General features: G+C 39.5%; 2 protein-coding genes across 2 annotated transcripts; one reads left to right on the forward strand and one right to left on the reverse strand.

Annotated features, from left to right (window-relative positions):
• The first annotated feature begins 15,711 nt into the window (after positions 1–15,711).
• Positions 15,712–23,467, forward strand: LOC114275191 (uncharacterized). The gene is made up of 2 exons (XM_028217221.2): positions 15,712–15,870; positions 21,314–23,467. The coding sequence occupies exon 2, from the start codon at positions 21,336–21,338 to the stop codon at positions 23,295–23,297; it is 1,962 nt and encodes a 653-aa protein (XP_028073022.2). The 5' UTR covers positions 15,712–15,870; positions 21,314–21,335; the 3' UTR covers positions 23,298–23,467.
• A 352-nt stretch (positions 23,468–23,819) lies between these two features.
• On the reverse strand, positions 23,820–35,065 carry LOC145814287 (4-diphosphocytidyl-2-C-methyl-D-erythritol kinase, chloroplastic/chromoplastic-like). The gene is made up of 11 exons (XM_082910936.1): positions 34,624–35,065; positions 34,416–34,511; positions 34,232–34,300; positions 33,168–33,272; positions 33,013–33,069; positions 32,714–32,914; positions 28,952–29,044; positions 28,759–28,858; positions 28,241–28,340; positions 25,479–25,564; positions 23,820–24,221 (listed from the first exon to the last, which is right to left on the reverse strand). Exons 1-11 carry the CDS (start codon positions 34,849–34,851, stop codon positions 24,124–24,126), a joined length of 1,233 nt encoding a protein of 410 aa, XP_082767062.1. The 5' UTR covers positions 34,852–35,065; the 3' UTR covers positions 23,820–24,123.
• Between the last annotated feature and the right edge of the window lie 37,024 nt (positions 35,066–72,089).

Below are 72,089 nucleotides of genomic sequence, written 5' to 3' on the forward strand. Positions count from 1 at the left end.
TTGCTAATGTAACACCCAAATTTTATTTAAAATTTTATTGTACCTTTCAAATTATCTCCAAAATATCAATTAGACCCCTAAATAAAGTGAATTTTGGAGTCTAATTGATATTTTAGACATAATTTGGGGGTAAGATGAAATTTCAAATAAAATTTATATGTCACGTCAGCAACTTCCGTTTGATTATAAATAGGAGCTAACGACATGGATAAAATTGATTCAAAATTAAATAGTTTATGTATAAATTGATATTATTAAATTATAGGAGTTAAATTGATTTTTGAGTAATAGTTTGGAGGGCATCCATTAGTTTACCCCATTAATTATAAAAGTCGTACAAAAAGTTCTTTATAGAGAAAGTAACAGTGATACATTTTTATAATTGAATTAATCAAAATATATATGTTCATAATTGATACTGTCAATTGATACTCACTAATAGTTAGATAATTTGATGTAAATTGTAATTAACCTTAAACTGACTAATATAATTTTTAGAAGATGATAAAATAAAGAGTTAGATCTAATTTTTTTTCAAAAATTCATAATCTAGGGCAATATTACATTTACTTAAAATCTAACTAGCAACCTACTAAAAATATCCATATCCAAATATCATTGGATATTTAATTTTTTTTTTTTTTACAACCAATAGCATTTGATCACTTGTATTTTTGGTTAGTATGTGCATAATTATTCTTAGATATTACTTGAAAGATCTTAGAAAAATGAATCGAGTAATGCTAGGAACCTCCACCATATGCAATCTACACCTATGTAATTGTTTAATAAAATATTTGATAATTCATTTAAAAATCTTTAACATTTTCTAAATGAATCCAACTGCCACAAGCTCAAATTTGATAATAAATAATCAACTACTACATATAACTCCTATCTATAATAAGAGATAAATAAATATCATATAATTATCAAACTTCACTTCATAACAATTGAATTTGGAATCTTATACTACCTAGAAAGTGGAGCAACACAACTACTAGACCTAGTGTCCTAATTCTTGACAATTGAAACACATCTCCTTGATAAATGTATAGTACAAACCCTATATCTTTAATGAATTATTACAAAAGACAATCTTGGTTTTATTTCCACAATAAAAACAACTCATTACACTCCAAAATTTTTTATTCTTTTATTTCAATTATATCCCTATCAAAAGTTACCAAATGTACTCAAAATCCCTATCAAAAGTTACCAAATGCACTCAAACTTTTAAATATTAAAACTTTAATTTATTTTTTTTCCATCTCCTTTTTTTTTTTTTAACATTTCCATCGGACCACCATTATTGTTACTCGTTGTTAACACCCACTTCCCTCAATGTTGGCCCATTCGCCACCCCTTTCTATTGTTGTCTTAGCTACATGAGAGGGTAATTTATATATAAATTGGGCCGAGCTATGTAATGGGTCGTTCATTGGGCCACGGTAAGAAGGGCTGAGTAAAAAGGCCATAAAATTACTCCGGTCCAAAAGAGGCTTGAAGTTACTCCGATCCCAAAGAGCTTACGGCAAGCTCGGTCGTCACACACAAAGTTATCCCGGTTGGGACCACGTATCAGTTATCCCGGTCAAGACATACCATGGTTAGCACTGGGAGAAACCGGGGTAAGAGCAGTGAATGGAAGAGCCGAGCTAAATTTAGCTCGGTCTAGTCTGCGGCTTAGCATAGCCATGCTTACCTCGGTCATATTGGAGTCGACCATGGTAAAACCATCTCACTTGGTTTAAGCAGTGAGGAGGGTGTTGAAGGATAAGCATTATCTTTCAGGAGTATGACTCCTAGGAGGACTCTACATGGAGGAGTAAGAGTCCTACTAGGATTGTGCCACGTGAAACCCATAAAAGCTCACAACATCACCTATAGAGAGGTAACACAACTTTGATTCTCGAATACACAGAGCTTTTGTCTATTTGTCTATTTTGCTGACTTAGGCATCGGAGAGGTATCCGACACACACCCGCCGGCTAGCTCATGTTTGTGTTTTCAGGAAGTAAAGCGACGTCGTACGGAGGAGTGCAGACTTGATCAACAAGATTATACGAGAAGGTTTATTTCTTTCCCGTACAATTGGCGCCGTCTGTGGAAACATCAGAACGACCAAAACCTCTTGATCAAGTTTCCCTCATTGAATGGCGCACAACGAAAATTTGCCACAGTCCGCCATCGACGGACAAACCCCAGAGGAGGGTGGGAGGCGAGAATGATTGCCTTCTATCCCTCCTATGGCGGACTTAGAGCCCCAACAACAGAATCCCTAGAGGGATACAAGGGGGAGGCGGAACAACAGCCCCCATCGCTCTCGCTCACAAAGTCCTGAAAGGCAAAGGCGAAGAATCGACCCTCAAGCTTTGGAGGATCGCGTAAAAGAGCAAGACGAACTGATAAGGAAGATGACGGCAGACATAGAGGCCATGAAGCGCCAGATCAAGGGAAAAGAGGTGGCGACGAGAGAGGGGCGCAAAGGCAATACAGCGCCTCGCCACTCTGAAGATCGTGGTAGGCATATCACGCCATCGCAAGCAGAGAGTAGAAGCCTCAGGACAGGCAACACTCAATCAAGAACTTCCAGAACTCATTACTCCAGGTCTGAGAGAACGAGATCATTGAGGTCTTACAAAGAGGGAAGTACCTATCGGCCCTCACACACGCACCATACATCATCCAGGCAAACGGAGTTGCCTAGATCGTCCGACTTACGGACTATGCTTGAAGAAAGGGAGCGACAGAAGGAGGATGCTAGGACACGCGACCCACATAGAGTTTCAGCCCTTCAGCGGTTGGCTCCTCGGACGCATGGAAGTGTCGAGGTTGGGATACCAATACCGCACATTGCCTACGAACCAACAGATAAAGCGTTGGCAAGACTCCATAGCTCGCCATTCGTTCCGGCAATTGAAAACGCACCATTACCCTCAGGCTTCATCCAGCCTAAATTTACCACATACGAAGGGAAGACAGACCCTTACATACACCTAAGCCACTTTCGTCAGGTTATGGCAATATACCGGCAGAACGAAGCTTTAATGTGCATCCTCTTCCCATCAAGCCTTGGTGACCTAGGCTTGACTTGGTTCGAAAAACTTCCAGAATGCAGCATAGCCTCCTGAGCGCAATTGGCTGAGGCATTCGTGACTAGGTTCAGAACGAACACCAAAACCCCGGTGGAAATTAATCAACTGCTCTCCATCGATATGGGCGAAAAAGAGTCATTAAAATCCTACAATAGCCGCTACTGGGAGACCTTCAACCAGATTGGGGACTGCCCCACCAATCTCGCCATCGCACAGTACAAAAGAGGCCTTCCAGTCCGGAACAGACTAAGGGACTCAATCACTATGACACCGCCTCTCACGATGGAGGCCTTAATGGAGAGAGTGCACCAACACATTCGGGTAGAAGAAGTGGCGTCCGTGCTAAAGCAAAGTCTAGCACGACTGCAGTACCAGATAAAAAGACCGCGGCAAAGGTCAACGCGGTAGAACGTCCGAACAAAAACGGACGAGGCAGGCGGGACAACGAAGAAGACCAGGATAAAAGATGGTTGAGAGTCTGCACTGCCATTACCATGGTATTCAAAAAGCCAATCTACCGGATTCTAAGTGAGATACACGATGAACCTTTCGTCAGATGGCCTGCCAAGCTAGGAGAGGCTCAGAAGGACTACGACGAAAGATCACGGTGCACCTTCCATAAAGAAAAGGGGCACTGCACTGAAAATTGTACACCATTGAGACAACATCTAGAGGAGTTGGTAGCGGCCGGTCACCTGGACAAATACATTAAAGGAGGGGCGCAGCCAGCCCCCCAGAATGACAACCACCCGAACGGAATACCAATCGACGCCCCACCTCAAGGCGTGATAAACGTAATACATGGGGTATTCGAGCCTGAGCGCGTATGTGAGCTCAGGGGCATGATAAAGAAGACTGAGCACTAAAGGAAGGTATTAAGTGCCCAGCCCACCATTAAAAAGGGGAAAACAGAAACCACAAACGTCATATCTTTTTCAGATAGAGACTTGGCAAGGATATACTACCCTTACAATGATGCACTGGTCGTCACTCTCTAAGTCAAGGATTTCGACGTCAAGCAGATTTTGATTGACCAAGGGAGCTCATGTGAGATAATGTACCATGACATCTTCAAACAATTGAAATTGGAGAACAAAGACTTGGTACCAGCTGTATCCCCCCTGATCGGATTCAACTCAATGCCAAAGTGGCCAGTCGGCAAGATCATCTTTCCAGTCAGGGCAGGAAGCGTGACAAAACAAGTGGAATTTTTGGTGTTAAAAGTCCCTTCCACTTACAACATAATCTTGGGAAGAACATGGCTACATGCCATGCGAGTGGTAGCTTCATCCTACCATCAAGTAATGCGATTCCCCAATGAAACCGGGGTAATTGAAGAGGTCTTTAGAGACCAAATTATGTCCAAGCAATGCTTTGTCACAGTTAATGGCAGTCGCGCTGCCAAGGGATATGTTCAGTCGGTGGAAGAACCTGAGAGCAATGAACTGTTCGCAAATGTCGGCAAAGCAGCTGATCAAAAAATGGTGGAAGACTTGGTAGAGGTCAGAATAGATGAAAATAACCCGGATAAATTCTTTTTGCTCGGTTCGTTATTGTCCAACACTGAGAGATTAGAGGTTTTGGAATTCTTAACCTCTAACATCAAAGTGTTCGCCTAGACACCCTACGACATGCCAGGCATTGATCCAAACTTCATCTGTCACCAACTTAATGTCTACCCATCCGCCAGACCAATCATTCAGCGCACTCGCAGATTGGCACTCCACCACGCCGAGATAGTGACGGAAGAAGTGGGAAATCTGCTAGAGGCAAGAGCTATCAGAAAGGTGCACTACTCTAGATGGATTTCCAACACAGTCGTGGTGCCAAAGAAGACTGGCAAATGGTGTGTCTGCGTCGACTATAAGACAGTCAACAAAGCATGCCCAAAGGACAGCTTCCCCCAACCACGGATAGATCAACTGGTAGACCTAACGGTAGGGCACAACCGACTTAGCTTTATTGATGCGTACAGAGGCTACCATTAGATCGCCATGTACGAACCAGACCAGGAGGTCATGTCCTTTACAACTCCAATAGGACTGTATTGCTACAAGGTCATGCCCTTTGGCCTAAAGAATGCAGGGACAACATTTCAGAGAATGGTCACCAAGATATTTGAGCCGTTGTTAGGCAGAACAATGAAGGCTTACATCAACGACATGGAGGTCAAAAGCAAGGATGAGAATGACCATCTAAGGGACCTAGGTGAGATGTTCCAGATTCTCAAGAGGCACAAGTTGCGCCTTAATGCATCTAAGTGCGCGTTCGGTGTAGGATCTGGCAAATTCCTGGGCTTCCTGGTGACCAACGAGGGTATTGAGGCAGACCCCTCCCAGATCAAAGCTATTCAGGATCTGGAGAGGCCTAACTCAGTAAAAGAAGTGCAGCATCTCACCGGCATGGCAACTGCACTCAACCGATTCATTAGCCGGTCGTCAGACAGACTACGACCATTTTTTCTAGCATTGAAAGCCAAGTTCGAGTGGGACGAAGAATGCGACCGCGCTCTGGAAAACTTGAAGGAATATATGTCTTGTCTACCACTGCTTGTCACCCCAATATCTGGAGAATAACTCTTCCTGTACCTAGCAGTCTCTCAACATGCAATTAGCGCAGTGTTGGTCCGTGCGGAAGGAATCCAACATCTGCCCATCTATTATGTCAACAAGACATTGCTGGGCGCCGAAACGAGGTACTTGCCACTGGAAAAACTGGCCTTGGCCTTAATGATGGCCTCAAGGAAGTTGTCGCACTACTTTGACGCCCACACCATAGTCGTCCTCACAGTTTTCCCATTAAAAGCTTTGTTTGAGAGGGCGAACTTTTCTGGGCGAATCTTGAAGTGGGCAGTAGAGTTGGGACAATTCGACATCAAGTTCCAACCCAGAACTGCGATAAAGGCTCAAGCTTTGACATACTTTGTCGTAGAATTTACCCCAGGAAGTCATCATATCTGCCCAGTCGACCTGACTAACGCAACCGAACTAGGGATGGAAATTGACGCCAAAATAGCGCAACCCCTGGTGAAGGATACTCAGTTGGACCCCAAAGCAGACCAGGGTAAAGAGAGCAAGGCAGAAGCGAATCATGCTACACCAAGCCAAGACTCACCAACAAATAAAGACTTGGTTCAATCAGATAGCGAGGGGCAGACAGCAAGTATGGACCTTGAAGAAAACACCAGCAACATTCTTAACCCCACGGCATCATCTGATCCCTCCACTTGCTGGAAATTGTTCGTTTGAGAGATGTGGAAGCTCTTTGTAGATGGAGCATCCAACCGGCATGGTGTAGGACTTGGCATAGTCTTCATCTCACCAGACGGCCTGATTGTGGAGCAAGCAATCAACCTTGGATTCCCAGCATCAAACAACGAAGCGGAGTATGAAGCGCTTCTTGCAGGTCTCAAATTAGCATTCTACATGAAGGCCACTGAGCTAATGGTCTACAGCGACTCGCAGCTGGTGGTAAACCAAATTTCTGGTGACTACGAAACGAAGGATGATAGGATGGCCAAGTACCAAGAATTGGTCAGAACAGAGATCAAGAAATTTGAAGTAGTAAGGATAGAACATATTAGCAGGGAGAAAAACAACAGAGCAGATAAACTAGCAGGCTTTGCTTCAATAGCAGATACATCCATCCCTCACCCATTGCTAATTGACTACCTACCAAGACCAAGCATTGAAGACCTCGAAACAGAAGAGGTATGTTGCGCCGAACTAGGCAGCTCATGGATAGATCCCATCATACTGTTCTTAAAAGACGGCGTCTTACCGGAAGAAAAGAAAGAAGCCAACAAAATTAGAGTAAAGTCGCAGCGATTTTGGCTCTCCTCATCTATGGCATTATACAAAAAGTCATTCTCAGGACCTTACCTAAAGTGTGTCCACCTCAGCAAAGTGGAAGCGTTCTTGTTCGAGATACACGAAGACGTGTACGGAAACCACAAAGGAGGAAGATCGTTAGCCTACAGAGCCATTTCACAAGGATACTGGTGGCCATACATACAAGCAGACTCGGTGAAGTATGTGAAGAAGTGTGAGAAATGTCAGAAGTTCACACACCAAATACGTCAGCCAGCTAGAGAACTCCTACCATTGACCAGCCCATAGCCCTTCGCAATGTGGGGCTTGGACATAGTAGGACCACTTCCAACAGCACCCGGTAACAGGAAGTTCTTTCTCACACAACAGACTACTTCACAAAGTGGGTGGAAGCAGAAGCATTGGCATCAATCAAGGAAAAAGATGTGAAGAAGTTCGTCTGGCAGAATATCATTACTTGATTCGGCGTACCTAAAGTCCTAATATCAGACAACGGCACTCAGTTTGATGGCAGAATCTTTAGAGGCTTTTGTGAAGAATACAAAATAGAGTTCTACAATTCTACATCGGTATATCCTCAAGCCAACGGCCAGGCGGAAGCATCAAACAAGGTCATCTTGGATGGACTGAAGAAAATGTTAGAAAGAGCAAAAGGCAAATGGGCTGAGGAACTTCCTCATGTTTTATGGGCCTGACGCACTACACCTCGACGATCAACATGAGAAACACCATTCTCCTTAGCCTACGGCATGGAAGCAGTAATCCCGCTGGAAGTTGGCCTCCCCACAATTAGAAGCAAAAATTTTGATCCAGACTTGAATGGAGAAGCCATAGCATTGGAGCTCGACCTCGCCGAAGAAAGAAGAGAAAAAGTACTGGTTCACATTGCCTCATACCAACAAGAGTTATCTAGGAAATATAACAAGACAGTACATCCAAGGCAATTCAAAATCGAAGATTGGGTACTGCGCAAAGTGATGGGAAACACCTTGGTACCAGGAGATGGCAAATTAGGGCCTAATTGGGAAGGACCTTACAAAGTGGTCGGATTAGCAAGAAAATGTACTTACCACTTGGAAGACGAAGACAGTAAAGCAATTCCCAGACCATGGAATACTGTCAATCTCAAACTATTTTATTTTTAGCTTTTCTTTAGAATACTTGTAATTTTTCTTTTCCCCAATAAAACAAGTAGTTTTCTTTTCAGCATAAGCGTTTTTATTCTGTAAAAGTTGTTTTAGTAGACTAGGGGCATTGAAAGCATAGTTGGCCGAAAAAACTAACTTATAGGTTGGTTGGAAGAACCAACACCCTTCCTAAGCCCAGGATAAGGATCCAGGCTGCAGGACGTTTGGTCGGAATAACCAAACATTTTACTTTAGAATGGCTGGAAAAACCAATCTAAAGGTTGGCTGGAAAAACCAACACTCTTCCTAAGCCCAGGATAAGGATCTAGGCTGTAGGACGTTTGATCGGAATAACCAAACACTTTTCTCTGGGTTGGCTGGAAAAACCAATCTAGAAGTTGGCCGGATTAAACCAACTCTTGGTACTCTTCAGCCGAAGTAAGGATCTCGGCTAAAGAGTGGTTGGCTGGATTAAACCAACTCTTAGTACTCGTCAGCCGAGGTAAGGATCTCGGCTAAAGAGTAGTTGGCTGGATTAAACCAACTCTTGATACTCTTCAGTCGAAAGTAAGGATCTCGGCTAAAGAGTGGTTAGCTGGATTAAACCAACTCTTGATACTCTACAGCCGAGGTAAGGATCTTGGCTAAAGAGTGGTTGGCCGGATTAAACCAACTCTTAGTACTCTTCAAGTATACTTATAGTTGCAATGATTAAGACCAGAATAAAGTATCTCGGCAAGAGAATGTTGTACCTCATCCAAGACTTCAGCTAGAGAGTAAAATACAAGCATAGAGATCAACCGAAATAAGTGTTGAAACAAAAGAAGCACTCATTCAAAGTTCACAAGTACAGAAGGATGTTACTTCAACCTGGTTACAATTGTCCAAAGGTTAAAAAAAAGAAGAAAAAAAGAAGAAGAGAAGATCAAGCAAAAACGTCGTTTATTTCTGCGTCAAGTACAACTCGGAGTCCGGTCTCATCTGGTATCTCGGTCGGCAGATCCTCAACCGATGGCTCCAAATTAGCTGACTGAACAGTAGGTTCATTAACGATCGGGGCATTATTTGGAACGACCGGGGCATTATTTCGAACAACCGGAGCATTGTCTGGCTCGATTTCTTCTTCATTATCCTCAGACTGAAGAAACTGTTGCTGAACGGACGTAGTGTACTCCGTCATCGAACCCGGGATAAAATACGATAGAGGATTGAAAACCTCGGTCTCTGGTCCATGACCGAGCTGGGCCACGGCCGCCCTCCATCCGCATTTAAAGAACAAGTCTTTGGCTGCCTCGCATTGCTTAATGTAAAGAGCCTCCCCCTCCTTGAAACCTTGAGCATCCACGTCATCTGCCTTCTTTTGCAGCTCGGCGATCTCAGCGTTCTTCTTGCCTTCAAGCTTGGCCAGCTCACGCAGGTATTTATCTTTCATCGCGATCAGGGACCTTTGTTTGTCAACGTTAGCCGAGGTAATTAGTCCGGTCAGACGGGTTACCTCGGCCTCTAGCTCGATCGTATTCTGTTGAGATGCTTTTAGCTCAGCCGTTTTGGCTTCAGCTTCTGTCATGGTCTGCCTTGTTGTCTTCCTAAGTTCCAACACTCGCTTGTGAGCAATATGGTTCTTTTGCATGGCCTGAAAAAGAATGGAAAGAGACTTGCAGTAAAACCGAGTAGAAAATTAGAAAAATCAGCAAAGGAAGCTACTTACAAGCACCATGGATTTTGTGGCTGAGCGGATGGCCTTTAGCTCGGTCAAATGGTTGTGGTGCTCCATGTCTGCTGGGAGGCAAACACTCTTGGCAAGGTTGAATGCCATTAAGTGATATTTTTCAGCGACCACTGAATCAGTGTCCTGAATAGCCCGGTTTTGGAAAGAAATCTTTAGAGCCCACTTAGAAGAGCTAGCTCGGTCCGAACGCTCCGGCTGTGGGCTCGGTGGAGAAGTTGATAGAGTGGTTTGAGGGACCACGGTTTCGTCTTCATCAACCAGACGTTGCTCGGTTGGAGTAGTCCGGGCACGCTTCCTTTGGCGGGATGATGAGGGTTGATGAGATGGAAGGGCCACCACGGTCTCTTGAGGTTGACCGGCTGGAGGTACCTCGGTTGGGTTTGTTTTGGTGAGAAGGGCTCGCACGGCTCTCTTTTTGGCCATTTCTTGTTCGGCAGTAAGTGGGATAAGGTTGATTTGAGGCAAGGATGGGTCCGGTTCAGGAGAGGCTTCTAGCAGGAAGTCAGTTACCTTGATCCTTCGTTTTCCACTGTATCGGTAGGTCGGGTCAGTCCAACTCCGGTCTGGATATCGCAGCGCAGCGCGAATCACGTTCAAGTTGGGGTAGCTATATTGGGACTTAAGAAAGTTCTTATCTGCAAAAAAGAAGACAACATTCAGTACGGTTCACAATCAGAAAACCGAAATAATGAGAAGAATGCAGTAAAGCCGAGGTAACCCTACCGACTACACCCTTGTTCTAGTTTATTCTATGGCCTGGTATCTGGGCTTGGTGGTCTTCAAAATTCCCAGATACCCAGAAAAAATCGTCATCGTTCAAGTCTTTGTCTGGTGTGTCTTTTATTATTTTTTCACGCCGGCGCTTTATTCGTAAATAGTAAACCCAGCCATCTTCGGCTGATCCTATGGAGTATTGATGAAAGAGCTCAGCTAGGCCTAGGTTAAGGCCAGCCCGGTGGTTTAACGCAGCAATGTCGTTTATTATATGGTAAGAATTGGTGGATAGTTGGGTATGAAAGAGTTTGATTTGCCTAAAGAATTCACAGAGTAGGGGCTGTACAGGGAAACGTAGACCGCACTCTACAATTGAAATAATGTTAAAGGGGACAAAACCTTGTTTTCCCCAGGGGACGGTGTCTAGCTCTGCCAGTGAAAGGTGGACATCATCTGGGATTTGGTAGTCCTTGCGAAATTCAGCCATTGCACCAGGTGAGTTAACTAAAAACCTATACTTTCCCATTTGTGGTTTAAGTTATGAATAAATTATACGTGGGTGTTAGCTCGGTCGGAGAATGGTGCTAAGTAACTCGGTTGAACGCTCAAAGGAGTGCCTGGGCAACCTATGTCTGCAAAGTGAAAAACAAAGGTGTTAAGCACAGATCGTGAGACCGTGCTAAAAGAAACACAAGCAAGATAAATAAAGTCCTAGCTCGGCTATATGAAGTGCTTCGTGTCTTGGCTCGGTTTGAGCAAGAGGTCTGTTAACTCGGTTTTAGCAAGGGATTTGTTAGTCCGATTGAGCCTCTAGGGGCAACATTCTTAGTTCGGTCTGAGCTAAGAAGGCTAGTTTAGCCCCAAGTTGTAGCTCGGCCGTGGTTTAGGCTTTCAGGCATACTATTGCGCAAACGTAGTACGGATCGATAGCTCGACTAAATTAAGTGAAAAGATGGTTTGACTTGTTGAAACTACTTGTAAAGCATGAAGAGTTAGTTCAGTTGGTTAGTCCGACTAGATTGACGTTGGCTGCAAACAACTTCTTAGTTCGGTTACATGTTGATTTTGAATCAAAACCAGTGTTTCTCAGATTATTTCGTGAATTCGAGTGGGTACTATTACAAGGTTTTTTTTTTTTTTCAGAAAACGAAAGGGAGAATGAAAAATGGAAGCAAAAGTGGAAAATATGTTTTGAAAAGCAAAACAAGAGCTACGTAACATGATTAAATCAACAGAAAGTAAGCGTCAAGTCACTTACCAGACTAAAGAAAGGAAACTGAAGATGGGAGCAATGGCTGCAAAACCACGAAGTTTCCTTAGTTGCAGAACAATAGAGGCTCGAAGAGAGAAAAGGAGATGAATAGTGGTGTGAGTGATTCAAAAGAGAATGAAAGGGTTTGTTTTGATGGAAGGCCCAAAATTTGGGCGGGACTGTTCAAAAAACAGGAGGTACGAAGACGGCGTGACAGCTACCTTCAGCCAATGAGAGTATGCCATGTGTCCTTGGGATAAGAAGCGATTCAGTTGCAGTGATTGAAGAGACACTTTGACCGGACAGATAGAACCCGGTGTAAATTTAGCTCGGCTGGAAAAGCCAAAGAGTTTTTGTTCGGCTGGAAAGGCTAAAGGGTTTTTAAGCTCGGCTGAAAAGACTAAAGAGTTTAGCTCGATCGTAAGGATAAAGTTTTTAGCTCGGCTGGTAACAGGTAATCCCTGTCATGCTATGCAGATGGAATTAAGGGGCAATTGAGAGGGTAATTTATATATAAATTGGGCCGAGCTAGGTAATGGGTCGTTCATTAGGCCACGGTAAGAAGGGCTGAGTAAAAAGGTCATAAAGTTACTCCGGTCCAAAAGAGGCATGAAGTTACTCTAGTCCCAAAGAGCTTACGGTAAACTCGGTCGTCACACACAAAGTTATCCCGATTGGGACCACGTATCAGTTATCCCGGTCGAGACATACCATGGTTAGCACTGGGAGAAACCGGGGTAAGAGCAGTGAATGGAAGAGCCGAGCTAAATTTAGCTCGGTCTAGTCTGCAGCTTAGCATAGCCATGCTTACCTCGATCATATTGGAGTCCGACCATGGTAAAACCATCTCACTTGGTTTAAGCAGTGAGGAGGGTGTTGAAGGATAAGCATTATCTTTCAGGAGTATGCTTCCTAGGAGGACTCTACATGGAGGAGTAAAAGTCCTATTAGGATTGTGCCACGCGAAACCTATAAAAGCTCACAACATCACCTATAGAGAGGTAACACAACTTTGATTCTCGAATACACAGAGTTTTTATCTATTTGTCTATTTTGCTGACTTAGGCATCGGAGAGGTATCTGGCACACACCCGCCGGCTAGCTCACGTTTGTTTTTTCAGGGAGTAAAGCGATGTCATACGGATGAGCGCAGACTTGATCAACATGATTATACGAAAATGTTTATTTCTTTCCCATACACTACATATTTTTCTTCAAACCCTAAACCTAAAAACTTAAAGAGGAAAATATTATTTTACTTTCCAAACTTTTACATGTTTTTCAATTTGATCACCAGACTTCGATTAATATTAATTTTACATCTAAAGTTCTGAAATTTTGATCAATTTAGCACATGCCGTCACATTCTATCTATAATTGAACGGAATGTATTGACGTGGCATTAAAATTCATTTGAAATTTTATTTTACCCCAAAATATTCCTTAAAAATCAATTTATCTCCCAAATTTTACCGTAAAAATCAATTTGCCTCTCATGTCAGTACATTCCGTGCAATTGTCGATAGAATGTAACGGCAAGGGTTAAATTGATCAAAATTTTAAAAATTTAAATATAAAATTAATATTAATTAAAGTCTGAAATCAAATTAAAAAATATGCGAAAGTTTAAAAAGCAAAATAATATTTTTTCAAACCTAAAACTCTATCTCCTAGCTCTTTTATATTTTTTTGTTTTCTCGTTACGAGGTGGGTTTTACGGGAGTGGCATGTTGTGGAAGGTATAAGAGCTGGCATGTTGTGGAAGGTATAAGAGCTGTGAAAGAGTAATCACAAGGTGAGGGGAGACTACTAGGTGCAATTAAAGTCTTGTTTGATAAGTGATTTTTTTAGTTAACAGGTCAAAAGTTATTTAAAAAAATAAAAAAGTCAACAATTTATATCAAAAAATTAAAGATTTTATTTATTTATTTTTATTTTTTTGTATATTTTTTTCATAAAAAGTTAAAAAATTATTCCAAAATATTATTTTTTTATATTATATTTTAATTAAAAAATTACTAAAAATGTTTATTCCCAAACAAGTCCTAAATGGTGGTTACAAAAGGAGGGGTGTAGCCGGTGTAGTGGTCAGAAGATTAGGATTTGAAATGTTGGAGATATAACCGGAGTGTAGATTTTAAGGATGATGATCTGTTTGGAATTATAAAAAGAATCATGAGACAAAATTTTATAATTTTTTTTTCTTCTATGTAGAAATATGGTTGTTAAACGATTAGCTTGACACATATTTAATTCGTTAAAAATTTGTTAAACATAATTTTAAATTCAATAAATTGTCAAGCTTAGTTTGAACTACTACTTAATTTGATAAATTTATATTATATATTATACAAAAAAAAATTAAGTTACGCTAGGATTGGTTTGAGATGTTTTAAAAAAGTACACTTTTTGACTTATTGGCTTATATGAGTTGGGTTTGGGTTGGGTTTGATGTGATGTGTTAGAAAGATGATGTGATTTAAATAAGATGATGTGACTTAAATAGGATAGTGACTTTTTGACTTTTTGTATTATTTAGTTTATGCCAAATCAACCTTACTTGACTCATATTTGAAAATTAGTTTACTATGTAAACAAATCAAATTTAAACATAAATTTAAACTTAATAAATTTTCAAGTCAAACTCGAACGACTACTTAACTCAATAAATATCATATGTATTATAAAAAAAATCAAGTTACTCTAATTTGACTAATATTTCACTCGTTCAAAATTAGTTTAGAGGGTACTATTGGGTTTGTGGGGGCTCATCACGGGTTCCGTTTCGATAATCTGAACCGTTCAATTTGTAAAACTCATCAAGTACTATATTTCTTTAAAAAATTACGTTGATCGAATATCGATTACTATGTGATCAAATCAGATTTTTTTAAGTTGTTTATTTTTCATCATCCGATATTTTCATACAAAATTGATTTGATCACATAACTATCAAAATCCGATTAAAGTGATTTTTTATAGACATATAGTAATCGACGAGTTGTACATATTAAACAGTTTAGATTATTGAAACGGAACACGTGGTGGACTCTCACGGACTTAACAATACCCTTCAATCTATGATTAGACTAAAAAAAACTCATCCCCTTAGATAAACAAGTCAAATTTAAATATAATTTTAAACTCATCAAATCAAGTTAGAGCAAACATCAGCTCATTACAACAGAAAAGTTCGTCACGGTGGCCATTACTAAAATAAAAAATTGAATTAAAAGGTGAGAGACTTTTCAAAATGGATTTATTGGTAATTATTTAATTTTAAATATATAATATAATACATGAAAATTACTATAAATTTTAAATATATAATATAATACATGAAAATTACTATAAATATACTAAGTGAAATAAAATGATGTAAAATGATAAAATAAAAATTAGATGACAAGAAGAGTTATAATTTATAAAGAGATATCTACTGTGACCAATCAATGTATTTGACTTCAATTTTTTGAATTTAATTTTTAAAAATTAATTTTTGTATTTTTTTTGTATTTTTTTTTGTTATTAGTGAATATTTGTAAAATTTTAAGTAATTTTTTTTATTTTTTTAGATGCACATTACATAAATGAATCTAAAAAATAAAATATTTTGTAAAAAAATATTTTAAAAAATCAATAAATACACAAGAATACAAAAAATATATTGAATTTTTATATATATATTTTTTATATTTTTGATATTTAGTGAATTTTTAAAAATTTACAAATATTATACCTTTTTAGTATATTTATGTTAGGTGTATTTAAATTTTTTAAAAATTACTTAAAATATTAAAAAAAATCAATAAAAATAAAAAAAATATGAAAAATAAAAAAATTTAATTTTCTAAAAATATAAATTCTGAAAATCTAAACCAGTTAAATAATTTTTATTTTTGTTTATTTTATAATTTAATAATTCAATGGAAATCGATCTTTTTTGGAAAAACCCTAATTCGGTCGATTCAGTTTTAGCCTCGTAATACCTATCTCTCTCTCTCTATCTCTCTGCCCCTTCTCTTCTCTTCTCTTCTCTTCTCTCTCATTTCTTCAATCGCCTTTCCAACGAATTCACGATCTCTCTTGATCGCTCCGTCCTCTCTCTTCTCCGTTTCAGGTAAATCCTCTCTCTTCCCCCATTTTTGCATGGCTTTCTCTTTTCCGATTGATTATCATCATCATCTTTATTTGATTTGATATGATGTTTACGGATAACCATATTTGATTTGTGCGTTTCGTTGTTCGTGTTGTAGATAAAAGGAACCGAAATTGGTATTCTGAATTAGGGTTCTGTTGTTTTCTGAATTGAATTGGCTTTTAGGATGGATCTTGATGTTTTGTGATCTCTGTTGGTGGTTCAATTGTTTCCATGTTTATGGGGTTTTAATGGCCAATAAGAGTTCAATTAGGATTTTACAGAAAATGTTGGTTCAGTGTGACAACCAAATGGGTTTTCTTTGATAGGAGATTTATGGGTTGTATTATTTTTTTGTATCTCTGTGCTCGCAAGAAGCATTTTCCTACATGAATTAGAACGGAAAACCAACTTTCTTTTTTCTTGAAACAAAATGATTTTTATGGTAATTTATGAAAGAGCAGTGTACTACATGTTACAACTAGTGTGGGTTTGGTGGGAATTTTTCCTAATGTAAGATTTATCGGTTCAACTTTCTTCAGTTGACCCACATGTAAAAACCTTGGTGTAGAATTTCACTTGATGTAATCATGTGTTTGTTTGGGTGCGTTCAGTTTTAAACCGATTGTGAAATTTATGAAATAAATTCTTATTGTGAAATCTAAGTGGCAAAAATTATTTACACTTGGACTTGTGTATGTGGGGGATTCATGTTTAACTTTCATATGACCATATATAAATGCCTTAATGTTAGTTAAAATTTTTTGTAGTGAACAATCAAGTATGACACTACACCAAGTGGGGTATCCCTATTATTCTATCTTAAAATGGGAAAGTTTAGTATTGCAGCACTGTAGATGTGAGAAAGTAATATTAAACTGTGTGAGAGAGAGAGAGAGAGAGAGATTGGGGGTGCGGGCTGTTATTTTGGTTTTATGTTAGGAATTAGTCGTAAGATTGTAAGATTTTTTATTTTGTAGTTGTATAAATTCTTTAGAAATATGGAATTTGAATCCTCCATTGTGCTTTCCGTGGCATTTTAAGGTAACATTGTTGATCATGAATGGGGCTAGGAAAAAATGTGGTGTGTTGCTACCACTATTGAATATTGATCCTAATGTCTTTTAGGTTTTCTTTAAATCACATGCTTTTAGTTTTTGTAGGTGTTTGCATCTGTGTTGACCAGGTTAGGGAAGGTTCCACGGTTTTGAGTGCTACTGAACCCAATCTCAATGCATTATAACCATGACAACGAAATACTACAGGTTGAATATTTGGGTAGGATTTATTGGATAGATTGATAATCACACTCCTGGTGACACCACTTTTCAGGATATTTGCTATGCAAGTATAGCAGGCTACATTTTTGAACTTCTAAGAGCCTACTTCTTTCTTTTCTCTTCTTTTCTTTTGGATTTCTTCAGTGGAAGTTTAGCGAAAGTATGAAAGGGATCCTCCTTACAAAGATCACTTTGTAAAACCATTTGATAGGAAGAAAAATTTGGACCTCTTTATTCAGGAGAACATTTGAGAAGTTTTAATGAATGTCGGTCCTATAAACCCTATACATCCTTAGTTCCACTTGACGGATTGTCATTGATTCAATTTTGTAGAGAGTTTAGAGTTTTGATTGGAATGGAGCAACTAAGTCTATCTGGTTTCTAGAAAGATATCTTTAATATGAAGTTGGAAAGATAAAGGATCAGAAAAGGCAGTTTTATTTGCAAATTTTCTGTTCCTGTCCAGAATGTGGAAAGATTGAGACATATTTTGTAGATAAAATACTAAAATGGTGAAAAGAGAATCCGGCCTTGTAGTGTGTCAAGGTTTCTGTGTTCTTTCGGCTATTATCACACCAATATAACTTATTGGAGTTTCCAAGATATATATATGTATATTTATAACTTCAGTCTCCAGTATGACTTCTTGTCTTGTGTTATCTTTTCATCATATTGTAATGTAATGGGAGCATCTTAGATTTGTTTACACGTGTTGGATTAGAAAAGTCATATAAGAATTTTATTATTCGGATTCTGAATTCTGAAAGTAAGAAGGAAGAACACAAGATTAGTTTTCTTGAAATGTGGCTGTGGGAAGATTGATCAAGTACATGGCGGGTACCCCCTTGGTGTCTATCATTTACTAGCTGCCCACATACGAATTTCTGTCAGGAAAAATAGATTTAAGTTGAAAATTTTCTTTCACTGATATTGTGTTACAATGTTGTCAAATTCGTGGAGGTTCTCATGGTTTAACCTTTTTGTACATGGAAAGCCTCCCCTTTTATGCTTTTTTAATACACTTTACTTGTTAAAAAAAGCTAATAATGCATACAATGCCCAAAATTTTGTTGATTATCAATGATATATAAGAATCCTTATCTCATAACTTCTTTCACTATTTGCATCCTTTATCTCTATAAATCGCAGTTTCTAATTGCACTAAGGCTGGTAATAACTTAGTATTAACTATTATGTAGGGCAAACCTATAAAAAACAATTAACTAGTAAGTAGGAAGAAACACAAGCAAAATCATGGCGAGCAGATGATATCTATTAGATGAAAATAATCACATCCGAAAATAACAAAATGTTTGAGAAAAATACAAGAATAATTGATTATTTCTGTCATTTATATCAACATCACTTGGAGAACTGCTGATAAAAATAAAAAAAAATTAAAAAATGGAGAATTGGTTTTGCATGTTGAGTTATATCAGCTTTTCTTTTTATATGCGTAATTCTTTAAATTAACATTGTTACCAAGTCAGCTAGTCACTTCATTGATTAGGTATGATTTTCACGCTGATGAGAGATTACATGAAAAATATGAAGGAATTCCATTTGTATGGAGCCATATAATTGTTGCAGGATGATTGAGCAAGTGGATTTGGGTTTTAAAAGTTTTTAGTGGGACCCAGATGACATGTGAGAGCAGGAAAAGAACGGTATTGTTAAAAGATTTGATAAAAAAATTTCAATGCATGTCTTTCAATGAGGAAGTTGACATTTAAAAAAATTAATTGATGGATGCCAAGCATACTGCTGTTCACATTTCCAGTTTTAATATATTATATATATATTAGTAGAAGATTTTTTTTGGGAAATTTTGATTAAAATGCCACCAACCTTACTGGCAGTATTTGCTATATGGTACTTCCACAAATGTCATTTGAAATGAAAAGTTTTGTCTTATGAGCTTTCCTTTTAATTTACTTGCATATCTGAAGAATGTTAAGCGATTGAATATGATGACAGTTCCCCTCCCCTTGCCCTTTTGCATAATTATGTAGATGTTATGGTACAGCAGTAGAAATTAGCATGTATGAAAGTATCTTAAATTGTTGATTGAAGCAAGAATTACTTATTGGTACGTCGGGGGCCATTCTTGCTTGCAAGTGGGTGTGCTCCTCCAAATGGCCCTGCCCACGGCGAGTTTTTGGTCATAAAACAGAAGACTTTATGTTTGAGCACTTGAATGAATATCCTTCCTCATCATTTCTATGTTTATTCCCCCGCTCTCCCTACAATTTTCAGTAGATTTTATTTAATTGTTGGTAAAGTGGACATCGGGATTCATGACTACATGCAGTTCATTCAATTTAGTTAGATTTTTCCTTTCATGGTTTTGTTATATGCTATGGTTTTTGAAAAGGATTGTTTCCAAGAAACTGGAGAATTTTTAATGGCCTTGAACCTAACATCTATTAACCAGAATGTTCACATCAACTTGCATTTTGTAGATTTACATGTTTCAAATTTCTAACTTTTTTGGTTGGATCTTCTTGTGTTGCTTTCTCATATCCGATATTTTTGTACTCGTTAATCCTTTCTTAGCACTTGATTTCGTTTGATAAAATAAATTACATTTGGCAGGAATAAGATCATCAATCGCAACACTGGTTGTACATTTTCCCTATTTTTGCTGGTTTAACAAACTGGAAACATTTCATTAGTGAGCTCATAATTGGGTTTCTCTGAAGCCTTTTTTCTTTCTTTCTCTTTCTTTTTTTTCTTTTTTTAAATTGTTTTAATTTGAATCTTTTCTGGGGGTGTGCTTATTCTTTCCATTTGACATCTTAGGTGGTGTTTGATAAAGCATAAAGCTGAAAGCTAAAGATTGAGAATTAAGTATTGAAAACTTAATGCTAAATTTTTCAAGCTGAAAAGTTGTTTGATAAAAATTTAAGTGTTAAATTAAAAAAATTTGTTTAATATGTATGAGATAAAATTTAAAATTTATTATTTTCAAATTGTATATTTTAATTTTTTATATTGTAATGGTGGTGGTAGTGGTGGTGATGGTATGATGATGGTGGCGGTGGCGGTGGCGGTGGCATTGTCATGGTGGTATCGGTAGCGTTGATGATGGTGGCGGTGGTGGCAGTGGCAGTGGCAGTGGTAGCGGTAGCAATGATAGTGATAGTAAAATAATTATGGTGCTTATGACAACAATGACAATGGTGATGGTGGCGGTGGCATGGTGGTGGTGGTGGTGGTGGTGGTAGCGGTAGCGATAGTGGTGGTGGTAATGCGTTTATAATAGTGAGTTTAGTATTTATAAATTCAGTCAAAATATGTAAGTTTCATATGACTTTTCCTTTTTTGTTTTTGTTTTTGAGTTTTAGTCAATATCAATTATGGTTATCAAACTGGCTTAATTGATTATCACTTAATACATTCAGTTTTAAGTACTGAAGGTTATCAAACACTCTTATTTTATGGGTTGGTTACTTAACAAAATGCCTTGTGGAAGAAAAACTATTACCTTTTATGAGTTTTTAATGTTTGGTCCAACCTGTTTGTCCTGTATAAGTTGTTTCATAGTAGTTCCGCCTTGTGAAAGTCCTGATTGGCCCATTCTACCACAAGTGCATCCTTATTCGTCTGAGTAGGATTGAACAATGGGTTCGAGTCGGTGATTGAAAATTTCACTCGGCTTGAAGGGAAAAAATAAAATTGGGCAATGATTTAAGTATACTTTAGGTACTCCTTAGTTTCTGTCTGTAGAGAAAGTTCTATTTGGAAGAATAATTCTTATTGGAGAGTATTTTATGGTTGCCGTATAGCTCATGTTCATTAATGGATCCTGTCAGTTTTGTTTCCTAGTATCCATGTACTTGAAAAGAAACAATCTTTTTACCAATTCATAATTGTGCGCTCTCATTTGTTGACACTTGTTGATGTAGATGGCACGACTTTCACTCTATTACTCTCTTTCTCCCTCACACACACATTCAATTTTGTTTTTTTTTTTTTGGTTTTACCTCCCATTAACATTACAAAGCGAGTGTACATGTATGGTTCATCATGGTTGAAGCTGTGAATAACTGAGTAGTTATTTTTTTTAGTTTGTACCACACGTGTTGCTCTGATGGTCCTATTTGTCCATAACTAAGAAATAAATATCACTTTGAACATTGCAGATAACAATTTTCTATCAAGCAGATGTCTCCAGCATCCAAATCGAAGTCCAAGGACAAAAAGGCTGTCAAGGAACCTCAGAAGGCTTCTCCGAAACCTTCAGTACATGCTAATGCAGCTAGTGGTATCCCAGTCAGTGGTTACAACCCGCATTTGGGAAAATTCCACACACTTGAGACGGCACCATTGTCTTCCGCTTTACCTTTGCACATAAATGGCCGTTTCCGGAATATAGATGACTCAGACGACCATTCTGGGAACTCAGTTGGAACTGGGATGGAATATGATACTGTTTCCAACAATGGTAGTTGGTCTGGTGAGTCAGAAGATCATAAAGAGAAAACATCTCAGCATCCTCTCCGTCAGGAGGTAATACCAGGAGCGGACAACGACAAAAGAGAGAAAATCCGCCAAAAGAACGAGAAGAAGCATCAGCGTCAAAAAGAGAAGCGAGCCCAGGAATTGCACGAGCGGTGTCGTGGCTTTCTCATGTCAAGAAAGCTGGAATCACTTGCCCAACAGCTTGTCTCAATGGGATTTTCTTCTGAACGGGCAACATTGGCTCTCATTTTAAATGAAGGGAAAATAGAGGAATCAGTGGCATGGCTATTTGAAGGGGGTGAAGAAGCTGATGACCACAATGAACACAAGCTTGATGGGGGTAATCTTAAAATTGACATATCAGAGGAACTAGCTCGAATTGCTGACATGGAGATTAGGTACAACTGCTTAAAGCAGGAGGTTGAAAGAGCTATTGTTGCCTGCGAAGGTGATCTTGATAGGACAGCAGAAACATTGAGAGCACAGAAGCAGGACCCACCACCCTCTGCCCCACCGAAGCTAGAAGAAACTGGTGATCCACCAATCATCAGCAACGGCAAACTTTCAGTATCTTGTAGTCAGAATTCATTGAGGCCTCAACCAAAACCTAATTCATCTGCTATCATACAACAGAGGAGGGATGACAGAGATTTTAATTATACCAAAACAGTAGCTACAGTTGGAGTACCTGTGGAATCGGGAAGCAAAAATTCACAGGTGTCGAGGAAAGTTCAACCTAAATTGGAGTGGGCAAAACCACAACAACAGATTGTAATGTCTGCTGATAAAAGGTGGCCCCCAAGTGCTGCATCAAATCCTTCGGTCTCCTATTCTATGGCATCACCTTTGCAGGCAACATCTCCACCAGCCAAGACAGAAACCCGATACATGGCACTCGGAAGCGAATTGAAGAATCTTCAACTGGGATCAGTTAAGGAACCAGTTGTAGTGATGCAACGACCCCAATCAGCGAATGTGAAGCAAGCCCCAACCACAAGCATGAGTTCATCTCCGTCCGGAACAGTCTCTGGTTGGTATCCAAACAATGTAGAAATAGTAAAGCAGCCTAATGGATTATCACCGCATATTCCTAGTAGTACAAGAAGCCTTACTCCTAACAATTTGAATCAGTTGTACAACCAGTTTCATTATCAACAACACCCTCAATTCGTGTCGAGCAACGGTCCAGTGGATTCTCCTGGAGCGGCAGCACGGGGAAATGGTTTGTGGAATAGAATGAGTACATCTCCGACACTTGCAGCTGCATCCTCTCTCGGACTATTCTCTGGATTGGGCTCGAATGGGTCATCTGGGTCGTTATCTCCTGTAGACTGGAACACAGGTGGCTCAACACAGCAGTTTGATTATACTAACATAGATTGGACTTTGGACCGGAGTTCATCTAGGTCAAGTGGAATGTGGCAGGGAATGATGAAAAACAACAATCATGAACATGATTCGTATACTTCTGGACTGAATGCTAGGACAGCCATGAGACCGCCTTTGGCCAATGGTGGGCTAGCAGGATTGCAAGATGGCGGAGTAGTAGCTTCTGGGGAAACGTCAACGACTGGTGGTGGTTCTTCGCTTGAGTGGTCGTCTCCTTTTGAGGAGAAAGATCTGTTTAGTTTACCCAGACAGTTTGTTTCTTCTCCTTCCCTGTAGGATGAGCAGTGCCAACTCGGAGAAGGGTTTAAAAAAAGAATAAAAAAGAAAAGAAAAAAAAAGACCAGAAATTGTGCTTGGATTTATGTTGGTGTTGGTTCTTATGATGCTGCTGTTCAATGATTGTCATCGTCAATCTTTAGTGCAAAAAGCATCCAAGAGTCATTTTATTTCTGCTGCTCTTCTTCTTTTATTTTTATTTATTTTATTTTCAGTTTGCTTGATTTATCATCCATTGGTTTATCATCCAGAGCGAGGTGATCTTTTTAGTTGTGTTTGGATCATTAATTTTGGTTAAGGAAAAGATCAAAAAAAACGTGAATGAAATATGAACTTTAAATTCATAACCCAAACACAGCTTAGTATTGCTCAGACATCTGCTGAGCAACTTCAGTTTTGACCTAGCTAGCTTGTTTGTAACCCAAACAGGCTGAGCTCAAACTGTTTTTGAGTGATTGAATTGAATTTTTTTAAAACTTTCATTGAAAATAATACAAAATAAAAGGAAAATGGAATGGGATGGGAAGTTAAAAAATAAAGACATTAAACTTTTTGAGAGAGAAGAAAGAAGAGAACCTTTGCCCCTAAAAGACAAAGCACACAAAGGTTGAGAAATTCAAACTGCAATTTCTCATTTCAGTGTATCTTTATACCCTGTACTCAGTGGTCTTCTTCCTGTTAATTCCATAGCACTCACACCCTGATCAAAATCAAATCTTTCTAAAATATTGTAAACATTTGATAAAAGAAAGATGAGACATGAATGGATATGAGGCAATTAACATATCTGTCTGTTGTTTTTATTTTTACAACAAGAAAGGACTACTCAAACTGGCAGCGAATGATCCACGGCTGTGCCAGCACTTGTTGAAATTGGTTCTTCTGTATACCATTGATTTGCAGCACGAGTGATGAAGCTGGCTTCTGCCAAAACAATATATTTGGTCAACATATCATATACAAATAATCATATATATATATATATATAATATTTGGGATATATAGACTGCAAGGGTGGAATCAGAAATCTTCCATCGGAGGGCCCAAAAGGAAGGTTGATGATATTTGGTGGAGATTACTTTATGCTAAAAGTTGATAATCAGAAAATAAAAACTAAAAGCACTCCTCTCCTAGCTTTTGAAAGATCAGTTTTTTTAAGCTTATTTAAGCTATTTCTGTCTGATAAGTTATAAGCAGAAATTGCACCAAACAGTCTACTACAACTCCCAAATTAAAATAGGTTATAAGCTGCTTTTTTAATCCCTACCAAACACCCCCATAGACTGCAGGGGGAGGAGCCAAAACTCCTCCATTTGGAGGGCCAGAAGGAGAGTTTGGGGCGGATTCTGTCAGACAGATGGTGGATCAGGCTGCGTTACTTAATAGGCCAATTAGTCTGATAAAAAACTAAATAGAAGACTAGTCTCAATTTACACATGCTACTCACTACTCATATGCCTATGTAATTATTTCAAAATTATTCAATATTTTTAGGCTCATAAAGCTTCACTAGTGGTCCAATCAAAGAACTATAGGAATCCACATAAGAAACTAATCTCTTTTCACTAACAAAATTCAACAGCTTTTAGAAAGGGGAAAAAAATGTTCAATATGATGTCACACCATCAAATAGACTATACTTTTAATTACCAAAAAAAAGAAAAGAAAGTAGACTATATTTCTTGTTTATTGGAAGATTTTAATTAGGGTTCAATTCCATAGATCTACTGTCAGAAAATTTAATTACCAAAAAACAAAAGAGTAGACTATATTTCTTGTTTATTGCAAGATTTTAATTAGGGTTCAATTCCATAGATAGATCTACTAGTCAGAAAACTATGGCTGATATGTTATTTGCTCACAAGATGATTTTTAAAAGCTCTCAATAAACAGGCCTAATTTTCATGATTATAAGATCACTTATACTTCCACATAGTTGTTTTTCTAATCTATTCCAGAGTGATTTTTCCTAGGGACAGAGATCAGAGACCTGATATTTGAAACAGACCTTGGAGGGCAGATCATGACCTTCGTTCCTATGTGACCCGGGATTGTAAGCTTGACACTAATTCACGGATATTGTGATTATATTTGGTTGTATTATTGAGAAAATGAAAAACTATTTATTTGCAAGAAGCAAATTGGATGAAAAACAAGAAAGAACACAGGCTTGTAACTTACCTGAAAAAAACACTTCTTTGTATTCATCATCATCGTAAACAAATTGTGGGGGATCTGGAGAACCAATCCCGACTATAGTGCTTCCACTGCATCAAAGACATTGAGAAGACAGAGTCACAAAACAAAAGATTGTAAAATAAAATTGCAGTATAACTGCTCTATTGATGAAAGATCTAAAACTATTATCTTCTTTAGTTTGAGCAGTAACTCGCTGAAATATATTTGTGCAAACATATATTTGTGTGTACACATATAGATGAGAAGAAAAAAGTAAAAATAAGAAAATATTCAACACCTCAGGACAGGTTAAACAGTATTTTTCTATTCATTCATGATATAAAAATAAAATAAAAAAATAAAAAATAGCGCCCAATTAGTACACATTAACGTGTATTTGTGAGGGGAAAACTTAGATACACACCTAACCTTTGACATAATGCACAAAGTGGTTGTCCCGAGACTTGATCCCAAAACCCCAAGGTTATTAGGCCAAGGTTCTATTCATTCATTCATGATATATATATATATATATATATATATAATGTCACTTGGTAGCTCAAAGAAGAATACCTAAGGACTTGAAAAATCCAGCTGTTAAAACCCTGAATGTGAGATAACAGAATGTGAAATTCAATTTGAGCTCTGGTTGGCAATGGCTTAAATAACCTTTTTTTGGCTGTTCGAGCCAAAACGTGTTTGCCTGTTTGGCAATAGCTGACTTAGCCAACAATAAAGAAGAAAATAATTTCCCCACTCAATTTTCCTAATAACAAAAAATTAACTCTTTTAGTATGTGCCAAAAACATCAGTTTTTTAACAGCTGTTTTTTTCCCCCCAAAGAGTAAAAAACCAAAAAAACTAATAGAAAAGTATTTGCCAAACCACTTAGGCTGTCTTGTTTCCGCTATTTTCCCCCCCTCCTATCTTCTTTAGGCAGGCATAGAAAAGCCACCTTTCATGGTATGGATTCTTTCACAGACCCATAACTGTAGAGAACATGCTTTTTTAGATGCAAGCTAAAGCATTTTCATAGCAAGATTGACTTCTACGGATAACTGTTCGGGATTTAATAATCAAGATTATCAAATAATTAATCAATTATCACAAAGTAATAAAACAACTAAAAGCATGGATTATGAAAACAATGAACAAAAATAACAATGTAAATAAATGGAAGATGGGAAAGAAAATAGTTTGTGAGACAGTGAGGCACAACAAGTCATTGTTCTATAGACTACAGTCGTATTAGCCTCCCTTCATGTAGGTACTGAGGGACAAATATTGCTACAAGATACAACCCAAAAGTCTCAGTGTTTGACATGTTGCACCATCGGTGACAAACAGACGTGCGAAGTCTTTCTCATGTTGCCCAGAAAATCACCGTGTATTAAAGTAAAAAATAATATAGCAGTAATATGGATGAGAACAGTGGTCCTACATTATACGCCTCTAGGTACCTTTCACAAGAGACATGTCCCTTGGTACATGACTCTTACATTAATAGACATGCCTGTACATTTAAAACTAATAGTTGCCCTATTTATTATAAAACAACAACTTAAAATGAAGGACTGAATCTTAATTTCCGACAATTCGCTACAAGATTCAAGACTTAAATAATCAAATAATGTATAGTTATATAATTATGAAAGAAGACCACAAATGGACAACATAATGCCCTACAATGGGGTGTAGGTGTCTTACAATTATGTTCTTGAATCTCACTTAGTGTTGATAGTTTTCTTCTGAAGGAATTTCAGTGAACTGTGTCTCGATCTGGATCCCTTTGACCAAATAAACTTTAAAACCTGGGGAGAGGGCATTGGTCCCACTTCGCACCAAGGTAGGTCTGACCCTGTATTGTTTTCAACTTCTACTACTTCTATTACATTAAACAGGTATTTGACTAGGGGATGTGAATCACATGTTTGTCATTAATAGAGAAACCTCATCAACCTATGTTGTTAACCTTTAAATGGTGCGGGAAAAAATTACATAATTAATTCCTAAAATCAAGCCTAAATAAAAAATTAATTATGATCCTTCCACCCCCGTGTCACATGATCACCATCACTACACCAGCATAATACTTTCAAAACACACCACTTACCTTACAAAAAAATTGAAAAAAGAAAGAAAAGAAAAGGTTACATATGAAAACACGATGCTTAATGGCTTCCTTTGAAGAGAAAATTCCCCCACAATCAAAGGAAGCAAACCAAACAGCAAACATTAACCAGATATGGCTGAAAATACAATAAATTAAGGGATTCTCGAACAGCCCCTTGGGTTCCAAAAGCTAAAGAGAAGTTATCAATACTTGTTAAAAGATAAGACTTTTTCAGCATTCATCTCTTAGTTTCAATTCTGACTAATGCTAGGTCAAAATAAGGGCTGCATGGCCAGTAAAGTAACTGTAATACCATTTGTTGAGTTCAGTACTTGAGAAAATTGGGTTCAAAATTTTATCTTGGATATTAACAGCTGCACCTTTTTCTAGGTTGTCAACACATAGTACAAGATTTTAATAGATTTGTTCGTTGTCTGAGATGTTTTGGGTGACAACTGACAATCATATTCAAATCTAAGATAATGCAGAATATTATGGTATGCAACTAAGGTTTACTAGCTCATGAACTCTAACATTCATCAAAATCACTTTGAGTGTGAAGAGTCTGAAGACTAGGATTTTCTTGAACTTTGTACTAAATAAAGACACAGATTAACATTTTTAAACAGGCCTTCCCAAAATGTCTTTTTACCTTCCAGACATAAAAACAGCATCAAATTGTCCACGGCCTGCAGCAATGATGCGTTGTTTTAATCTTTTTAGAGATGGAAGCACTTCAAATGCAGGAGGTTCTGCAAGAGCACATGAAAACGTGTCAGATGACAGTACCCTGGACTTCGAAGTAACATGGCATTGCCATAGTGCCAGACCTATTTTAATAGTAATAGAACTCAAATCATTCTAACTCTTCCCCAGTTTCAAACAGGTTTGAAAGGTGTTATAGCAAATTTAAGCTATGGACACAGAAGGGGTTGTTCTGATTGTCCTGAAAATATTAAAGAATTGTAAAACTGATCCCACACTTAACCCAGATTACCAGCGTAACTAGAACCAAGCCTGTTTATAAATCTACCAAACACAGCCAAAAGGGTCAATATTGGGTAAGCTACTCGATTAATCTGCCCTTTTACCTCCCTAACCTAATCAAACACCAAAATAAATAAATATCATATCCACAAGGCATGCTGAATGTTTGTTGTGAATTCATACCCAGATCATTGACACAAACATCTTGAGATATTCCATTTCTTGAGATCTTCTCCAGTAAGGTTAAAGGATCAATCTTACTAGTTTGATCCAATTGAAGACGCTGACAAATCAAAAATTCGTACTTAGTGAGATGGTTTTAGGAAATGGTAATTGCTAGTGTTTTATTTGTTTACTGACTTTAAATCAGTATTACCTTGTAAACTTCAGCTGTGGAGCATGCCTGCTGAGGCTTTATAAGAACCATTGGAATGTCAAAAGGAATTGGTGGGGGAATATCTTGAACAACCTGGACAAACCAAAACATGATTCTAATTAGACCTTTCTGAAGGTGCAATACCATTTAAGAAATTATGAATAGTATACAAGTAACAGTTGCTAGTCTTTTCACTGACAAGTGTGAATGTGCATATTTTGGTTTTAGGTGCACTCTTTTCATCCAATAAGCATGTAGTTGTGTATACACAGATTCTTGTGGTAAAAAACACTATGACAAAGTCACTTCCGAGAAAATCATAGGAAAATAGCAAGAATAAGATATGCGGTAAGTAAAGTCAACCTTAATTATGTGAATGCTCTCACAAATACGGACTTCATGTCTACAAATTCAAAACATGTGGTGCATATGCATCCATATGACATAAATGTTTGACTTCAGCATGGAAGATTTATCATAATGCAGAACAAGAGGCATATAGGCATGAATATGAATGTGTCTACGTCTACTTTCATTCAAAAGTTCACCACATGGACATAATTTGTTCACTCGTATGAAAGTTGATAACATATTCAAGGTATGTGATCTATGTAAGTCAATCCCCGGTAACACAGTTTATGCGGTGTATGACATTCTCTTTCCTTTTCCTGATTCTTGTATCAAATAGATCCAGATCTAATTTGTAATTGAGTTACAAATATGAGAACTTACAACCATAAAATAAATGTATCGGTTCATAATAGAAAGATTTGTATGAACTATTTAGATTGAGGAGAGGAGGTCCAAACATTTACCTAGCAAATAAACCAAAATAATTTAAAAGCTAAACATGTAATGTTCTAATGAATACCAACAACAACAGAGGTGTCTCTTAAAGGCAAATAGAAAGGCATAAGCCTGTAGAGGCAGGGGTAAACAATGAAGGCTATAACATGATAGTGAGAATCCCAAATTAAAACAGTTTTCCAGAGTTTTTATCAGCACTTCCAGCTAGGACATCTGCCTTCTCATTTGCCAATCTAGGACAACATGAAAGAAGAACAAGCAAATCCCCGGAAGCATAAAGAATTAAGAAGGAAAAAAAAGAATCCCCATGGGCCATTTTGCAATACTACTTCCCTGTTTTCATAAATGATTAATCAAAATCAAATATGCCAACTCATAAATCCAACCAACCAAAATCTCTAGGTTTGGCAGATGCTTTTTTGGGTTGCCTTTTTTCAATTTTTCATCTTTAGTCAACTTTTTAAAATTTTATAAAAAATTTGTAATTTTTCAGGACCCTAAAAGAATTTTAAAAAACTTGGATCGAATTTTTAAAAAGTCCACTAAAGACACCCAAAAAAAAAAAAAGAGCGCCAATTTTCTGGGAATTTGTTGCCTTTTTCTTGTCTTTCATTTTTTCTTTTTCTTTTTCTTTGGTGAACTTTTTTCAAATTTCATCCTTTTTTTCTTAAATATCGTTAGCAATCTGACAAAGCAACTCTCTTACTCTGATGAGCTCCAAAACATCATCCCTGATAGGGACTTTATTATTAAATGCAATGTCATTCCTAGTTTTCCAGAACATCCAGATTACAGCCATAGAATAGCTTCCTGATATTTTAAAATCTGAAATGAAACCATCATTCAAACAAATCCTTCACTTATCCACTCCATACCACACCAACCCAAGCAGACGGACCAATTACTTCATGCTTTTTCGACATAATAACATCATATGATGCATTCAAATCATTGGACAATTTGCCTTTATTATTATATGCAATGTCATTCCTAGTTTTCCACAGCATCCAGATTACAGCCATAGGAATAGCTTCCTCATATTTTAAACTCTGAAATGAAACCACCATTCAAACAAATCCTTCACTTACCCACTCCATACCACACCAACACAAGAAGACGGACCAATTACTCCATGCTTTTTTGACATAATAACATCATATGATGCATTCAAAATCATTGGACAATTTGCCTTTGTACACAATGTAATGCTTACTCTTGATACAGTCTTGTACCTAAAAAGAATCACATCTCCAGATACACAGTGAACCCCCTGCAGAACCTTCTGCACCCACAGCAGCAAAATCACTATTCTTGAATGGCTACAGTGCCCTTATCAAACCCTAATGTTGAGTTTGGTTAAGTGGAATGAAAGTAGAATAGAGTGAAATAATCACTATTCCTTAGTCTCCATGTGGAATGACTGTTCCCTTCTAATGGTTAATAATAATTCCATTTGCAATATATTTTTCATCTTTTTTTAGTGAACCAAACTAAAATGGATATTCTAATGGAATGATCATTCCATTCCACCTTCATTCCAACGAACCAAACACTATGCTAGTGATAATCTCCTTCTTTGTTTCTTGTAATAGCAGAATTTCAATCTATCTATCCCCGACCAGTATCCTTCTCTTTTCATTTCATTGTTCCAAAACATCGATTCAGTGATGTTGGCTCCACATCTGCAGCAAGTACATGACAAAACCATACTTGTCAAAGGGTATCTCATATCTCTCCATACTTGTATTTCTTACCAACCATCTTACCTTGCTCACAAAAGCTTAGCTCAACCTGAATACATCCTCTTGGTTGCTCAACTATTTTAATTTAGAAATATTGTAAGCAGCAATGGTATCTTATGAAGATTGCACCTGTGCTTCCTTGCCCCCTAAGTGCACCAACCACCATTACAGTGAAAGAAATAAGGAATCAATTAGCAATCAGACTTCTTTTCCTTTGTTCTTTGGCTGCATTATTTCCATATCACCTAGTGTTACTTGAAAATGCTAATACCCTAGTGATTTACATTTTGGAAAGCACATTCTAAAACATGGTACACTTTCATTCCGAAACCAAAAATTTAGTGATCCAAAGCGATGCCAAAATGTTTCCTATATATTAGCTTAAAAGTTTCCTATAGGAGGAAAAAAATCAAATATAATGAACTAAATCTAAAAAAATAGAGTTCTTGCATGACCAAATATAAAACAAATGGGCCATAATGCTTCTAGAATTGTGTTTGACACTACATTCTATTGCACATCTAACTATTAAATTATAATTGCCATCTTATGTAGGAATTAGGAGTCTCTGAAATTCTAGTAGTGTAATCTATACAACTCTACCCTTATCATACCACATTTTAAAGCATGTGGCATATCATGTTCTCATTCCCATTTCTCGAATTGGAATGATCCCCATTCCAGATAATATAGGTATTACCCCCAATGCTCTCAGTTATAAACCAATATTTTCCTACACTGCATAATTACCACACTAGCTAACCCTTAGGAAGAACATCTTACGTCCTACTGACACTGAGAAACAGACCCATATGTCCACTCATGAAAGAATCAAAGCACAGTATCCCATACCCATTTTAGCATCAATAAAAGGGAAAAGATGCAGTCTTATAGAACTTAGAGAAAAGACAATTGTTATTTAAATCATTAAAGAATGGTTAGAAGATGTAGAGGTCTACAATAAGGCATTCAAGAAATACACCCCTTCTTCATATACTTGTGCTGAACTGAACAAATGTTAGCAGTCCAACTGATAGACAGCCTTGAACAAATCAAGTGAATGCTAGTCAACTCTAAAGTAATGATTTTAAGAAAGATCTCAAGCAAGTTAGGCTGATATACTAATAGATATGTACAGATAGCAAGCAATGAGAACAAAAGTCAAGGCCTGACAATTTTGAGCTGCATTTGTGTACTAAGATTTAAGCCATACCTCACCTCTACCGGTGCAATAGGCTGCTCCCTGGGAGAAAAAGAACGGAACATCCGAGCCAATCTCACTCGACCATTCTTGGAGTTCCTTTTCTGTAGCAAGACAACCACTGAACTGATTTGCAGCCCATAGAGCAGTTGCTGCATTGCTGCTTCCACCACCAAGTCCAGCACCAGTAGGAACCTTTTTTTCAAGATGAATCTGTCCACATATTTAGATGGAGAATAAACAAAAAACCAAGTCCAATATATAATGTTCTCTTGATTAAAAAATTTATCTATAATATTCTTAGGTTTTACCCAGAAGAAGTTGTCAGCTCCAGTCTTTTTTCTGTAAAGATTAAGGGCCTTGACGATCTGCAAGATATATATGTTACAAAAGTATGAACCAAATAACAAAAAGAACATAAATAAAACAACAAATAGAATTCAACTAAGCAAGTTAATGCCTGTACCAAATTTCTATCATCAATGGGAACTCCAGGCACATTGGTTGACAACCGATCCTTAGATTTTGAAGGGGACAAAGAGAACTTAATCCTGTCTCCTAGGCTGATTACCTGGAGGTGCAAAGGGTTACAATAGTATCATTTGAAAACAATAAGATATAAATTAAAAACACCAAGTAAATTCAATAATAAAGATAATACTGGATCACTGATTAAAAAATTCATCATGAGTAACAAACATATGGGTTATAGTATTTGCATCCTTAAAACATATGTATCATATGCCGTAGTTACAAAGCCATATGGTCTTGGTTATGAATCATATGTTACTTGTGGTGGTTGATTATGAACTTGGTATGGTAATAAGGTTTAGTGGTGGTTAGTTATGAGTCAAAGTGGGCCTTGGTTACCAGACTTTGTGGTGTTGTTGGTTATGAACCAAATTGGTCTTGGTTATGAGGCTTTTGTGCTACTTTTGGTTATGACCTAATTTGATCTTGACCATGACCCAAAGCGGCAGAAGTTATGAAGCATTTTATCTAAAATTTTGGATGCATATGTTTGGCATGAACGATTTTGGCTAAAATAATCAATAAAGACAAAAAAGGCTAAAATAATCAACAAGGCAAATGGGATGTTTAGGAAGTCAAAAATTGACTTTTTTTGGCTAAAACTCACAAAAAGACAAAATAGGCTAAAATAGCCAATAAGAGAAAATGTCATATCAAACCCATAACCATTTCACTTTTTCTCTCACAAACATTACATCCAACTGCAAAAAAAAAAATCCAACTCTCTTCCCAAATACAAATATTTTAACCTACTAAAATAGCTAAAAAATAAGCCTACTAAAATAGCCAACTTCCCAAACGAGGCCGAAATGTCACATCCATATCAATCAATCACTTGTCATCCCAAACACAACCTTTTTTCATCTCATAAAATAGCCAAAAAGTCAACTAAAGTAGGCAAGTTCCCAAAGGAGGCCACAATATGAAAATTACCATAAATTTGATAATGGTACTTGGAAGAAGAATTTGAAGCTGAAAACTACAATTGGAAGAACTTACATGAAAGAGTGATGCCAAGTCATGAAACCCATCTTCCCTCTTGCCAGTTATTCTCAGAAAGACATTTATCTGCACCTCACAGGATATCATATTCCACACAAATTAAAAAACACCACACACACACACACACACAAAAGTATAATCAAAGTTTAATATTCGAAGCAATAGATGTTGATTATCTTACCTTGCAAGGTGAAAATAGTGTGAGCCTTGAAAGTCCAGCATTATCATCCACCTCATCAGCTAATTTATTCAACTTCTCATCAATATCATACACTATCTAACAGATACAACAAAATACCCACACACAACAAATAAAATAAGCAAAGTGAAAGATAAAATTTTCAATTTAAACGATAAATAACACAAGGAAAGAGAAAGAGAATTAAAACCTCGGCTTGTGTTTTCCCAGATTTGGAATCAGAAGACACTGCTCTGACAAATTGGGTTCTTTGAAATTGGAATTTCTTGTGAGATAAAGATGACCCATGTGGCCTGTATGAAGAAGTATAAGAAGAAGAAGAAGAAAGAGTAGCTTTTCTGAGAAAATGGGTGTGGTGGTTTTTGGAATTGGAACAAGTGTAGAAGTGGTGACTGCAGAGGAAATGGGTGGAAGCCATAGCTGGGATGACTCTGGTCTTGTGGACTATCTTGAGTATATATACATATATGTATGCTGTCACTGCTTTTAAAGAGAGTCAAATTGAAGCAGCAGGAAGAGAATCAAATTGAAGGAAGAAAAGGGAGGAAGAGGAAGAAGCCAAATCTAAGAATCAAAGCTCAACTGCTCAAACAAATGCTTTTCATGTGCACAAATTTTCTATCTGGGTAGGTATATCTGAAAGCGCCAAAACCCATGTAGATATATGGGAAAATTTTAATTGCTGTGAGTACTTTAGTTAATTTTTAATTTTTTTATTAAAAATATATATATATAAAAAAAAAAAAGTGATGTAATAATTTTTAATTATTTTTTTGGTTCAAATCTTAAGCACCATGTAGACTTTAAAATATAATTAGCAGTTGCCACACGTAATGCGTATATAATTTAAATAAATAAAAATAAAATAAAATATTTATCATATATTATGTGCTAGTTAAGTGGTAAAAGTCTTACTCATTTGACATAAGTCTAATGTTTAAATCTCCTCCTCTCATCTATCTATTTTTTTTTTATTTCAAATAAAAAAGTAGACACATGGCAGGATAAGAAACAAAGGTTTCAAGACACCATAAGAGGGGTTCACTTTATAATAATAATATAATATATATATATATATATTAGCGGTTGCCACACGCGATGCGTGTGCTATTCAAATAAATATAAATAAATAAAAAATTATTATATATTGTGTGTTGGTCAAGTGGTGAGAGTCTTATTCATTTGATATAAGTCTAAGGTTCAAGTCTTCTCCACTCATCTATCTAATTTTTTTTTTTAATTTTAAATAAAAAAAGTGGACACGTGGTAGCATAAGAAACAAAACTTCAAGACACCATAAGTGTTCACTTTATAATAGCATAGATAGATGGATATATATATATATATGAATGAATAATAAATATTATACCCATTAATAATTAAAATTATAGTAAATTTTTTCATGAGTATGTAATAATTGTCTAATTCTTCTCCACCTATTTTTTTTTTTTTAATTTTAAATAAAAAAAGTGGACACGTGGCAGTATAAGAAATAAAATTTCAGGACACCATAAGTGTTCACTTTATAATAGTATATATATATATATATATATATAAATATGAATGAATAATAAATATTATACCCATTAATAATTAAAATTATAGTAAATTTTTTCATGAGTATGTAATAATTGTCTAATTCTTCTCCAAGATGTATTAGCTCGAAAAATGTTATGGACTCTAAATAAATTCTTAAATTTTTTACTAAAACTCTCGCATAGAGGTGAGACTCACACAAATTACATATGTGTGAGAGATTTGACAAAAAAAATTGATAATTTATTTAGAGTCCCTAGCATAACTCTATTAACTAAGCATAAAAAATAAGAAAATTAACAAATCAGTTCTAAAAATAAATTATAAATTAATGATAAATTTTATTTATATTAATATTAAAGAATTTAATTTTTTTTCATATATTTGTAATATTTTTTTTAAAAAAGTACCACTGAATAGTAATTTTCGTCCAGAAATAATAGAGCAATAAACAATTATAAAACAGAAGGATTTTAACAATTATTTACGGCAGGGAACATAAATAAATAAATAAATAATTGGGTGTTTCACAAAGGGAATTTTTTTTTAGGATCTCTGTATTAAAATTTTATAATTTAAAGGATATTTAATATTTTCATAATATTTAAAATCCTTTAATATTGATCTAGAGAAATTTCAATTCAGAGAAATTCTGGATTTTCCAAAGAATTTCTCTGGATTCAAACCAAAGAAAATTTAAATTTCTCTGAGTTCAAATCAAAGAAAATTGAACAACACAGAAAAAATTGAAATTTCTCTGAGTTCAAACCAAAGAAATTTAGAGAAAATTGAAGGTTGCGTTTGATAGAGTTTTAAAACTATGATTTGAGAATAGAGTTCTATTTTGCGTTTGTGAGTTTTGGAATTATGATTTGAGTGTGAAAAATTTGTTTGGTTATAAGTTTTGAAAAGAATTTTGAATTAAGTGATGTGACATATAATATTTGATTCAAAAATTTACAACTCATAACAAAACACACAACTCAAAATTCTATTCAAAACTCATAAAAAAAATTTAAAAAATTCCCAAAATATTTTTTTATTTAAAATATAAAAATAACAGGTAGAAAAAAAAAAACCCAAACACTGTTCCGGTCAACCGGCTAGATGTCCGGGGAACATCCGGGAGGATGACCAGATAGATGTGTTTTGAAAAGTGAGTGTGAAATCAATTTTCGAAAACTGTAAACAAACACTAAACTGAAACCAAATGGTGGAATCACACTTTGAAAGTCTAACCAAACACAATCGAAATTTCTCTAGTTTTATTCATAAATTTATCTAACTTTGTTCAGAGAAAATTGAAATTTCTCTGAGTTTCTTCGTAAATTTCTCTGTGAAAAAATGTGAAGAAAGCAACTAAAAAAATCTAAAAAATCAACTTTCCCACTAAAAAAAACCCACATTGTTTGGAAACAATGAAAGCAACAATTTATAGATTCTATAATATATATATATATATATATGTAAACTAAAAAAAGTACAGATAAAATTTGACAAAAGCCATACATCGTATGAATTCCAAGATAAACATTAGGGCGATGAGTTCCCCAATACAAGCTCTCCTTGTGATTACCTTGAAATTACAACAATTGATTCATCCAAATCTCAGTAACACATACAACATCATACACGTACGTACATATATACATATATATATATATATATATATTGTATGAGTTCATTCAAATTGTAGATGAAAGTTTCACCTGAGAAAGATCCATGATCTTTGGGTTAGGAAATAGGGTCATGACCTTGGGTTCTGAGGATGTTCAACGGCAATTATAAGTCGATGAATCATGAAAAGGTCAATCAAGAACGCGATGATACCAAACCCTAGAAGAACTTTGAGATCAACATCTAGGAGGTGAATGAGATTGTGGTCTCTGCTTGCGTGCTTTCGGAGTTTGGGATTGCGAAGAGCAGTTCGATCTTCGTCAGTGTCTGTATGGAGTTTGATTTTGCTTCTCGCACTTCATCACCCACTTCCAGCCATTTTCAAATTAGTGAGCCAAATTTCTATGTGATATATAAGTGTGGGGTTGAGAGACCTTAGACATCACAAAATAATATTATGGATCTCTTTTATTACTAAAAATGAGAGAGGGACATTAGACTATTTTTCTCTTTCACAAAACTAACTCATTACATCTAATTTCTAATTAGGCTGCACCACCAAAATAAATAACAATAACAATAACAATAATAATAATCAAAATTTTAATTATATATCCTTCCACCCATTATAATACCAAATATACTCTCATTTTTACATTCCTTGTTTTTTAAACCCTAACTCTAAAACCACTATTGCAACTACTATCGCGACTTCTAAGCACTAATCTCCAACCCTTCTCAACCTTCTCTTTTCTCACTGCAACTCCTTTTCATATTGTGAAACCCTCATTATTCATTGGTGAGCCATTCTTCCATTGTGACCTTTTTTCTAGCCCTCTGCCACTTTCTACATTTGGGGTTTTAAAGAAGAATGAGAAGAACAAGATTAAGAAAATGATGCATGAGGATTTTAAAGATATGGGGTTTGAAGATGCAACAAGTAGGGTTTTCAGTTGGTGGTAGGGAGAAAGGAAAATAGTTGTGGGAAAAAGAGGGACTAGGAGGAGAGAGATGAAGAGGGGTGTAGACACCCCATTTTTGACCGTCCTCAAGACTTGGACGTCATCGTTTGAACACTCGATGATCATCCATGCTCGTGTTTGTTTTGAGTTCTCGGAGGTCTCGGCTACACGCCTTGCCTCAAGATCTCTTAACTTGTCTGTTTTGTGCTTGGTTGTGAGCCAGACACTTGTGTTTTCGCTTCTAAGGAAAGAGGGCGGCTTTTTTGCCATGCCCTCAACCCATCGGCCAAGGCTTGAGGCCACCGGCCCTGTTTTCTTTCCATCGGCCAAGTTGGCCGATTGACACTGTTTTTGGTCGGTCGGCCGGCCATTGTGTTGGTCGATCGGCCATTTTTGCTGGCCGAACCCTGTTCATCTGCTTTATGCAGATATTTTGTGCCAGCTGGCACAGCTGGCATCCACAATTACCCCCTTCTATATACGTGTATAGAGGGATTTGCACCATTTGCTTAGCTTCTCTTAGAAGCTTTGGATTGAACTTCTATAAAGAGGGAGTTCCTCCTCCCTCCTCAGAGGTTCAGAAAAATGAGGTAAGGAGAGTTAGATATAGTTTTGTATCTATACTCCCTTGTTTGATCCTCCTTTGTGCTCAAAAGTGTAGTATTATCTTACTATTGTACACAAACACACACTAGAACACCATCCTCTTGGAGCTGAGGTCTCTTAAGGTTGATTTCAGAGTTCTTGGGTTGGTTTGAACTCAGAAAACCTGCTGGAGCTTTGTTCTTGAAGAGGTTTTACAAGGGTGAGTTCTTTACTTTAGATACCCCTTTCTTGCTTAAGCTTTTAACTCTTCTTCCTTATTGTTTTAAGCTTAGTTTATAACTGACAAAAGTTCTAATTTTGTGTGCTTTAGATCTTTGTTTAAGGTCATTTTGAGGTTTGGGGTTGTTTACCCCCCTTCAAGGCCTTGTTAGGCCTTGTTTTAGGCCATCCCTTTTGGCCCTTGCTTTGAGCTTTGCATGGCCCTTCCACCACTGAAATCCAAAGGATTTTCAGTGGTGGAGAGGTGACTTTGGTGTCCTATATAGGAGAGGGTCATTCTCTCTCCTTGTTGTCTTGAAAGCTTGCATAAATGGCCTATGTTTGTAGCATGTGTGCTTAGCTTGTTTTAGCTTCATTTCAGTATATATTAGGCTTTGTTTTGCCATGATATAGCACTGTTTTGACTTGGTTTAGACATACCATACATGCTTCATGTACTTGTCTTGTAATCCCATGATTTGCCTTGACATGCATCATGCTTTAAGCCATGTTTCTAGCATGATTTTGGCTTGACTCCATAAAGCTTTTAGTCTTGTTGTAACATGCTTAAGCTCTGATTTGAGTTGTTTTGACCATATATGCCATGCTTTGTATAGCCGCCATGCATTTTAGCATGCTATCTTTGAGTGTCCAAGTCACTAGCATGTTTTACTTGGCTCATTTCAGCGATTTGGAATCACTTGCTATGTTATTTCAGTCCATATAGTATGCTCATATACTTACATTTGTCACTCCTTTATTGTTTTGAAGGGTTTGTGTTTTATGCCTCATGAATGTGCCGTTGTGTATGCCATCATGCTTAGGTCTTCGGGATGCCATCTAAGTGGGTTTTTGGGCTTACTTTGACATGTCATAACTCTGATTTTGGCTGTTTAAGTCATGCCATGTTTGGTTATGTTAGGTGTAGTGTAACACCTCTTTCGTGGTCTTGCATGCCTCATGTTTTGGCATTGTGTTCTAGCTTGTGTTGGCTACTTTTGAGCTCACGTTTAGTCTTGTTTAGACTTGCCTTGGGACTGTTTTAGGTCCCCTTGGCCCTTTGGGGCTTGCTTCATGTAGCCTTGGTTTGAGTCCCTTGGCTAGTTTCAAGTTTTGAGCTTTATTGCATGCCTTACTTGCATTATTTGGTTGATTGGGCATCATCCCTAACATGATTTCAGAGCTTACCATGTTTATCATATGTCCATATTTGTCCCCTTTTAGGTGCGCTTAAGAGTCGCCCTTTTATGCCTAAGTGTTAAGTTAATTAGCATGCATGTTTGTATGTGTATTTCATGCCTTTGTCGCATCATTTTGGCCACTAATTTGGGCCTATTTGAGAGCTGTCCATTTTGGTTTAAGTCCATCCTTCGCATGTTGTTGCATGCTTCCTTTGCATGTTGTTGCATGCTTGCCTTGCATGTTGTTGTATGCTTGTTGCATATTTAGTATCTTGCATGCTGTTGCATGCTAGTATGTTGTATGCTTGTTGCATGCTTATCCCTTTACCATGTTATCACATGATTGTCTCATTTTGTATGTCGTTGCATACTTGTCCATCTTTGCATGTCTTGCATGCTTGAATGTTCATGTTGCATCTTGCATACTTGTTTAGGTTACAATGCATTTGGCATGCTTGTCGCCATTAGCTTTGTTTGGCATTGTCATTAACATGCTTGTGTTGCTTTGGATCTACATCATGCTTGAGTTGCTTGCATGCTTGCTTGCATGCTTAGGTTGCATAACATTGTATGTGCATCCCTTGCCTCTTGATCAACCATGATGGAGGTTGAGGCCCCCTTATGTGCTTTTGTGCATTTCATTTGATATTGAAGCGCACACTTGGCTCATTTGGCCATCATGCATTGGAATGCGTGATTGATGGTCCGAGGGTCGAGAACCATACTCCCTTGAGTTTGTAGCATGGTAGGGAGGGTGGTTGTGCAAACATTGCCTTGAAAATGCATTGCCATGCTCTGTTTGTCCTCTGCTGCAGCAAAACAGCATTCTGCAGGAAGATATGGCCGGTCGGCCATCTTCAGTGCCGGCCGGCTACCAACTTTTGGCCGAGAGCCCCATTTTTGGTCGATGACCATTTTCCCTTGGTCGGTGGTCATGTATTTTGGCTGATGATCCCTCACAACACTCAGGGAGCAGTTCAGAAGCATCCTTAAGACTTGTGCAGTTTTCAGAGATGCAGAGCAGTACAAACAGAGGCAACATGTGACATGGTGATGGATTTCCGAGCGAAGTCATCCGAGCATGCATTCATCCCTCGTCTCGAGGCCATTTCAGTACTTTAATAACTTAGAATGGTTATTTATTTTGATCTGGTTTTGTAATTAATTAATTAGCTTGATTAGTTAGTTAATTGTATTATTTTTTCAGTCCCTCCGTCGAGAGGACGCAATTATGTAATAAGCGTGCGTGTGTGTGATGCATGTCTTCCAACCCTCACTTCTTTCTCCCTTTTACTTAATTGCTTATGATGGTTAGTTTTAGGGCACGTTTCAATTAGCATCCTTATGCTATGCATGTTTGCATTCATTCATCTGTATTGCATGCACCGGGCTCGGCTCATCATGCTAACTGCATTGCATTTCAATTCCAAATTGAATACGTGTATCGAGTTGTCGCATTTCACATGCCATTCTTAGAATAGCCGAGCCTATTTCTAGTTGCATTTTGCATGTGTTGCATTAATTATCTTAACATGAACTAGGATCATGCATGATTTCTAATTAGTTCCCTGTTTTAGCTCGGAGTACACTGTGAGTGTTTATGCTTTAGCATCTTGCATGAGTGTGATTGTTGCCATGATAGCATGCTTGCCATGAGGCTAATTGCTTATTTGCTATAATTGCCTGAATGCCTGTGGGTGAAGGTTGGATTGCTTGAATTGGAACAATTCATCGAAATGCGAGTTTTAAAGTCTACTTGAGAATGGCAAAATCATGTTTTCTTAAGCCCACTCGAGGGTGGCAAATCCACGTCTTAGCCTACTTACGAGTAGCACTTCAAACCATTTCCAAAACAAACGAATATGCGATGCTTTGTTCCAAATTAGGCGATCTAGTCTATACTTGTGTGTTGTGCGCATTACATAGTAATTCTAGCTAATTAACCAGAATAAGAATACATGTGTTTTCAAAAATAAAATATCATGCTTAGTACAGGCCGATCTTTGACCGGGCGAGTGGGGGTGCTCATAGATGACCTTCCCCAATCGTACCCAAGTTCCCGAGCCGAGGCAACTTTGGTGATGATGGATACGTGGCCTTAGGCACGAGTCAGGGTTTCCGAAATTCCCTAAAATAAAATATTTAGGTGGCGACTCTGTATATGGCAAAGCAGTCCATGTTTGGCACTTCTTTCTTAAAAATCAGTTTTCCAAAACGATTTGCCGGATTTGGACTCTTCGGTGATTTATCGGTCTCGCATTACACTTTGCAGGATTAGATTCAGAACCGTGACATTTGAGTCCGAACTGTAGAAGCATAGCCCCCAGGCGCGTCTACAGTTTCTGGCGACTCTACTGGGGATTAAGAGAAATTAACTCAAACTCATGATATCTTGTTTTGATTACACTTATGTGTCTCTTTGCATTGCATTTGCATTGGTGCGCCTAGGACACCGTGTTTGCCATATGTTATTCCTGAACGGTTTGTCGGAGGCTGGCTTTGAGAAGCGTGCCATAAGGCTGACCGGTTATGGGCTCTGCCACGATGAGAACATAAACCCCGGTTTTTACCGGGGCACCCTTTTCGACCATTCGACCTAGTGCATATCGGAATCCATAGTGACTATTCCAAACTAGGACAGGTTGCTTACCTGATTATAGGTTGTTTAAAACCGCTGTGTGCGTAGTGAAACCCTAGCTCCTGACAAAATAGGACAGGGAAACCCTACCCCAACATAGGGGTGTTTTGACTCTCATTTGTTTGTTATGTGCTTTTAGAGTCGTGCCTCTACAGGGAATGCATATATCAGTTTGCAAGTCTGGGTATCAGGCCTATGGGCATCAGTATCAGTGTTTTGAGAATTAGTTATATCTGCGGGTATCAGATTCAGATTTGGGGCAGTGATTTTGGGGAACAGTGATCAGTAATAGAGTACAGTTATTCAGCTATGCTTACGTCTGTTCTGGTGAAATCAGGCTGAGATGCTGCTTGTTTTCTTTTTTGCAAGGTAGTCGTGGAACTATAGCTTCAGGAGGCTCCGACATCCCTCGGGTACATTGGACTTGTGCTGATAGACTTTGTCAGGTCAGAAATTCAGTTCAAGGGCAATCAGTGTTCCTTCGCCAGAGGCAGGGTAAAAAGGCCAGTCAGGCACAGATCACCAGTTCAACAGTCTGCGGATCAGTGGTCATTATCCACCTCACCTATGCGCAATTGGGTTGAGATATCTGCTTCCACCTCAGAGAGGGAATACACACCTGTTCAGTCAGATCTGCAGTTTTCAGTTAATATGGAGGACATGATGCGTCAACTCCAAGAGACCATGCAGGCCATGCAGCAGGATGCTACCCGCCAGACGGAAGTTGTGGCTTAACAAGCAGACTTAATCGCCAGGCTTCAGCAGCAACAGCAACCCCAACAAGCTAGAGCATCTGCTTCGCACCCACCTCCTCCTCCACCTAGAGTTTCGATGCTCGGGGACACTGTAAACGTTCAGGAAGATACGGACGCCCCAACAGGACCAGTTCCGCCACCAGTTCTACCACAGATTTTAAAGGCACTGGCCTTTTCAACAGATACACCGTTTGAATCTGAGATGGACCCGACCGCCCTGAAGGTCATCGAGCTTGAAAAGCTATTCAAAAGAGCTCAAGGCGTTAACGCCATTCCGGATATAGAGGATGGTTATACCGACTCAGTGGTGACATTACCGGACCAGCTCAAGATGCCACATATCAACCGCTTTGATGGCTCTGAAGACCCAATGGTGCACCTCCACCTGTTTTCTGATATCTTGAGGGCAATGGGCTTGACCACAGCCCAGAAGCTATCACTATTCGGCCGAACCATGTCTGGGATAGCCGCAATCTGGTATGCGAAATTGGAGAACTTTGTGAAACAGAACTGGGAAGAGATGGCTGAGGCCTTCATTGCTCAATACTCCTATAACACATAGATCGAGGTCACAACTCGTAATCTTGAAGTCACTCGCCAAGAGCCAAAGGAGAGCTTCTCCGATTTTGTAACCCGTTGGAGGGCCGAGGCCTCGATGATGACCATCAAGCCAGTTGACAAAGACCAGATAAGGATGGTTGTGCGCAACCTCCAACCCAGGCTGATGCAAAAGATGATCGTCTTATCCATTCCCACCCTTGCGGATCTACACGAGATAGGGGTACAGATTGAAGACGCAATGAAACAAGGTCTGATTGACCACGAAAGGGAGTCACCCGATAAGGGTTACACACGCAGTTTGAATGCGACCATCAGTGGTGACGCAGCTACAAGATCTTCTGAAGTTGGAATGGTCACCACTACTCCGAAAACAGCCACCCTCTGTAGACGTCCCCGAACGCCCCGGGGGGTGAGTCCCGTTCTGTTCGTATTGGGCTCACTACAGTTCAGGACTCTCAAATTGTCTCGGTTCTAAATCTGAACCAAAGAGTCCAAATTCGGCAAATCATTTTGAGAAAACAGATTTTGAAAGAAGTGCCAAACATGGACTACTTTGCCAGATACAGAGTCGCCACCTAAATGTTTTATTTTGGGAAAATTTAGGAAACCCTGACTCGTTTGCCTAAGGCCACGTGTCCGTCATCACCAAAGTTGCCTCGGCTCGGGAACTTGGGTACGATTGGGGAAGGTCACTTCGTGAGCACCCTCGCTCGCCCGATCAAAGATCGGCCTCTACTAACCATGATATCTATTTTTGAAAACATTATGCGTTCTTATTCTGGTTATTAGCCTAGATTTGCTATGTGATGCGCACAGCATACAAGTATAGGCTGGATCGTCTAAATTGGAACAAAACATTTCATGTTTATTTTTTAAAGTGGTTTGATGGGGCTACTCGCAAGTAGGCTAAGACGTGGATTTGCCACCCTCGGGTGGGCTTAGAAAAATATGATTTTGCCACTATCTAGTGGGCTTAAAACTCACAGTGAATGAATTGTTCCAACTCAAATAACCCAACCTTCATCCACAGGCATTCAGGCAGTTTATATCACATAAGCACATAGCCTCATGGTAAGCATGCTATCATGGCAGTCACTCACACGCATGCAAGGATGCTAAAGTATAAAACTTACCGAGTACTCCAAGCCAAAACAGATGCTAATTAGAAATCCATGCATGATCCTAATTATACAGAAATGCCTAATGCAACACATGCGAAAGTGCAACTATAGCAGGCTCGGCTCTTCTAAACATGACATATGAAATGCTACAGCTAACATGTATTCGATTTGAAATTGAAAATACAATGCAGTTAGTATGATGCGCCGAGCCCGATGCATGCAAAATGGATGAATGAATGCAAACATACTGTCATACTCTATGCTAATTGAAACATGCCCTAATCTAACCATCATAAGCAGGTAAATAAAAGGGAGAAAGACGTGGGGTTGGAAGACATACATCACACACACGCACACTTATTACAGTTGTGCCCTCACGCAGAGGGTCCGAATAAATAATACAGTCCCAAATAAATAATTACAGTCCAAGTAAATACAAAACCCTAATTAATTAACAAATTAATCTAGGAAAGCAGTAAATTGACACGCAAATTCGTGGACTGCCTCAGCTCTGTTCTGAATGATGGATGATGCATGCTTGAGTCGCCTTGCGCGAAAATCCACTGCGATGCCCCGGTTTGCCTCTGTTTGCAATTGTTCTCGGGATACGTGCCAAGCTCCGGAAGGCTGCTGATTTCTGATTTGCTGCAACAGAGAGAAACAAAGGGGCATGGCAAAGCATTTTCACATATGTACGCATGACTACTCTTCGGGGAGTGTAGTCCTGGATTCTCGTGCCACCAATCACGCATATCAATACATGATGGCCGAGGAGTCGATTTGCACGACTTAATATGAAATGAATGCACACATAAACACAACAAGACCGAGACTCCATCATGGATAATCCGGAGTGTCGGTGACTAGGAATTGAGACACGTTCCGTCACTCGAAGTACGAAACGTCCCTCGTTTCCCGTGCTCGGGCTAACTCCTATCCCAAACACAATGCGATATGCATGACATGCATGAATGCAATTCTAACATGCAACCTAGCATACACAATGCTATGAAATGGCATACACAATGCGCGATGTGACATGGCATACACGATGCTCTAACATACAACCTAGCATACGCAATGCTATGAATTGAAATGGCATACACAATGCATAATGGACTTACACCAACATGAATGGACCTCAGCCACACTCACATCAGTAGCCATGAGATGAAAATGAGACACTCGAAATGCGTGCACACATGCACGCAAACCGAGGACCAAGCCTAAGGCATCAAATGCCACTCTACCCAAAGCATGGCAAGGCATGGAACATGATATGGAAAACATGCAAATTTTAGCACTGAAATGTGATGCAAAATAGTCCCGAAACGTGGAAACATGGCACCCGATGCATGGAATGGTCCCGAAACACAAAACTAGGCACATGCATTGACCTATAGCTATACAAAACATGCATTATTTGATCATGAAGCATGAAGACAGAACCAAGGCAGTCCCAAAACATGAACATTTCCAGTTTATAACAAGCCTAAAAAATGAACACAAATAGGGCTAATCTATCATGCAAAAATGGCCCTAAAAGAGAGATTAAACAGAAAGGGATAGAAGCTGGCCCCAAATGGCAAAGAGCCCTTTAACAAAGTTGAAGAGAGGATAAAAAAAAGGCACTTTACAGTTTACATCAAGCCACGAAAATAATCACAAGTAAGGCCAAACTATCATGCAAGAAAAGGCCTAAAAGAGGGGTAAAGAGACAAGTGGTAGCTTCTGTTCTCAAACAGAGGAGAGCCCTTCAACAATGTTGAAGAGGGGCTCAAAAAAAGTTATTTTACAGTTTATGACCGAGTCCAAAACAACTCACAAATAGGCCTAAAATACTATGCAAAAATTGGCCTAAAAGAGAGATAAAGAGGCAAGTGATAGCAGGAGGCCTCAAACAGAGTAGAGCCCTTCAACAATGTTGAAGAGAGGCTCAAAAAAAATTATTTTACATTTTATGGAAAAGTCCAAAACAGCTCACAAATAAGCCTAAAATACTATGCAAAAATAGGCCTAAAAGAGAGTTAAAGAGGCAAGTGATAGCAGGAGGCCTCAAACAGAGAAAGACCCTTAATCAAACATGGAGATGAGCACAAAATATGACTATTTACATTTTGGGTCAGAGCCCAAAAATGCTAGCAAGTATGGCTTAGATACAAAGCAAGATAAGGCAAGAAAGAGGGAAAATGAGACTCACCCTTGTAGACCAATGGACCAGCAGCTCTTGGACCAATTTTGGGAGCTCTTCACCTCTGGAAAGCAGCCTCAAGTTGCTGGAATGAGGGATGGAGGCCTTGTGCTATGAGGTGTAGGGTAAATGGTGTAGGGTAAATGGTGTAGGACTAAGGGTGTTTTGAGGGTTGGAATAGAGAGAGGGAGAGATTGAATGCAAAAGCTCCAAACCAATTTTTGTAACCCTTAAAAATGCAGCTGAGGGGCTGGTTTTATAGAGAAAGGAGTGGAGGAAAAAGGGGGGAAAATGAAATTCAAATTTTCCCCCAAAAGACCCCCCCCGGATACAGGATCTGGAGAGAAACAGAGGGTGCAGCTGTAAGGAACCAGGTGAGAGGGTCACGGCCGGCCAGGTTCAGAAGGTTCAGGGGGCCGGCCGACCACCTCCCATGGCCGGCCGACCAAGGGTCAAAAGGGTCAATGACAATTGCTGGTCGGCCACCTCAAAAAGGTGGCCTCCCATGTGTGCACAACACAACTATGTGGTTGAAACCCAGAAAAAGTGAACCAGGAGAGAGAAAAGATCATTTTTTAGAGGGGGTCAAAAGGGTCAGGCATAATTACTGGTCGGCCACCAAATATTGGTGGCCTCCCAGGTGTGTACAACACAAATATGGGGTTTAGGGTTCAAGAAAGTGGCCCTGGGGTGGTCAACATTGGCTTTCAAGTGAGGAAAACGAGCGTCGGAGAGCGATGAAGGAATAAAGCTGGATTTTCGAAACAATTGCTGGCCTCCCACCCTCCTACAAGCTTCCTAACTATGAAAATAAGGTCTCCACCAAAAATGAACCAAAACGGATGCAAAACGGAGGTTCGGGGGACCGAAACGCGCGGCCCGGGGCCCCGAAAATGGGCTGTTAAGCACCGGAGGTGGCGTTCGACCACGAAGTTGGTCTCTCGGGCCACAGTGTTCCTCAAAAGGGAGGAAATAAGGTGTATGCCAAAAACCGGAGCAAACGGAGGTGGTTAAGCGGTCCCGAACCGAGGCACACGGCCGTCGACTCTGAAAAATCGGAAACCGGGCTCCAAACGGAAAAAATGGCCTACGACCACAAAACGTAGCCTACGGCCACTGAGAGATGATCTACGAGACCTCTCCCTCCCTTCGGGAAGAGAAAACAGAGAAAACAGAGCCTGGTTCACAAACCGAGGCAAGGCACGAAAGAGTCCGGAAGTCTAGAGGCAAGGCTCGCAGCCGAGACTCTGAAACTTCTGAATGAGCACAACATGCAATATCACCGAGCGCTCAACTGGTGACGTCTGAGTCTTAAGGTCGGTCAAAAATGTGGTGTCTACACCCCCTTTGTTGGTGCATCCAATCCAAACCCCCGAACTTCGGACTATCTACCCCGAGGCAAGAGGGTTTTCACCCCGTTTTATATGCCTTTGTCTAAAGCTTTAGGGTTCCTACTCAGGAAAGGACATCTGAAACCGTTAGAACAATAGCCTCTACCTGATCTCTCCCTCCAAAGCATGACCCGGCTAAGTACTGTACTTTCCATCAACAAACCGGTCATGACACTGATAGTTGCATCCGTCTTCGCCACGAGATACAAAATTTGATTGACAACAAGGTCATCGCCGCACCAGTCTTGCAAAGTCTATCGGCACTGGATCAGTGAACTTGGAGGATAATGTGATGTGATTGGGGGATGAACCACCTGCGGGCGGCGCTCAGTTTACTCCAGATGTAGCGTATGGCACGCACTGTTTTAAGCATTTTGCGAATGCTAGTTTTTGTACTTTCTGACTTGGGTATTGAGTCAATTTTGTTATGTTGTTTAGAGTCTGCCTCATTGTTTTGAGTCAGTCTTTTCATACTGAGTCAATTGGGTCTGCCTTGTTGTATCAAGTCAGTCCTGTTTTGTTAGAGTCAAGTGATTTCGGGGGTGTTACCTCGGACATCACTTGCTTGTTTTGGTGTTTGTCTTTTACACTCTTTTGAGTCTGTTTCTGCCGTGGAGCCAGTTACACCAGAAGATCTGAATGAAACAGCAGTGGTTTTCATGCTTTTGTGTTTGTTTCTGCCTTGAATCAGTTGTGCCTGAAGATTTGAATGAAACGACAGTGCTTTTCACTTATTTTTCTGTGCCTTTTAAATCATTGCATTGACCTAAGTTTTTCAAAACTTTTTGAACACTGTGATGAAAACAAAGAGGAAGGAATTCCTCGGGATTTGTAAAAATTTGATCAACTGAGAGAAAGAGAGGCATGCTAAGCCTTTAATGAATGAGATCATGCTTGTTAACGTGAGTACTGAGAAGGATCCTGACTTTCACCCTGGACACATAGGCCAACTTAATTCAATAGAGTCCATTACATTTATTCTCTCAAACATGGAGTACATCCCCTTTCTTTTCTCAAATATCATACATTTACAATGTATCAAAGACATAGTCATATTCAATGACAACTGATAAGATATTAGTTTCAATTCACCTAATCCTCATACAATTTCTACAACAATCATAGCTATCCTCCACTAATAGCCCATAATAGATATTTCTAAACAGATATACAATCTCCAAAATAGATAAATTATCCAAATTTCCATATGTGAGAGGTAACACATATTCAACTCCACCTTTTATATAAACATTCATCCAATTTCATATTCCCAATACTAATTTCATTTATTTATACAAAAATAACTGTGTGAGGCATTTTAGGGCAAAACTCCATTTTCTTCTAAAATCCACCTCGGGTATCAAAATCAACAAATTTATCACAAAACAACCTCACATCTACTCTCATAACCATTTTTGATGTATACATTTGAAAACCACTCTTTTGATTTTAAACCAAAACCCTAGGTTTGTTCAAAATCATTCTAAATTCTAATATTCTTTGCACATTAACAAATAACTAAATTAAAACTCATAGAAGAGTGTAGAAAATCCCTACCTTAAGCTTAGAAGATGAGCAACACAAGGAAGAAACTTCAAAGACTCCGAAACCAAGTTTTGTTCAGACCAAAGGGAAGCTCTTGAGACACTCTACCTCTTTTCCCAAGACACTAAGGCAGAGAAACCAACGGATCTAGGTGAAAATGTAGAGAAATAGGGAGTTTTAGAGAAAGAGTCTCTAGATCTAGGGTTTTGACAGAAAAAGATGTGAAAATGTGCTGTTGTGAACTGATACACGCACAGTCCACTCGAGTGCAAGAAGTGACGCTCGAGTGTTAGACACAATAAGTTGTTCTGCTTGAGCGCAAGAAATAATGCTCGAGCATAGAATGCACACTCCCAGTAGTTTTGCAGACAACAAACCAATGCTCGAGCGGAAGAAAAGCCGCTCGAGCTGAGACCACTCGAGCATAAAAAGCACTACTCGAGCATAGAATACACTCTCTTAGTAGTTTTGCAAACCTGCAAAAGTACTAAGAGTTTACAAAGCTCGCTCGAGCACAAGAAGTGCCGTTCGAGCGGAGGAGTAAAATTCTGGACAACAAAAGTTTGAAAATCAAGCAACCAACTTGTTCCAAACGCAACCATTACAATCCAATAGTGAAACTCAAGGCAGTATGAGGGGAAAAAGACATGAACAACACTACGATGCCATGAAACCCAAGTCCAAGATACAAAAAGGTCGTGTTAAAACCGAAATCACTATAGAGGGTAAAGTGATACTTTTCAATAGATAGTTTAGGGGTTAATTTGTACGCTTTTATAGTTTAGGGGTTAAAGTGACACTTCTCATAGTTTAGGGTGTCACGACCCAACCCCAGGGGCTTAGGTTGGAATCGCAACCTACTAATTAATTCGGATCTTAACAAATTAAATGGCGCAGGCGGAGGCAGAATGGAAGTAAGAAAATAATTAAACAGAAAATTAACTTCATTATACTATTTTGATAAAAGAAAATACATCCGTAGAGCTTTTATTATTTTATTATTTAGTGGCAGACTATCAGTAAAAAAAAAAAAGGAAGAGAAAGGACAGAAAAACAAAATAACAGATCTGCATCAAATTCTTGTGCAGGTCCCATTGCACGAGGTTACAGGTTTTCGTTATATCTCATCACCTAAAAGGATAACAGCTATAAGCACACAGCAGAGTAAGAAATATTATGTCCAGAGTATAGGGAACACAAAATAACCATGGATAGTTATTTAAGTTAAAACATTAACATAACTTAATTTGAGTAGACAAATTAAGTGGCATAAACTGAAATACAGAAATTATGTAAATAAATAACCGTAACCACAATATAGAACATAACAGAACAGAGGTCACATGAGTGACAGTAAGAACAGAGGTCAATGGATCCATGACAAACAGAGGGTCACAAGGTGACCAATCAGAGGCCAATGGTTTATTTAAGTCTCCCAAGGCATGAGACTCCCGTGATGGTACTTACAGAAAATAATTGCTTATAAAATTATTGTCAAATAATTTCTAAAATTTAAATAAACATATCTATGGGTTTTAATTTAAGTAAAGAGAGTTCAGAAAATAATCAACGTAATCAAAATAGTAATATAACTTATAAGACACAAATGGCGTAAAATAAATTATGGTAATTCAAAATATACGTAAAATACATTATGGTGACTCAAGTTATAATATAACTCACTTTTTTTATTATTATTTCCCTACTCTCCCTCTAATTTTCCGAGCCCTTCTACCGCCATTGCCCGTTGTTTCTTTCCTATTTTCGTTGCTTCTTCTTTACTTCCTACAGGGTTCCTATTTATAGGCTCCAAACTTGCTTACCATGCAAGGTCCCTAGGCCAATTTGTTGCCATGTTGCTCCCCTTTCATTATTGCTTTGGATATTGCTTGGATATGTTTTGGATAAGCCTTAGCCTTATCCAAGCTTCCAAGCCTTATCCAGGACACGAACCAATTCTTTTTTTTTTTTTGACCCTATAAAATCATATTTACATTTCCTTCCTTAATGTATACATATTGTCATATATATATGGTGATATTAACTTAGTGTTAAAATTGATTAAACATTTGGGGTGTCACACTTCTCCCCTCCTAAACAGAAGTTTGTCCTCAAACTTGTTGTACCTTAATTTTCAAAAAGGTGTGGATATCGGCCCCGCATTTGATTCTTTGTTTCCCACGTAGCTTCTTCGACATGATGATTTCACCATAAGACTTTTACCAGAGGTATGGTCTTATTTTGAAGAACTTGATTACGACGATCGAGAATTTGTACTGGTTGTTCTTCATAAGAGAGATCTTCTTGAGCTTTTAAGTCCTCATAATCCACAACGTGCTCTGGATCTCGAAGATACCGTCGCAGTGTTGAAACGTGAAACACATTGTGGACATTGGACAGTTCAGGTGACAGTGCAAGGCGATATGCCACAGGACCAATTCTTTCTAGTATCTCGAATGGCGTGATGTAATATGGGTTTAACTTTCTTCACCTTCCAAATCGGATAATCCCTCTTGTTGGTAAGATCTTTAGGAACACATGGTGTCCTAGTTGGAATTCCAATTCCCGTCTTCGTGTATCTGCATTGCTTTTCTGGCTACTTTGAGCAGTGCAAATTCGCTGTTGAATGAGTTGGATTTTATCACTTATCATTTGCACGATCTCGGGACCTAATAGTTTACTGTCTCTGACTTCCGTCCAATACAGAGGTGATTGACATCTCCTTCCATACAGTGCTTTGCATGGTGCCATTCTAATGCTTGCTTGGTAGCTGTTGTTATAGGCGAATTCCACTAAAGGTAGATGCTTATCCCAGTTACCTTTGAGGTCCAACACATATACACGTAACATGTCTTCCAAAGTCTTGATTGTTCTTTTGGATTGCCCATTAGTTTGCGGGTAATAAGCAGTGCTAAACTTCAGTGTAGTCCCCAAAGCCTCTTGCAATTTGTTCCAGAAGTGAGACACCAAACAGGGGTCTCGGTTAGACACGATTGAAATTGAGGTGCCATGCAAACGAATAATTTCCTTGATGTATAAAGTGGAGAACTTATTAAGGGTATACGTGATTTTGATTAGCAAAAAATGCGCCGACTTCGTCAATCAGTCTACTATAACCTATATTGCATCATTCTTCGAAACTAACTGTGGTAGTCTAACCACGAAGTCCATAGTAATGTGCTCTCATTTCCATTCAGGAATAGAGAGTCGTTACAGCATTCCTACAGGTCTCTGATGTTCTGCTTTAACACGCTGACAATGCAGGCATTTGGAGACATGGCTTGCTATGTCTCTTTTCATTCCTATCCACCAGTAGTGTTCATTCAAATCATGATACATCTTTGTATTGCCAGGGTGGATTGCAAACCTCGAGCTATGAGCTTCTACCAATATCTTCTTCTTAAGTTCTGAAAAGTCGTGTATACAAATTCGATTTCAAAATTTTAGCATCCCATTGCTTATAGTGAAGTCAGGATCAGGCGTACTTCTTTGCTCCTCATACTTTTTCTTTAAAATTTTATCTTTACATTGGCGTGCTTTAATTTCTTCAATCAAAGTGGGTTCCACAGTTATATTGGCAAGCAAACCATTGATTTGGCGGGAAACAAGAGTACACGCCAAACTTCTGGTCGTCTTTCGGCTCAGTGTGTCTGCCACCACGTTAGCTTTGCCTAGATGATGATAGATCTCTACATTGTAGTCTTTCATAAATTCTAGCCACCACCATTGCCTTTATTTAGTTCCTTCTGTGTAAACAGATATTTAAGACTCTTGTGATCAGTGTAAATCTCGCAGGTTGCACCGTAGAGATAGGAGTGTTCGCGGATCGATTTTGTGTGGTTTGCGGTTCGGTTTTGACCCGCCCGCATCTATGCGGTTTAGGAAAAGTCAACCCGCAACTACCCGCAGTGCGGTTTGCGGTTTATGAGGATAGGGCTTGCGGATGTGCGGGCGGTTTGCGGTTTACACTTTTTTCTTTAAAAATTAATTTTTGAACTTTTTTTCCCCATCGAATTTAGGCATCAGATTCATTTTATATATTTGTGATTATTTGACAACAATTTTCTAATGAGTTTACAAATAAAAATTGAATATCAATGCATTAAATGAAAGTACCTAAAATAAAGAGACCCTACACTAGCATTTTTTCCATGAAAAAAATGTATATCGATGCATTAAAAACTGTATATCAATGCATTAAAGGTTGTACGTAATTAGAATTGCCAATTCAGTAATCAATAATCAAACTAGAAGCTCCATCGACCACCAGAAGGAAAATTTTATTAGAAAAAAAGTGGATGAGTCACCAATGAAAATATATAAGAAATCAAGTTTAGGACTTGATAATTCTACGGCATTAAGAAAGTTGAGAAATACTTTAAAATAAGGATTCTAGTGTCATAGAGAACATAATGGGGCTCCTGTTAAAGTTACAAAGTTGGTATATAAAAAAAAAATAATAATAACAATAATAATTAAAGTGCGGGCAGTTTTTGCGCGTTGCGGGTTTAAACCGAGACTCGTCCGCAACCTGCAAATTTGTCATATTTCAAACCGCATCCGCCCGCATTATGTTTGCAAAACCGCCCATTTATATGCGGATTGGGCGGGTTGGGCGGTTCGGATAAACCGTTGCACACCCCTACGTAAAGATAATAACGCTAGATCTTGAGGGTGAAAATCACCGCAGTCAACTCTAGATCATAAGTTAGGTAGTTCTTCTTGTGAGTCTTTAGTTATCATGAGGCATAAGCAATGACTTTTCCGTTTTGCATAAGAACGAAACCCAAACCATTTCATCACTATAAATGACGAATCCATCTGTTCCCGCGAGGAGTGCTAGTATAGGAGCTGACACAAGTCTGCTTTTTAACTCTTGAAAGTAACGTTCTTGTTTGTCTGTCCATTTAAAGGGTACATTCTTCTGAGTTAGTTAAGTTAAAGGCGATGCTATCTTCGAGAAATCTTGAACGAAGCGTCAGTAATAGCCAGCTAGACCCATGAAACTTCGAATTTCTGACACATTAGTTGGTCGTGGCTAGTCCACGATTGCTGTAACTTTTTAGGGGTCAACCGAGATACCATCTTTGTTAATGATGTGACCGAGGAAGTGTACACTAGAGACCCAGAATTCGCATTTCTTCAACTTGGCATAAAGTTTGTGATCATGTAGCATTTGTAAAACCGTTCACAAGTGCTATTCATGGTCTTTCAGTGACTTGAAGTATATGAGAATGTTATTAATGAAGAGAATGACGAACGTCAAGATAGGGTTTGAACACTCGGTTCATGAGATCCATGAAGGCCCCTGGAGCATTTGTGACGCCAAATGGCATGACGAGAAATTCATAGTGCCCGTAATAGGTTCTGAAGGCAGTCTTTTCGATACTTTCCATTTTGAATTTTAGTTGATGGTAACAGGAACACAAGTTGATTTCGAGAATACTTGGTCGCCTTGAAATTGATCGAACAAGTCATCGATTTGTGGCAAAGGGTACCAATTCTTGATGGTGACTTTGTTCAACTCCTGGTAATCAATGTATAACCTCATCGTGCCATCTTTTTTTTTTTTACGAATAGTACTGGAGCTCTCCAAGGTGAGGTATTAGGTCGAATGAAACCTTTGTCCGGGAGTTCCTAGAGTTAAGTCTTCAATTCTTTCAATTCAGTCATTGACATGCGGTAAATGGCTTTTTATATTGGTTGGGTACCAGGTAGGTCTTCGAGAAAGACATTTGGAAATTCTCTATCTACGGGGATTGCATCGACGGTGGGGGCCTCTTTTTTAGTATCAATCACATTACAGAAATAACTACAATAACTCTTTCTTAGAAGTCATTGGGATGTTATGGAGGATATAAGACACGGAGGGGTGAAAATTTCAGTTCCATCAAAGACAAGCTCGAGTTGGTTTGGTAGTCGGAGAGAGACCTTTTTGGCTTTGCAATCAACAAAGGTGTGGTTGGCAACCAGCCAATCCATTCCTAGGATTATATCAAAGTTACCAATGTGAAGGGGAATCAAGTCCACGTATAAGGTTTGCATTTTAGGGACATAGCACAAGATTTGTACACATTAGCACTAAGGGCAGAATTACCAAAAGGAAAAGACACAAACAATATATACCCTAAGGGTTCGGGTGTTGATGCCAACTTGGCAGCAAAGTGTGGCGCAACAAAAGAATGAGTTGAACCAGAGTCAATGAGAACATGAGCTAAATGACCGCAGACAGAAAGAGTACCTGACACAACGTTTTTGGCAATTTCCGATTTTCCAAGTACCAAGGCAAAAGCCCTTCTTTGGCGTTTTTGGTTCTTCCTCTCTCCTCTGGGTCCTGCAGGTTTTCTAACTGATCCAGAGGGGCTGGCTGTACGATTGGTAAGCTTTGGACAATCTTTCAACAAGTGGCCAACTTGACCGCATTTAAAGCATGCTCCCGTGTCTCAATGACATTGTCCCCAATGAGCCTTCCCACAAGTAGGACAAGTTGGAATAGTAACACCTCGGGGGTTAGTAGGATCTTGATTGCCTGACTGGTTGTGCTAGTATTTACCCTTTTAGGGGGCGCAACACCGGTTCTTCTGTTGCCTCTTTCTCAAAATCGCTTCTTTTGGCCTGGTTCCTTGGAGTGCGAGGCTTTAATTCCTTTTTCGCAATGCACGCTCGGTCTACCACTTTCGCATAAGTTGGCAGTTTCAAAACCTCAAGCCTATCTTTAATTTCAGCATCCAATCCTACTTCGAATTTTCTTGCTTTTCGAGCTTCGGTAGGGATGACATATGTCGCAAATCGAGCAAGTTGTGTGAACTTGCTCTCGTATTCGGCCACCGTCATGGTTCCTTGTTTTAGATGTATGAATTTTGACGCCTTTTGTTCTCCCAGCGAATCTAGAAAGTATTTTTCATAAAATACTTCCAAGAATCTTGCTCAAGTCACAATTTATTATTTTTTTCAGGGTAAGAAACCACCATTCCTGCGCATTATCTTTGAAAGTGAAAGTGGCGAAAGTTACCTTCTGTCTTTCGGTGCATGGTAAGGTGCAAAAAATCATTGGGTCTGGACCGTCGGTAAATGTGGTGGGTTTCAGATCCCGGAACTGTTTTATGGTAACCCGCTCTTCTCGCCGTTCTAATATCCCATTGTTTATGTTAGTCTGCAAGGCTTGCAAAAAGCTGGTAACCGCTCTTTCCATGATTCTTTCCGTCGAATCAGTGCCACTGACTGATGACTCGCTTCCGTTACCATTATTGGCCATTCCACAAAGTGCAATTTTGTGGAAATAATTTAATAAACGTGGCATCACATTTATAAAGCATCATATATATAAATTCTAGCAATATAATATAGTATTGGCATTACATCCTTATCCCAAAAGTTAGAAGTGATGTTAGTATCTAATCCTTTTTATACAAAAACAAAAAAAGGGATCAGAACCAATCATGGTTAGCTTACAAAAGAACTTTCTTCTACAAAATCTAGATTGGTGGGTCAAATAACCCTGGGAAGTAGTGTTGCATAAAAAGCTGAAATTCCCATCCTAACTGTACCACACCAAAACAAACCCACGCTGCCTGGACTATATAAATGGGGACAGACTGTAGGTATCCCCAGAACGCTCGATCGACTATCTAGCCGGGTGTCTCGACGTATGTTAAGTCATTGCTAAAATCACCATTCTGAATATTAATAATTTCCAAAGGGTTAGGGATGGTGGTGAATATGTAGTCTTCAGGGTAAACATTTCGCATTTTCTCATCAAAATCTACGGGCAAAGGGCCCATTATGTAGTGAGGGCGGTCATATTCTGGGGCAAGGCCGAGTGCGCGGGTGGGTCTGAGATATTGTGACGACCCCGCCACGTATAATATTTTATATTTGGTTAATTAAGGAGATTTGGGATTTTAATTAGTCGCTATCCTGATTTAATTTCGAATGTATGAGAATTGTGGAATCTGATTTGTGTATGATTCTATTGAAGATTTATTTAGAGGGTCTGAATTGGAGTTAATTATGTTAATTAAATTATGAGGATTAAGAATGGTGATTATTACGAATTAAATTTATTTATGGGGTGTCCAATTTGAATATGTAATTTATTGACGAAAAATTGGAGTCTGATTAGAAATTGAAGGGCTAAATGGTTTGGGAAACCAAAATTGATAATGATAATGAATTTAATTTCATATTTGGAACTTTTTGGGAGTTTGATTAAAAATCTGATTCAGAGTGACAAAATTAAATATAATTAATTGGGCTATAATGGAAGTCAAATTAGACTGATTAAATTATGTGTGATTTATGATTAGTTATGATTAATTTAATTATATGCTAATTAAGATTTGTTTTAGGCTAAGTATTGCTTAATTAAATTAATCCTAAGCATAAATTGCATTATGGAACAAACTAGAATTTGTGGGCATGGGTGTGGGTGCACTGAGAAATTTAGGTGGGTGTACTAAGAAATCTGGTTGTGAATGTTGTGCTGGCAGCTTCAATCAATGTGCATGTGTGTAGTGTGAATACATTTAGAGAAGTTGTGTGTGTGTGTTTTATGTGCTGGTGAACTTAATGGGTAAATGTAATTCATTTGACCCAAAACATTTTGCAAAAAGAGAGAGAGAGCACCGAGAGTGAGAGTGAGAAAGAGAGAGAGAGAGTTCAAATCAAGTGAAATAAAGAAGGGAAGACTTATATCACTCTTGCTGGAAATTGAAGAAAGAGCTTAAAGAAGTTGAGACCAAGTGAAGGAATGAAGAAAGTCTTAAGAAATTCAGCCATTGAAGACTTGAGGTAAGAAATTGAAACTTAAATTTCATAAGTAAATCACCTAAAAGCTGAAATTAAGAGATGATTGGTCTCAATCTCATGTAATTACAAAGAAATTAACAAATTGATAAAAATTGGGTCTTGCATGTTCAATCAAGTTAGGTTGAAAAATATGAGTTATGGCTCTTTAAATTTGTTATGTATGAGTTTAACTTTGGGAATCATGCTTGAATTGAGTCCCATAAATTACATGCAACAAGGATTATTTGAAGATTTGATCCATGCAATGGGGATAGGTTCAAATTTATAGAATAAATTTAGGAATTAATTATTTTGGGTTTGATTTTGGAATATCTTGGATGAGGCTAAGTCTAATTTCTACATGCATGGGAAATTCTACAAGTTTTAATACTCTAATTGTACATGCATCATGGATTTCTAATAATTGATTTCATGTTTTGATGAAATAAAAATTAAGTTGGAAAATTATGGATTTATGAACAATGAACTTAATTTGTAAATTAAAGGAGTTTTGATGTAATTGATTTAAAATTAATCATGTTTGATGAAGATGAGCATCAATTGTATTATTTAAGTTGGAAGTGAAGCCTATATTTCACATGCATGTATATTTCAAAATGATATGGAAATTAATTTGCATGAGCTTTATGAAGTGAGTTTGATATGATTCAATGGATTTATGTAAATTTGATATTCAAATCTTGTAGAATTGGCCCTTATGCTCATGTTAAAAGTTATATGGTGGAAATATGAGTCTTATGATATTAATTACATTGGTTGGAATCAAGTTTTGAAGCTCAAACATAATCTGGAAAAACCCAGAATTCGACCTGTCTGCTCGAGCGTGGAGAGTCCTGCTCGAGCGTAAAATGCAAGCAACCAGTACTTTTGCAGACCAAAGGGGTCCGCTCGAGCGGAGTGGTCTATTTCAAAATATTTTAAAAAGCTAGTTCATATTTCAATTTCTGTTCTCTTTTACTTCTAAACACTCTTAGGCATGTATTGAGCATCATAAATGAACTATAGAGTTAGAAAGAGCCTAAGAGAATTAAACGAATTAAAGAACGGAATGAATTGTATTGTGGCCCGATTTCAATGTGTGTTACGAATTGTGTAGGGTCAAGTGCAAGGACAAATTGAGCATCGGAACACTGTGAGTAATATCTTAGTAAAGATATTTTCAAGTATGTTATTTTCCAAATGCTAATTCTGTATAAGCTCCATGGATTTGTTGATTCGAATTACGAATGAGTATTCTATATGCCTAATTTTCTATATAAGCTCCATGGATTTGTTGATTCGAATTACGAATGAATATTGTATATGCCTAATTTTTGTACAAGACTCTATCAAGAATATGATTTGGGCCCAAGGCCGTTTGATATGTGATGAGAGTATAAATTGGGCCTGAGGCCCTTTGAATATTTTGATAGGCTCAAGGCCGTTTGAATATCTTGATGGGCCAAAGGCCGTTTGAATATTTTGATGGGCCAAAGGCTATTTGAATATCTTGATGGACCAAAGGCCGTTTGAATATGAATGTAATGGGCCAAAGGCCGTCTGAATGAAAAGTGATCATGATCATGAATATGAAATGTGCATAGATACGAATATGGAAATAACGGGCCAAAGGCTGTCTGAATGAAAAGTGATCATGATCATGAATACGAAATGTGCATAGACACAAATATGAAAATAATGGGCCCGAGGCCGTTTGATATGTTGAAGTGTTTGAATTGAGCTTGAGGTCGTTTGAAGAGTCCGACAAGTTATACAATGGGCCTGAGGCCGTCTGACATGTTTGATACAATGGGCCCGAGGCCGTTTGATATGTTTGATAAGGATCTAAATTGGGCCCAAGGCCGTTTGACATGTGCAAGAAAACACAGAATGGGCCTAAGGCCGTTTGTATATGAAATTTACGGGTTCGATGTACTTAATATAAATCTCATTCGTATAACCTCTTTACTATGGTATTATTCATTGGGCTTTCGCTCACTCTTTGTATATATGTATGTAGGTGAGCAATAGGATGCCCAACCCTAATCGTAATGAACCCAAGAAAGAATGTCAAGCTTGTGGAGCCAACCATGACACGCTTCACAAACGAGGCCTTAGCTTTCAAAATTATCGTTTTGACCCCTTTTGTCTTCTTTTGATGGTCATGTTTGACCTTATCTGTATATAAGCTATGGTTTTGTATAATTATGGTATTAAATGGATCTAGACATAGAATGTCTTTTATGTGGGTATGTTTGGTGTGAGTTATTAATATAAGAAATGTTTTTATTTATTCCATTTATGCACAAGCTCATTGGACAATTATTATCTTTTGCTTCCGCTTTTGGCCCCCATATGATTATTTAAAACTTGTTTTCCGTTTGAGGCCGTAGGTAATCTAATGATTACTGGACGGTTATGATCCTAACCTGTAGGGGCGGATTCGGGTCATGACAGATATTGTCCGTGTGTGTAGGCACGGCTCTGCATCCATGATAAGTATGCTACATCATTAGGATCGGCCTGTACATATTGGATGACCCATCGATTGGGCAAGGCCTAGATGTAGTTGCCTAACTATGTCTTCCGAGTCTCTCCATCCTTCCGATGAGGCGGGGGCGTGGTGCTCTACTAAGATGTCCTCCAAATTTATAGCCCCGAACTCCTTCCAGAATGCCTTATTAAGATTCAACTCGGACATTCTTATATCACCAGAGTTAGCCATAGTACAAACGTACAAGGACTAACATGGCAGGTAAAAGATTTATTTCTTTATTTTATTTTATTTATTATTTCTGACCATTGCTCTGATATCACCTTTGTCACGACCCAACCTCAGGGACTTAGGACTAGAATTGCATCTTACTACTTTATTCTGATCTTAACAAATTAAATGTTGCAGACGAAGGCAGAATGGAAGTAAGAAAATAATTAAACACAAAATTAACTTCATTCTACTATTTTGATTAAAGAAAATACATCCGTAGAGCTTTTATTATTTTATTATTTAGTGGCAGACTATCAGTAAAAAAAAAACAAAACAAAAGGGAGAGAAGGAAAAGAAAAACAAAATAACAGATCTATATCAAATTCTTGTGCGGGTCCCACTACACGAGGTTACAGGTCTTCGTTACATCTCATCACCTGAAAGGGTAACAACTATAAGCACACATCAAAGTGATGAATATTATGTCCAGAGTATAGAGAACACAAAATAACCATAGATAGTTATTTAAACTAAAACATTAACATAACTTAATTTGAATTAAGTGGCAGAAACTGAAATACATAAATTATGTAAAAAAATAATCATAACCACGGTACAGAACAGAACAAAGGTCATATGAGTGATAGTCAAAACAAAGGTCAATAGATCTATGACAAACAAAGGGTCACAAGGTGACCAATCAAAGGTCAATGGTTTATTTAAGTCCCCCAAGGCATGAGACTCTTGTGGTGATACTTATAGAAAATAATTGCTTATAAAATCATTGTCAAATAATTTCTAAATTTTAAACAAACATATCCATGAGTTTCAATTTAAGTAAAGAGAGTTTAGAAAATAATCAACGAAATCGAAATATTAATATAATTTATAAGACACAAAGAGCGTAAAATAAATTATGGTAACTCAAAACATACGTAAAATATATTATGGTGGCTCAAGGTATAATATAACTCACTTTTTTTTTATTATTATTATTTCCCCGCTTTCCCTCTAATTTTCTGAGCCCTTCTACTATCGTTGCCCATTGTTTCTTTCCTATTTTCATTGTTTCTTCTTTACTTCCTACGGAGTTCCTATTTATAGGCTCCAAACTTGCTTACACGCAAGGTCGCTAGGCCAATTTGTTGCCATATTGCTCCCCTTTCATTATTGCTTTGGATATTGCTTGGATATGTTTTGGATAAGCCTTAGCCTTATCTAAGCTTCCAAGGCTTATCCAGGACATGAACCAATTCTCTCTTCTTCTTTTTCTTCTTTTTTTTTTCTTTTTTTTAACCCTATAAAATCATATTTACATTTCCTTCCTCAATGGCTACATATTGTCATATATATATGAGCGGGAGATTTATGAGCTGGAATGGGCCATGGTAAAGGCGGGGCAAAATGAGGGGCCGAACATGTTTGGGCCGTGATAGCTTGGGCTAGTCCATATAAGGTTTTGCTCAGTTAAGGCCCAGGACCATGTTGGGACCGAGCTACTTGGGCTTGTCTATGATGAAAACCGGAGCTACTTGAGTTGCTCGGCCGAGATGATTGCCTGCCATGCTCGATTCCACGGTTCACGCATTTAGCGCGGCAGGAAGGCCTTCGGTTTGCTGGCTTGACCTATCTTGAACTCGGCTTTGCGGAATGCAACCGAGCTGGGTCGTTCTGAAGCTTGGCGAGTGGAGCACTCGGGTACGCTACGCAGCGCGGTCGTGAAAGGTCGAGGTGGTTCCGCCGGTCTGCCGGGCTCCGCTAATATAGCCTGACGATTTGGTTAGGTGGTGATTGTAGGATTTGTGCTGACAGATGGGAGAGCAGCACCACGTGTCAAGAGACTAATGGGAGCAGATTTGGGTGCAGAAAGTATATAAGCGTGTCTGCGCCTCCCATGCTGCGGATGGAACATCATTTGGTGAGAACACCCTAAACATAAAACTCTCTCCTTTCTCTCTAGATCCCTGAGTGTGTGCTAACTTGACCGTCGGAGGGGTTTTCCGGCCACACACCGCCGGGCAGCTCACTGCCATTATGTTCGCAGGTCTATTGGATAGACAAGGAGCTTGGATGAAAGGAGTACGGGCTCCACGAAATACTTGTTCCCCGTACAATTGGCGCCGTCTGTGGGAATTTGTTAGACAAAACCTTGTCCTCCAAGCTCTTCTGATCGCCTTTCATGGCGAACAACGACGAGATACCGTTGTCCGCCATCGACGGAGTTATCCCGGAGTCAGCCAGACGGAGAGACGGGCTCCCCACCATTTCACACATGGCGGACCTGGAGACTTCCCCAAGAGGACATTCAAGAGACGCGCGGGATAAGCGCGGAAGGAGTTTTGATCACTCACGGAGCCCAGACGAACACCGGCAGTAGAGAGAATCACACGCCAGACGTCTGGAGCACAAGTTGAGGGACCAAGACGCCGTCATCTGAAGAATGGCAGCAGAGATGGAAGATCTCAAGTAGCATGTCAAAGGGAAGGGTGTTGCTGGAGTGGGAGACCACAGTGAGCGCACCCAACCACACCGTTCAGGCAGTCAGAGCCAGCGGCACATTTCCTCCCTTTCTATGACCAGAAGTTTCAGGGTTGGAGATTCCGACGCGCCTGCAGAGAAGTCGAGTGCGCAAGACAGTACCTATCAACCCTTGCGTCCGGCGACGACGTCGAGGTATTCCTACTTCGCGCACTTCGAGGACTTACGGGTAGTGTTGAAGGAGCGGGCTCGCCGGCGAGAGACTCAGAGGGTGCTGGCGCTCCAGCGGCTATTTTACGGGGGTCATACCAGTGAAGAGGTCATAATGCCACCACCCCGCCCAGTCGAGCCTCTCCCTCTAGACACAGATTTGGTGAGGCTGAGCGCCACCCCCTTCTCCCTTGAGATAGAAACCACTCCTCTTCCTGCGGGCTTCCACCAGCCCAAGTTTACGCTCTACGATGGAAAGACCGATCCATACATGCATGTAAGCCACTTCCGGCAGGTCATGGCCGGACATAGGCACAATGACGCTCTTATGTGCCTTATCTTCCCGTCAAGTTTGGGTGAGCTGGGCTTGAAATGGTTTGAGAGGCTACCGGAGGGAAGCATCGAAAGGTGGCAACAGTTGGTAGAAGCATTTGTGACTCGTTTCAAGACCAACACCAAAACACCGAAGGAGGTGGACCACCTTCTCAGTGTCAAAATGGAGTTGAGCGACACACTCAAGGCATACAACTCCAGGTACTGGAAAACCTTCAACGAGATTTTAGATTGTTCGATCAACCTGGCAATCACCCAATATAAGCGCGGTCTCCTGGTCGGACATAGGCTGCGGGACTCGCTTACCATGAACCAGTCGACATCCCTAGGCCAACTAATGTAGCGCATCAATGAGCACATTCGGGTAGAGTACGATGCGGCGGCATCCACCGTGAAGATGACTCCGGTGGTAATAGACAAGAGGACGGCTAGCAAGGTACACGCAATCGAACAGGAAACTAACCGGTCAAATGATCGTGCCGAGGAATCTAACCGAGGGTCAAATCATCGAAACCGGGGAAGGGGTCATCGGAATGACCGAGATAAATACCCCCACGATGACATAGCTGATGCTAACAGAAGGTTGAAAGCTCGGACAGGCATCACCACTGTCTTTAAGATTCCAATCTATCGCATACTTAGTGAAATCCGAGACGAGGATTACGTCCGGTTTCCTGCTAAATTAGGCGACGCACAAAAAGGCTTCAATCCGCGGTACCGCTGCACATATCACCGGGAACGAGGACACCGAACAGAGGACTATTTGCCTCTGAAGCAACATTTGGAGGAATTAGTCGCAGCTGGACACTTGGATCTTTACATTGACGGGGGTGTTAAGGCCGCACATCCCACCCCGGCTGAGCAGCATGGACCAGATGGCTTGGAGGCGCCCCCTCAAGGAGTGGTTAATGTGATCCACGACATAGTGGAGCCGGCGCGTATATGCGAGCTCTGAGGGATGATTAAAAAGGCGGAACACATAAGGGAAGTGTTGTCGGTCCAGCCTGCGATCAAAAGGGGCAAGACCGAGGAGAAAGAAGTGATTAGTTTCTCCACAAGGGACCTAGAGCGCATTCAAACGCCACACAACAATGCCCTAGTGGTCACACTCCGCGTCAAAGAATTTGATGTCAAGCGCATCTTGATCGACCAGGGAAGCTCGGTCGAGATCATGTATTACGACGCGTTCAAACAACTCAAACTCCGAGATACAGACTTGGCTCCGGCAACTTCTCCACTGGTTGGTTTCAACTCGCAACTGGAGTGACCTTTGGGAAAGATAATTTTACCGGTCAAAGCCGAATTCGTGGTCAAGCAGGTGGAGTTCTGGATATTGCAGGTGCCGTCTACATACAATCTGATCCTCGGTAGGGGATGGCTTCACGCTATGCAGGCTGTGGCGTCGACCTACCACCAGGTTATGAGATTCTCCTCAGCTATTGGGGCAATTGAGGAAGTTTGGGGCAATCAAGTCATGTCGAAACAATGCTTCGTGGTAGTGAATGGGAGTCGAGCTGCCAAAGGTTTTGTCTAAATGGTTGAAGGGCCGGAAGATCGTGGAGTCCTTGAAGATGTGGGGCCAAGGCTGAGGACAAAGCTGTTAAGGAGTTGGTAGAAGTGCGGATTGACACTGAAAGCCTGAACAAGTTCTTCTTGCTCGGCTCAAGCCTTACCGCCCAAGAAATGACCGAGATGGTAGAATTCTTGATAACAAATATCGAAGCCTTCGCATGGTCGCCCGATGACATGCCCGGCATCGACCCGAGCTTTATTTGTCATCACCTCAATGTTTTTCCCGGTGCAAGGCCGGTCATTTAGAGAACCAGGAGATCGGCGCTGCACCACGCCTAGATAGTCGCGGAGGAGGTAAGAACTTGTTTGAAGCTCGAGCTATTCAGGAAGTGCACTACCCTCGGTGGATTTCAAACACGGTCGTAGTACCCAAGAAGAATGAGAAGTGGCGAGTTTGCGTCGACTACAAGACCGTCAACCGAGCATGCCCTAAAGACAGCTTTCCCCTGCCCAGAATAGACCAGTTGGTGGATCTAACGGCCGGACATAACAGGCTCAGTTTCTTGGATGCCTACCGCGGCTATCATCAGATTGCCATGCATGGCCCCGACCATGAGATCACCTCTTTCACTACTCCACGGGGACTCTTCTGCTACCGAGTCATGCTTTTTGGTTTGAAGAACGTCGAGGCAACTTTCCAAATGATGGTGACCAAAATGTTTGCTCCTCTGCTAGGCCGGACGATGGAGGCTTATATCGATGACATGGTGGTTAAAAACCGGCGTCAAGCAGACCACTTGTCCAACCTGGCCAAGATGTTTGTCATCCTCAAACAGCATAAGCTACGCCTGAATGCGTCTAAATGCGCCTTTGGCGTGGGATCCGAAAAATTCTTGGGTTTCCTAGTCACAAACCGAGGCATCGAGGCAGACCCCACACAGATTAGAGCCGTACAGGAATTGAAGCAGCCCAACTCGACTAAGGACGTGCAACATCTGGCCGGGATGGCTGCCGCGCTTAACCGATTCATAAGCCGGTCATCAGATCGCTGCCTCCCTTTCTTTCGAGCCTTGAAATCCAAGTTTTCGTGGGACGAGGAGTGTGACGGGGCTCTGGCCGAACTCAAAGAGTATTTGTCTTCTACACCACTATTGGTAACGCCCAAGTCCGGCGAAGAACTCTACCTTTATTTGGCCGTGTCCCAGCATACAGTTAGCGCAGTGCTTGTCCGGTCAGCAGGTATCCAGCATTTACCCATCTTCTACGTGAGCAAAATCTTACTACCGACAGAGTCGAGATACTTGCCTCTGGAAAAACTTGCCTTAGCATTGATGATGGCCTCCGGGAAATTGGCACACTATTTTCACGCTCACACAATCATCGTTTTGACCAAGTTTCCCTTCAAAGCCTTGTTCGAACGGGTGGACTTCTCCGGTCGAATTCTAAAGTGGACAGTCGAGTTGGGACAATTCGACGTTAAGTTTTAACCCCAAACGGCTATAAAAGCTCAAGCATTGACAGATTTTGTTGCCGAGTTCTCGCCCGGGATTCATCAAGTATGTCCGCTGGATCTCACCACAGTCGCCGAGGAGGCCAACAAAGATTTCACCAAAATTGTACAGCAGGGCGGTGTTGGCGAGGCGAAACTTGCGCGCCCCGCCATAGAACCTCCAACCGGCATGTCATCGCAGCCTGGCGATGCGACGACAGACTTGGGCATAACAGACCAACCCGTTGGGTCCAGTGTCGTGTTGCCGAGGGGGGAGGAAGTGGAACCGATCAGCATTGAACCTGAAGCTGAACAGTCGAGCGACCGTGACCCCATCAACCTTCAAGCCTCCCAGGACCCCTCAGAATGTTGGAAGCTCTTTGTTGGCGAAATGTGAAAACTTTTTGTAGATGGGGCCTCGAATCGTCACGGTGCTGGGCTAGGCATAGTCTTGGTCTCGCCAGATGGTCTGACCATTAAGCATTCTATCACCCTTGGATTCCCTGCATCAAACAACGAGGCCGAGTATGAGGCGCTACTAGCAGGACTTAAGAGCGCAGTCCAGGTGCGCGCGTCCGAGCTGATGGTCTACAGCGATTCCCAACTGGTTGTCAACCAAGTATCTGGGGTTTACAAAGCTAAGGATGATAGAATGGCAAAATACCAAGCTCTTGTAAGGGACCACATTAAGCGATTCCAAACGATCAGGGTCCAACAAATTGGACGGGAAGACAACGGCCGCGCGGATGAGCTGATCGGTCTGGCTTCCATAGTCGACCGAACCTCTCCCAATCCTCTCCTGATTAAGTTTCTTCCAAGGCCTAGTATAGAGGAACCGGAGCAGACAGAAGTACTCTGCACCGAGCTTTGCCCTTTTTGGATGGACCTTATTATCCTCTTCTTGAAAGAGCGGACACTTCCGGCCAATAAAAAGGAAGCGCATAAAGTCCGGGTGAAGCCAGAGCGATTTTGGCTCTCTCCATCTGGCGCTTTATACAAGAAGTCTTTCACCGGTCCTTATCGCAAGTGTGTACACCCAAATTGTGTGGAAGCTTTCCTCTACGAAATTCACGAAGGCATATGCGGCAGTCACGTAAGGGGCAGATCTTTGGCCTACTGCGCTATCTCGCAGGGATATTGGTGGCCGTGCATGCAAGCGGGCGCTCAGAAATATGTTCGCAAATGTGAGAAGTGCCAGAAGTTTGCCCACCAAATTCACCAACCGGCCAGAGAACTCCTTCCCCTCACAAGCCCCTGGCCTTTTGCGATGTGGGGATTAGACATAGTGGGACCACTCCCAACGGCACCGGACAACCAGAATTTTTTCATTGCCGCTACGGATTACTTCACTAAGTGGGTTGAAGCTGAGCCCCTAGCAACTATCAAGGAGAAGGACATCAAGCAGTTTGTCTGGCAGAATGTGGTAACGCGGTTTGGCGTCCCCAAGATTCTGATCTCTGATAATGGCACCCAATTTGATGGTCGCTTATTCAGAGGGTTTTGTAAAGAATTGAAGATTGAATTCTATAACTCCACCCCGGCTTACCCGCAGTCCAACGACCAAGCCGAAGCATCAAATAAGACCATTATTGCCGGGTTGAAGAAAAGACCTGAGAAAGCCAAAGGAAAATGGGCCGAGGAACTATTAAGTGTCCTTTGGGCATGCCGGACGACCCCGAGGCGATCTACTGGGGAAACTCCTTTTGCCCTGGCGTACAGCATGGAGGCGGTCATCCCATTGAAAATTCGCATGCCCACCATCCGCAGTGAAAATTTTGAGCCTGAGATGAATTCTGAAACAGTTGCCCTGGAATTGGACCTTGTTGAAAAGCACCGTGAAAAAGCTTTGATTCACGTGGCTGCATACCAACAAGAATTGTCCAGAAAGTACAACAAAACCGTACACCTCAGACCGTTTAAAGTTGGCGACTGGGTTTTAAGAAAGGTCATGGGCAACACCCTGGTGCCAGGCGAAGGCAAGCTAGGGGCAAACTGGGAAGGACCCTACAGGATAACCGGTCTGGCGGGCAAGGGGACATACCACTTGGAAGATTTGGACGGCAAAGGCATACCCCGGCCATGGAATGCAGCCAACCTCAAACTGTACTATTTTTAGTTTTCGTAGTTTTTATGTTATTCTTTTGAGCAAAGACTTGTTTGCCTTATATTTCAAAATGTAATACTCTTTTTATCAATATAATAGAAGTGACTTACCTTTGTTGAAGCATTCTATTATTTTCGATGCTTGTTTTGTGATTATAACCGAGATGATTTACTCCGGTTGAATGAATTGATGATTTACTCAACTTCTAGGTTTCAACCGAGATGTTTTACTCCGGTTGGTTGAGTAGATGATTTACTCAACTTTTAGATTCCAACCGAGATGATTTACTCCGGTTGATTGAATTGATGATTTACTCAACTTTTAGGTTTCAACCGAGATGTTTTACTCCGGTTGGTTGAGTAGATGATTTACTCAACTTTTAGATTCCTACCGAGATGATTCACTCCGGTTGATTGAGTTGATGATTTACTCAACTTCTAGGTTTCAATCGAGAAGTTTTACTCCGGTTGGTTGAGTTGATGATTTACTCAACTTTTAGATTCTAACCGAGATGATTTACTCCAATCGAATGAGTTAATGATTTACTCAACTTCTAGGTTTCAACCGAGATGTTTTACTCCGGTTGGTTGAGTTGATGATTTACTAAACTTTTAGATTCTAACCGAGATGATTTACACCGGTCGAATGAGCTGATGATTTACTCAACTTCTAGGTTTCAACCGAGATGTTTTACTCTGGTTGGTTGAGTAGATGATTTACTCAACTTTTAGATTCCAACAGAGATGATTTACTCCGGTTGATTGAGTTGATGATTTACTCAACTTTTAGATTCCAACCGAGATGATTTACTTTGGTTGATTGAGTTGATGATTTACTCAAGTTTTAGATTCTAACCGAGATGTTTTACTACGGTTGAATAAGTTGATGTTTTACTCAACTTTGTGATTGAAACTGAGATATTTTACTCCGGTTGAATAAGTTGATAATTTGGTCAAGGGCGAGTTGATGGTTTGTTTAGCCGAGGTGGTTTGCCCGGCTGAAGTTGTTTAGCATAAACACAGTGCAAACACTTGACGAAAATAGAACTTTTCATTGATGAGGAATAACATTACAAAAGATGAGGCACTAGCCCGGTTACATTTTCAAACAACAAAGAAAGAAAAAGAAAAAGAAAACTAAACTAAGGGGGACAGGTCTGTGAATTCATCCCCGGTCGCGGTCGCCTCCAGGTCGACCGTGGTTGTGGTCTCCTGGACATTGGTCTGCTTCTGGCCAGCCTGCTTTAGGCGGTTGTCACCCTCGACATTTCCTCTGCGTCTTCCGCTTCTTCTTCCTCGGCCTCAGCCTGCAACGCGCTGAAGATGTCATTGGCATATGGCACAAGGTACGTCGAACAGGAAGGCAGCTGGGGGAGAGGCAAACACGTCAGTCCTAGATCCTTGGCTGAGCTGTTCACAAGCAGCCTTCCAGCCCGCCTTGAAGAAAATGTCTTGGGTGGTATAGACTTGCTTTGTGTAGTTCTCCTCGGCCTCCTTGAAACCGGCATTATTGGCGTCCTCCAGCTCCTCATTCCTTGACTGTTTCAACGCCTCCAGCTCAGCCCGGATGGCGTCCCTTTCTTGTTCGGCGACACCAAGATGGCCGAGCAACCTGGAGTTGTCTGAATTTGCTATCTTCAGCGAAGCCTTGGATCGTCCGGGCTCGGCTTGAAGGTGTTCAACCTGGCTGGCAGCGTCGGTTGCCTTCTGCCAGAGTCGGTGGATCCTTTCCATC

This window comes from Camellia sinensis, unplaced genomic scaffold (genome assembly GCF_055761805.1).
Source record: "Camellia sinensis isolate YWXY unplaced genomic scaffold, ASM5576180v1 Unanchor1, whole genome shotgun sequence".
Classification (NCBI taxonomy): Eukaryota; Viridiplantae; Streptophyta; class Magnoliopsida; order Ericales; family Theaceae; genus Camellia; species Camellia sinensis.

Coding starts and splice junctions, on each gene's coding strand:
- LOC145814287 (XM_082910936.1), bottom strand. CDS start 34,851: ATGGCTTCCACCCATTTCCTCTGCAGTCACCACTTCTACACTTGTTCC. Junction 34,512..34,623: donor CTGGGAAAACACAAGCCGAG/GTTTTAATTCTC, acceptor TGTATCTGTTAG/ATAGTGTATGATATTGATGA. Junction 33,070..33,167: donor CCATTGATGATAGAAATTTG/GTACAGGCATTA, acceptor TATATCTTGCAG/ATCGTCAAGGCCCTTAATCT.
- LOC114275191 (XM_028217221.2), top strand. CDS start 21,336: ATGTCTCCAGCATCCAAATCGAAGTCCAAGGACAAAAAGGCTGTCAAG.